The sequence below is a fragment of the Zalophus californianus genome, chromosome 10, assembly GCF_009762305.2.
Source record: "Zalophus californianus isolate mZalCal1 chromosome 10, mZalCal1.pri.v2, whole genome shotgun sequence".
Taxonomy (NCBI): Eukaryota; Metazoa; Chordata; class Mammalia; order Carnivora; family Otariidae; genus Zalophus; species Zalophus californianus.
In genome coordinates this window covers 97,554,769-97,626,857 of record NC_045604.1, presented here as the reverse complement: position 1 = coordinate 97,626,857, position 72,089 = coordinate 97,554,769, and the positions used below count along the sequence as shown (strand labels likewise).

The window sequence follows — 72,089 nt, the reverse complement described above, 5'->3', positions numbered from 1 at the left end:
CTGTGCCCCGAACATGGGAGCAGCCAATTATATAAGGCAATTAATAACAAAAGCGAAGAAACACATTGACAGCAATACAATAATAGTGGGGGACTTTAACACCCCCCTCACTGAAATGGACAGATCACCTAAGCAAAAGATCAACAAGGAAATAAAGACTTTAAATGGCACACTGGACCAAATGGACTTCACAGATATATTCAGAACATTCCATCCCAAAGCAACGGAATACACATTCTTCTCTAGTGCCCATGGAACACTCTGCAGAATTGATCACATCCTAGGTCACAAATCAGGTCTCAACCGGTACCAAAGGATTGGGATTATTCCCTGCATATTTTCAGACCACGATACTTTGAAACTAGAACTCAATCACAAGAGGAACGTCGGAAAGAACTCAAATACAGGGAGGCTAAAGAGCATCCTACTAAGGAATGAATGGATCAACCAGGAAATTAAAGAACAATTAAAATAATTCATGGAAACCAATGAAAATGAAAACACAACTGCTCAAAATCTTTGGGATACAGCAAAGGCAGTCCTGAGAGGAAAGTATATAGCAATACAAGCCTTTCTCAAGAAACAAGAAAGATCTCAAATACACAACCTAACCCTACACCTAAAGGAGCTGGAGAATAAAACAGCAAATAAAGCCTAAACCCAGCAGGAGAAGAGAAATAATAAAGATCAGAGCAGAAATCAATGAACTGGAAACCAAAAGAACAGTAGAACAGATCAACGAAACTAGGAGCTGGTTCTTTGAAAGGATTAAAAAGATTGATAAACCCCTGGCCAGACTGATCAAAAAGAAAAGAGAAATGACCCAAATCAACAAAATCATGAATGAAAGAGGAGAGATCACAACCAACACCAAAGACATACAAACAATTATAAGAACATATTATGAGCAACTCTATGCCAGCAAATTAGATAACCTGGAAGAAATGGGTGCATTCCTAGAGATGTATCAACTACCAAAATTGAACCAGGAAGAAATAGAAACCTGAACAGACCTATAACCACTAAGGAAATTGAAGCAGTCATCAAAAATCTCCCAAGAAACAAAAGCCCAGGGCCAGATGGCTTCCCAGGGGAATTCTATCAGACATTTCAAGAATTAATACCTATTCTCCTGAAACTGTTCCAAAAAATAGAAATGGAAGGAAAACTTCCAAACTCATTTTATGAGGCCACCATTACCTTGATCCCAAAACCAGACAAAGACCCCATCAAAAAGGAGAACTACAGACCAATATCCTTGATGAACATGGATGCAAAAATTCTCACCAAAATACTCCATCTGCAGCACGCGAGGCTACCGCTCACTGGCAGTGTAGGTTCCCCACGCCAGGCTCCCTCCCGCTGCCCTTTATCCTCTGATATCTGCCTGGGGAATCACAGCTGCCTGTTCTAAACCTTGAAATCAACCACCTGCGATATTCGTTTGTAGAGATGCAGATCTATTTTCTTACGTCTCAGGCTGATTTCGTGGGTGCTCAGAGTGGTCTGGTAGATATCCAGCTCAATTCCGGGGACGAACTCCTCTGCCATCTTTTCTCTCCTCCAATACCCAACTTTTACATCAACATGGATGGGACTGGAGGAAGATTATGCTCAGTGAAATAAGTCAAGCAGAGAAAGTCAATTATCATATGGTTTCACTTATTTGTGGAACATAAGGAATAGCATGGAGGACATTAGAAGAAGGAAGGGGAAAATGAAGGGGAGGAAATAGGATGGGGAGATGAACCATGAGAAACTATGCACTCCAAGAAACAAACTGAGGGTTTTAGAGGGGATGGGGTTGGGGGGATGGGTTATCCTGGTGATGGGTAATAAGGAGGGCACGTACTGCATGGAGCACTGGGTGTTATATGAAAAGAATGAATCATGGATCACCATATCAAAAACTGATGATGTACTGTATGGTGACTAAAATAACATAATAAAATTAAATTAAATTTAAAAAGACAAATAAAAAATAAATAAAAAAGCAGACTCCATCAAGAGACAAATGGGTAATCATAATGGTAAATGGGCTTAATTTTCTTACAATTGCCTGACTAGTGAGCAATAAAATAGAACAAACTAGAGATATATGTAACAACACGGATGAATCTCAGCTTTGTCACAAGTAAAAGAAGTCAGACACCAAGCTGCATAATGTATGTTTATTTTCACACGAGTAGACAAAAGTAATCTATGATCATAGAAATATAACAGTGATTGCTTCAGATGAGGTATGGAGGGAACTTCTAGCACTTGTTAAATTTAACATACAACACTGGATATTTTAATATTTAATATTTTAACATTTGTTAAATGGGAGAATGGTACAGAATGGGTGGTTGTTATTTATTCTCTGTAATATTCTGTGTGTTTTGAATATTCTACAATTAAGCATACATGAATGTTTCTCAAAAACATGAAAAAAAGTACAAAGTATAAAAGCCCAGAAATAGAAGGGTAGAATACATGACAAAATCCCTAACTATGGGATATTAAGTATATTTGTAACAGTTATTTAAACACTTAAAATGTAGGTTACATGTGAAAGACAATATAAAATAGTTTTCTAAACAAAAGTTTTAGTTCAGTATCTTTTTTTTTAAATATTGTATTTACTTATTTGTTAGGGAGAGAGAGCGTGGGTGAGAGAGAGTGAGCAAGAGTACAAGCAGGGGGAGCTGCAGGCAGAGGGAGAAGCAGGCTCCCCACCGAGCAAGGAGCCTGATGCGGGACTTGATCCCTGAGCACCAGGATCACAACCTGAGCCGAAGGCAGCCGCCCAACGGACTGAGCCACCCAGGCGTCCCTTTGTTCAGTATCCTTGAGCTGATATTTAATGAACAGAAATAATTAACTAGATGCTGGGAAGGGCATTGATGCAGGGAATGGGGCTAAAGATTATGATTGCTGGCTTTGATTCTCACTTACCTATTTCCTGCAAAGAATGTTAAGGCCAAGTTTGTGCTAAGGAGTTCATAGCAAACAGCACCCTTGCATCAGTTCCGTGAATCTGTGATCTTCTCTGTGCTTAGAACCACAAAGTAATTTTTGATGCTTCTCCTTAATACAAAATGTAAAGATCTCTTCATTTCCTCCATCTTCACCACACCTCATCTTTTAGACACATCTTGAATGAATTAACATTTCATACATAATCTTTAATTTTGGACTTCCCTTCCCAAGCAAAGCTTGAGGCTCTGATTTCATCAACTGTAAAGATATCCAACTTTGTCTCAATTGTATTATCACTTGTCACAGCAAAAGTTTGTTTGGACTCTGAGAGAGTAGACTGATGGAGTTCTTGGCTGGAAACTGAAGCAGGTGTGCTGGCCACAGGTCAGAGGTGCCTACTTATCCCCACCTGACAACACTTCTCTGCTCTGGCTCCATGAGACCCAAAGTTTGGAACATCAGCATCTGAGTCGGTGATGCACCTTGTCACAGGACTTCGGAGTTCAGAGAAAGCAGCAAGTATATTTGGCACAATGTCATCTTCATGTCAGGACTGTAAGGGATGTCAGAAAGAGAGTCTTTAAGAATTCTCCTGGATAGGGAGAGGAAAAAAATGGCAGAGTAGGAGACCTAAATTATGTCTGGTCCCAGGAATTCAGCTAGATAGGGATCAAACCATTCTGAACACCTACAAACTCAACAAGAGATCAAAGAAAAGAATAGCAGGAACTCTCTGGAGAGAAAAGTGACCACTTTCTGGAAGGTTTCTTCTGACTTGTTTAGTGTATATTTTTCTGGGGTCATTGTTACCCAATTAGCATTTCATTCTCTCATTCATCTATTCTCTTCTGGACAAAATGACAAGACAGAAAAAATCACCTAAAAAAAAGAACAAGAGGCAGTACCAACTGCCAGGGACCTAATCAATACAGACATTAGTAAGATGTCAGAACTAGAATTCAGAATGATGATTTTAGATACTAGCTTAGCTTGAAAAAAGATGGAAGATATTAGAGAAACCCTTTCTGGAGAAATAAAAGAACTAAAATCTAAACAAGTCGAAATCAAAAAGGCTATTCATGAGGTGCGATAAAAAATGGAGGCTCTAACTGCTAGGATAAATGAGGCAGAAGAGAGAATCAGTGATATAGAAGACCAAATGATGGAAAATAAAGAAGCTGACAAAAAGAGAGATAAACAACTACTGGATCACGAGGGCAGAATTCGAGAGATAAGCGATACCGTAAGACGAAACAATATTAGAATAATTGGGATCCCAGAAGAAGAAGAAAGAGGGAGAGGGACAGTAGGTATATTGGAGCAAATTATAGCAGAGAACCTCCCTAATGTGGGGAAGGAAACAGGCAACAAATTCCAGAAGGCACAGAGAACCCCTCTCAAAATCAATAAAAATAGGTCAACACCCCAACATCTAATAGTAAAACTTATGAGTCTCAGAGACAAAGAGAAAATCCTGAAAGCAGCTCGGGAGAAGAGATATGTAACCTACAATGGTAGAAATATTAGATTGGCAACAGACCTATCCACAGAGACCTGGCAGGCCAGAAAGGACTGGCATGATATCTTCAGAGCACTAAATGAGAAAAATATGCAGCCAAGAATACTATATCCCGCTAGGCTGTCATTGAAAATAGAGGAAGACATAAAGAGTTTCCAGGACAAACAAAAAAATAAAGGAATTTGCAAACACGAAACCAGCCCTCCAGGAAATATTGAAAGGGGTCCTCTAAGCAAAGAGAGAGGCTAAAAGTAACAGACCAGAAAGGAACACAGACAATGGACAGAAACAGTCACTGTACAGGCAATACAATGGCACTAAATTCATATCTTTCAATAGTTACCCTGAATGTAAATGGGCTAAATGCCCCAATCAAAGGACACAGGCTATCAGACTGGATGAAAACACAAGACCCATAGATATGATGTCTGCAAGAGACTCATTTTAGACCCAAAGACACCCCCCGATTGAAAGTGAGGGGGGTGGAAAACTATTTACCATGCTAATGGACACCAAAAGAAAGGTGGGGTGGCAATCCTTATATCAGACGAATTAGATTTTAAACCAAAGACTATAATAAGAAATGAGGAATGACACTATATCATACTTAAAGGGTCTATCCAACAAGAAGATCTAATAATTGTAAAAAATAATAATAATAATAAAAGAAAAGAGAAGAGAAGATATAACAATTGTAAATATCTATGCCCCTAACATGGGTGCAGCCAATTGATAACAAAAGCGAAGAAACACATCAACAACAAAACAATAATAGTGGGGGACTTTAAAACCCCCCTCACTGAAAAGGTCAGATCATCTAAGCAAAAGATCAACAAAGAAATAGACTTTAAATGACACACTGGACCAAATGGACTTCACAGACATATTCAGAACATTCCATCCCAAAGCAACAGAATACACATTCTTCTCTAGTGCCCATGGAACATTCTCCAGAATAGGTCACATCCTAGGTCACATATCAGGTCTCAACCAGTACCAAAAGACTGGGATCATTTCCTGCATAATTTCAGACCACAATGCTTTGAAACTAAAACTCAGTCACAAGAGGAAAGTTGGAAAAAACTCAAATACATGGAGGCTAAAGAGCATCCTACTAAAGAATGAATGGGTCAACCAGGAAATTAAAGAAGAATTTAAAAAATTCATGGAAACACATGAAAATGAAAACACAACTGCTCAAAATCTTTGGGATGCAGGAAAGGCAGTCCTAAGGGAAATGTATATAGCAATACAAGCCTTTCTCAAGAAACAAGAAAGGTCTCAAATACACAACCTAACCCTACACTAAAGGAGCTAGAGAAAAAAACAGCAAATAAAGCCTAAACCCAGCAGGAGAAGAGAAATCATAAAGATCAGAGCAGAAATCAATGAAATAGATACCAAAAGAACAGTAGAACAAATCGACGAACCTAGGAGCTGGTTCCTTGAAAGAATTAATAAGATTGATAAACCCCTGGCCAGAATTATCAAAAAGAAAAGAGAAATAACCCAAATAAACAAAATCATGAATGAAAGAGAGATCACAACCAACACAAAAGAAATACAAACAATTACAAGAACATATTATGAGCAACTATAGGGCAGCCTATTAGATAATCTGGAAGAAATGGATGCATTCCTAGAGACGTATCAACTACTAAAACGGAACCAGGAAGAAACAGAAAATCTGAACAGACCTATAACCAGTAAGGAGTCATCAAAAGCAGTCATCAAAAATCTCCCAACAAACAAAAGCCCAGGTTTTGTTTCCCAGGGGAATTCTACCAAACAATTCAAGAAGACTTAATACCTATTCTTCTGAAACTGTTCCAAAAAATAGAAATGGAAGGAAAACTTCCAAACTCATTTATGAGGCCACCATTACCTTGATCCCAAAACGAGACAAAGACCCCATCGAAAAGGAGAATTACAGACCATTATCCTTGATGAACATGTATGCAAAAATTGTCACCAAGGGGCGCCTGGGTGGCTCCATCATTAAGCACCTGCCTTCAGCTCAGGTAATGATCCCAGGGTCCTGGGATCGAGCCCTGCATCAGGCTCCCTGCTCTGCAGGAGGTCTGCTTCTCCCTCTCCCATTCCCCAGCTTGTGTTCCCTCTTTCACTGTGTCTCTCTCTGTCAAATAACTAAAATCTTTAAAAAAAAATTCTCACCAAAATACTAGCCAATAGGATCCAACAGTATATTAAAAGGATTATTGACCACGACCAAGTGGGATTTATCCCTGGGCTGCAAGGTTGGTTCAACATCTGCAAATCAATCAACGTGATACAATACATTAACAAAAGAAAGAACAAGAATCATACGATCCTCTCAATACATGCAGAAAAAATATTTGACAAAGTACAGCACCCTTTCTTGATCAAAACTCTTCAGAGTATAGGGATAGAGGGTACATACCTCAATATCATAAAAGCCATCTATGAAAAACCTACAGCGAATATCATTCTCAATGGGGAAAAAACTGAGAGCTTTCCCCCTAAGGTCAGGAAAGCGGCAAGGATGTCCACTATCACCACAGCTCTTCAACATAGTATTAGAAGTCCTAGCCACAGCAATCAGAAAACAAAAAGAAATCAAAGGCATCCAAATCAGCAAAGAAGAAGTCAAACTCTCACTCTTTGCAGATGATATGATACTGTATGTGGAAAACCCAAAAGACTCCACCCCCAAACTGCTAGAACTCATACACGAATTCAGTAAAGTGGTAAGATATAAAATTAATGCACAGAAATCAGTGGCATTCCTATACACCAACAACAAGACAGAAGAGAGACAAATCAAGGAGTCGATCCCATTCACAATTGCACCCAAAACCATAAGATACCTAGGAATAAATTTAACCGAAGAGGCAAAGGATCTGTACTCAGAAAACTATAAATTACTCATGAAAGAAATTGAAGAAGACACAAAGAAATGGAAAAACGTTCCATGCTCATGGATTGCAAGAACAAATATTGTGAAGATGTCAGAGTCAATCTACACATTCAATGCAATCCACATCAAAATACCATCCACTTTTTTCAAAGAAATGGAACAAATAATCCTAAAATTTGTATGGAACCAGAAAAGACCCCGAATAGCAGAGGAATCTTGAAAAAGAAAAGCAAAGCTGGCGGCATCACGATTCCTGACTTCCAGTTGTATTACAAAGCTGTCATCATCAAGACAGTATGGTACTGGCAGAAAAACAGACACACAGATCAATGGAACAGAATTGAGAGCCCAGAAATGGACCCTGAACTCTATGGTCAACTCATCTTCAACAAAGCAGGAATGAATGTCCAATGGAAAAAAGACAGTCTCTTCAACAAATGGTGTTGGGAAAATTGGACAGCCACATGCAGAAAAATGAAACTGGACCATTTCCTTACACCACACACAAAAATAGACTCCAAATGGTTGAAAGACCTAAACGTGAGACAGGAGTCCATCAAAATCCTAAAGGAGAACACAGGCAGCAACCTCTTCGACCTCAGCCGGAGCAACTTCTTCCTAGAAACATTGCCAAAGGCAAGGGAAGCAAGGGAAAAAAATGAACTCTTGGGATTTCATCAAGATAAAAAGCTTTTGTACAGCAAAAGAAACAGTCCACAAAACCAAAAGACAACCGACAGAATGGGAGAAGATATTTGTAAATGACATATCAGATAAAGGGCTAGTTTGCAAAATCTATAAAGAACTTATCAAACTCAACACCCAAAGAACAAATAATCCAATCAAGAAATGGGCAGAAGACATGAAGACACATTTTCCAAAGAAGACCATCCAAATGGCCAACAGACACATGAAAAAGTGCTCAACATCGCTCGGCATCAGGGAAATCCAAATCAAAACCTCCATGAGATACCACCTCACACCAGTCAGAATGGCTAGAAGTCAGGAAACGACAGATGTTGGCGGGGATGCGGAGAAAGGGGAACCCTCCTACACTGTTTGTGGGAATGCAAGCTGGTGTAGCCACTCTGGAAAACAGTATGGAGGTTCCTCAAATAGTTGAAAATAGAGCTACCACACGATCGAGCAACTGCACTACTGGGTATTTACCCCAAAGATACAAATGTAGGGATCCGAAGGGGTACGTGCACCCCGATGTTTATAGCAGCAATGTCCACAATAGCCAAACTGTGGAAAGAGCCAAGATGTCCATCGATAGATGAATGGATAAAGAAGTGGTATATATACACAATGGAATATTATGCAGCCATCAAAAGGAATGAGATCTTGCCATTTGCAACGACGTGGATGGGACTGGAGGGTGTATATGCTGAGTGAATATGTCAATCAGAGAAAGACATGTATCATATGACCTCACTGATATGAGGAATTTCTTAATCTCAGGAAACAAACTGAGTGTTGCTGAGTGGTGGGTTGTGGGAGGGATGGGGTGGCTGGGTGATAGACACTGGGGAGAGTATGTGCTATGGTGAGCGCTGTGAATTGTGCAAGACTGTTAAATCACAGATCTGTACTTCTGAAACAAATAATACAAGATATGTTAAGAAAAAAAAAGAAAAAGAGGAAGATAGCAGGAGGGGAAGAATGAAGGGGGAGTAAGTCAGAGGGGAGAGGAACCATGAGAGACGATGGACTCTGAAAACAAACCTGAGGGTTCTAGAGGGGAGGGGGATTGGGGGATGGGTTAGCCTGGTGATGGGTATTAAGGAGGGCATGTTCTGCGTGGAGCACTGGGTGTTATGCACAAACAATGAATCATGGAACACTACATCAAGAACAAATGATGTAATGTATGGTGATTCACATAACAGTAAAAAAATTTAAAAAAAAACTCCCAAAAGTTCATCACTAGTTATAATGAGAAACATTTCATCTAGGAGTGCTTTCCAAGGCAGTACTTTGAGTTTCCATAAAAACATAACCTTCTGTCTCGGAGGAAGGGATATCAGTAAGAGGACCAGAATTCTCTACTTCCCAGTACAGTGATTTCCCTGTTCATAACACAGGTTTGAATTATCTTTCATTTGAATGTCTTCCAGCTCCAAAGATTTATCTGAGGCTGGAGCTACAACGTCGTCATTTTCATTTTTATGCAGAAAGCTACCAAAAATATTGGGTCTATAGAAGAAATTACTGTCCTTGATTTGCAGCCATTCCACACCACATATTGCCTTTTTAAAAATTATGTTATATTAATCATCATATATTACATCATTAGTTTTTGATGTAGTGTTTCATGATTCATTGTTTGCATATAACACCCAGTGCTGCATGCAGAACGTGCCCTCTTTAATACCCATCACCAGGCTAACCCATTCCCCACCCCCCCTCCCCTCTAGAACCCTCAGTTTGTTTCTCAAGTCCATAGTCTCTCATGGTTCCTCTCCCCCTCTGATTTCCCTCCCCTTCATTCTTCCCTTCCTGCTATCTTCTTTTTTTTTTTTTTTAACATATAATGGATTATTTGTTTCAGAGGTACAGGTCTGTGATTCAACAGTCTTGCACAATTCATAGCGCTCACCATAGCACATACCATCCCCAGTGTCTGTCAACCCAGCCACCCAATCCCTCCTACACACCACCACTCCAGCAACACTCAGTTTGTTTCCTGAGATAAGAATTCCTCATTTCAGTGAGGTCATATGACACATGTCTTTCTCTGATTGACATATTTCACTCAGCTCATACCCTCCAATTCCATCCGTGGCATTGCAAATGGCAAGATTTCATTCCCTTTGATAGCTGCATAATATTCCATTGTATATATATACCAACTCTTCTTTATCCATTCATCTGTCGATGGACATCTTTCCATAGTTCTTTCCATAGTTTGGCTTTTGTGGACATTGCTGCTATAAACATCGGGGTGCATGTACCCCTTCAGATCCCTACATTTGTATCTTTCGGATAAATACCCAGTAGTGCAATTGCTGGATCGTATGGTAGCTCTATTCTGGAGAATAACAACATTAATTGTAGGAGACCTCAATATACCACTCTCAGCAATAGACACATCATCTAAGCAGAAAATCAGCAAAGAAACAAGAGCTTTGAATGACACACTGGACCAGATGGACCTCATAGATATATACAGAACATTCTACCCTAAAACCCAGAATACTCATTCTTCTTAGGTGCACAAGGAACTTTCTCCAAAATAGACCACATACTGGGTCACAAAACTGAGATTATTCCCTGCATACTCTCAGACCCTAATGCTTTAAAACCTGAACTCAATCACAAGAAAAAATTTGGAAGAAATTCAAACACTTGGAAACTAAAGACCACTCTGCTCAAGAATGTTTGGGTCAACCAGGAAATCAAAGAACTCAAATGATTCATGGAAATCAATGAGAATGGAAACACATTGATCCAAAACCTATGGAATAATGCCAAGGCCGTCCTGAGGGGGAAATACATAGCCATCCAAGCCTCACTCAAAAAAAAAAAAAAAAGAAAGAAAGAAAAGAAAAGAAAAGAAAAATCCTGAATTCACCATCTAACTCTACACCTTAAAGAACTAGAGAAAAAGCAACAAACGATGCCTAAGCCTTGCATTAAAAGAGAAATAATTAAGATTAGAGCAGAGATCAATGAATTAGAAACCAGAAACACAGTAGATCTGATCAACAAAACTAGAAGTTTGTTCTTTGAAATAATTAATAATATCAATAAACCACTGGCCAGACTTATCCAAAAGAAAAGAGAAAGGACCCAAATTAATAAAATTATGAATGAAAGGGGAGAGATCGTGACTTAAACCAAGGAATAGAAACAATTATTAGAAATTATTATCAACAACTCTATGCCAATAACCTGAGCAACCTGGATGAAATGGATGCCTTCCTGGAAACCTATAAACTCCCAAGACTGAAACAGGAAGAAATTGACAACCTGAATAGGCCAAAACCCAGCAATGAGATTGAAGCACTGATCAAAAACCTCCCAAAAAAGAAGAGTCCAGGGCCTGATGGATTCCATGGGGGATTCTACCAAACATTCAAAGAAGAAACAATACCTATTCTCCTGAAGCTGTTTCAGAAAATAGAAACAGAAGGAAAGCTTCCAGACTCATTCTATGAGGCCAGCATTACCTTAATCCCCAAACCAGGCAAAGACCCCATCAACAAGGAGAATTTCAGACTGATATTCCTGATGAGTATGGATTCCAAAATCCTCAACAAAATCCTAGCTAATAGGATCCAACAATACATTAAACGGATCATCCACCATGACCAAGTGGGATTTATCCCCAGGATGCAAGGGTGGTTCAACATTTGCAAATCAATCAATGTTGTAGAACACATTAATAAGAGGAGGGAGAAGAATCATATGGTCCTCTCAATTGATGCAGAAAAAGCATTTGACAAAATACAGCATCCTTTCCTGATTAAAACTCTTCAGAGTATAGGGATAGAGGGAACATTCCTCAAGTTCATAAAATCCATCTGTGAAAAACCCACAGTGAATATCATCCTCAATGGGGAAAAGCTGAGAACCTTTCCCTTAAGATCAGTACTAAAATTCCTAGGAACAGCAATCAGACAACAAAAAGAAATAAAACGTATTCAAATTGGCAAAGAAGAAGTCAAACTCTCTCTTTTCACAGATGACATACTTTATGGATGAGTGGAAAACTCAAAGACTCCACCCCCCAAATTACTAGAACGCATACAGCAATTCAGTAATATGGCAGGATACAAAATCAATGCACAGAAGTCAGTTGCTTTCTTATACACTAACAACACAACTGTAGAAAGAGAAATTAGAGAAATGATTCCATTGACAATAGCACCAAAAATCATAAGATACCTCGGAATAAACCTAACAAAAGAGGTAAAGGATCTATACTCTAGGAACTACAGAACCCCTATGAAAAAAATTGAGGAAGACACAAAAAGGTAGAAAAACATTCCATGCTCATGGATCAGAAGAATAAACATTGTTAAAATGTCTATGCTGCCCAGAGCAATCTATACGTTCAATGCCATCCCGATCAAAATTCCAATGACATTTTTCAAAGTGCTGGAACAAACAATCCTCAAATTTGTATGGAATTAGAAAAGACCCCGAATCGCCAAGGAAATGTTGAAAAAGAAAAACAAAGCTGGGGGCATCACATTGCCCGATTTCAAGCTATATTACAAAACTGTGATCTCCACGACAGCATGGTAGTGGCACAAAAACAGACATATAGATCAATGGAACAGAATAGAGAACCCAGATATGGACCCTCAACTCTATGGTCAAATAATCTTTGACAAAGCAGGAAAAAACATGCAATTGAAAAAAGACAGTCTCTTCAATAAATGGTGCTTTGAAAATTGGACAGCCACATGCAGAAGAATGAAACTCGACCATTCTCTAACACCATACACAAAGATAAACTCAAAATGGATGAATGACCTCAATGTGAGAGAGGAATCTGTCAAAATCCTAGAGGAGAACATAGACAGTAAACTCTTTGACATCGGCCACAGCAATTTCTTTCAAGATACATCTCCAAAAGCTAGTGAAACAAAAGCAAAAATGAACTTTTGGGACTTCATCAAGATAAGAAGCTTCTGCACAGCCAAGGAAACAGTCAACAAACCAAAGAGGCAACCCACGGAATGGGAGAAGATATTTGCAAATGATCCTACAGACAAAACGCTGATTTCCAAGATCTATAAAGAACATCTCAAACTCAACACCCAAAAAACAAATAATCAAGTTAAAAAATGGGCAGAAGACATGAAAAGACACTTCTCTGAAGAAGACATACAAATGGCTAACAGACACATGAAAAAATGTTCATCATCATTAGCCATGAGGGAAATTCAAATCAAAACCTCATTGAGATACCACCTTACACCAGTTAGAATGGCAAGGTAAGATACAACAAATGTTGGAGAGGTTGTGGAGAAAGGGGAACCCTCTTACACTGTTGGTGGGAATGCAAGTTGGTACAGCCACTTTGGAAAACAGTGTGGAGGTGCCTCAAAAAGTTAAAAATAGATCTATCCTGTGACACAGCAACTGCACTCCTGGGTCTTTACCCCAAAGACACAGATATAGTGAAAAGAGGGGCCACATGCACCCCAATGTTCATAGGAGCAATGTTCACAGTAGCAAAACTGTGGAAAGAGCCTAGATGCCCTTCAACAGATGAATGGATAAAGATGTGGTCCATATATACAATGGAATATTACTCAGCCATCCGAAAGGATGAATACCCAACTTTTACATCAACATGGATGGGACTGGAGGAGATTATGCTAAGTGAAATAAGTCAAGCAGAGAAAGTCAATTATCATATGGTTTCAGTTATTTGTGGAACATAAGGAATAGCATGGAGGACATTAGGAGAAGGAAGGGAAAATGAAAGGGGGGGGGGATCGAGGGAGAGATGAACCATGAGAGAATATGGACTCTGAGAAACAAACTGATGGTTTTAGAGGGGATGGGGCTGTTGGCATGGGTTAGCTTGGTATTAAGGGTATTGTATGGTGAGTAACATAACATAATAAAATAAAGTTTAAAAAAATTGAAGAGGATAATAGTCTTATATTCTGAAGAGAAATAAATAAATAAATAAATAAATAAAATAGATTTTTCACTCATTTGTGGCACTTTTTAGATATTGTGGCATCATTCACTTTGTTCTATTAAAAAAGAGAATTATCAACATGCATAATTGTTATGATCAGAAAATAGAAGATCACTGCTATTAGAAATAGTAGTTAACAGGGTGCCTGGGTGGCTCAGTCAGTTAATTGTCTGACTCTAGATTTGAGCCCATATCATGATCTCAGGGTTGTGGAATTGAGCCCCATGTTGGGCTCTGCAGTCAGTGGGGAGTCTGCTTGAAATTCCCTCTCCCTCTCCTTGCCCCACCCCCTCCTCACACACTCTCTCTCAAATTAAATAAACAAATAAATAACAAAATCTTTTAAAAATTAGTTAAAAGAGGAAACTGATATCCCAACACTCCACAATCCACTGGTACTTGGAGGTGTGTTGGTGTCAGTAATGTTGTTCTGGCCAGTTCAGCCAGCTGGAGAGTCCAAGACCTGTATATAAACTTTTAAAATCCTGGCAGGTGGGAGTAGAGATCTACTTGTCCTGTGGGCACCTAAAACCTCTGTAAGTTCCATTGTTTATTAATCCTGCCACCTACCAATCAGGAACAGCCTACCTCTTTCTTCAGTCTCTCCTTGCCCTCTTTGCACAGGGGCCATTTTCAGAGTTCACCTTGGGAATTCCCAAGGTTGCAAACCAACAAAGTTTCTCCTCACATGTTTATTATTAGGGAGATAAATCTTTCCAAACCTTCAGATTTCCCCTTAGATCCTGTGGACCATGATTCGATTAAATTCCACCCCCTAGAGGGGCCTCCGTTGGCCGCTTCTGGCAAGTGATAGAGCCGAGGAGCACAAAATCAGAACTGTTAGAAGTCGGCTCCGCTGAGGGACGTCGCTGCAGTGGCTAAGCAGGGGGTGGAATACTCCCGGGACAGTGTGGTCTCAGGACCCTTGGGGTCACAGAAAGACCGGGGAGCCTGAGTGCGCCAGCGCTCCCAGGTATCGGAGCGGGGAAGCCGGCTGCAGAGACGGAGCTGAGGCGCGGGCTCTCAGCTCGGGGTTGCCATAAACTGTGATCCGCGGCCCAGTCGGGCCACTGCTCCTCCAGCAGGGACCCAACAAGTGGCAGATCCAGGGAGACTCCCCTTCCTCCCCCAGGAGGAGCGGCGCGGGAGCGCATCGCAGGGATCTGCTGGGTTTGGAGACTCCACACGGGGTCGGATGCCAGAGATAGCAAAGCTTGGTCACAGGCCGGGTGAGCACGGAGAGCGGCCGGAGACCGGGGACAAGGGAGTGACTGCTTATCTCTGTGGGCACACTGAAGAGCGGGGCCCCGAGTTCTCAGCTCCTCGGGGTGGAGATTGGGAGGCCACCATTTTTGCCCTGGTCCTCCAAGGCTGTACAAGAGCTTGCAGGGAACAAAAGCTCCTGAGATCAAACCGGAGCAGCTTGCTTAGCCCAGACCGACAAGGGCGGGGCAATTCAGCCTCCGGCAAAGATATTTGGAAACCACAGCAACAGGCCCCTCCCCCAGAAGATCAGCCCGAACAGCCAGCAAGCCAAGACCAAGTTTGCTGATCAAGGAGAACGGGAGAACTCCAGCGCTAGGGGAATACTGCACATAGAATTCACGGCTTTTTTTTACCATGATTTATTAGTTCATCAAAGTTAATTTTTGTTAACTGTTTTTTTTTCTTTTTCCCTTTTTCAACCAACATCTTATCAATCTCTTTAAAAAAAAACATTCTTTATTTTTCATTTTTAGAGTCATATTTTATCCCTTCATAGTAGTTACCCTTATTTTTGGCATATATATATAAGTTGTTCTCTCTTTAAAATTTTGAGATACAGTTTCTTCTAACAGATCAAAATATACCCTAAATCACTAGTGTATGGCTCTGTTCTAGTCTCCTGCCTGGTAACATTCTCTCCCTTTTCACTTTTTTTTTTTTAAATCTTCTTTCTTCTTCAAACAACTTCTTATCTTATCAAGTCCTTTTATAAAATCTTTTATACTTTTTATCTTTACAGTCATCTTCTATGCCTTCATTGTATCAACCCTATTTTGTACATATATGTCTTTCTTCCTTTAAAATTTTAGGAGGCACTTTTTTCTAACAGACCAAAATACGCCCAAAATCTAGTGTGTGGCACTGATCTATGCACTAGCCTGATCATATTTGATCACATTCTGCTTTTTTTGTATTGTTCTGTTTTTGTTTCTATCTTTTTTTTCTTTTTTTTTCTCTTTCTTTTTTCTTTCTTTCCCTTTCTTTTCCCCTGGTTTCAGGTCTTTTCTGAATTGTATAGAGTATATTTGCTGGGGACGTTGTAAACCTGTTAGCATTTTGTTCTCTCATTCATCTATTCTCCTCTGGACAAAATGGCAAGACGAAAAAAATCACCTCAGCAAAAAGAACAAGAGGTAGTACCGTCAGCCAGGGACCTACTCAATACGGACATTAGTACGATGTCGGACCTAGAGTTCAGAATCATGACTTTAAAGATACTAGCTGGGCTTGAAAAAGGCGTGGAAGTTATTAGAGAAACCCTTTCTGGAGAAATAAAAGAACTAAAATCTAACCAAGTCGAAATCAAAAAGGCTATTGATGAGGTGCAATCAAAAATGGGGGCACTAGCTGCTAGGATAAATGAGGCAGAAGAGAGAATCAGCGATATAGAAGATCAAATGATGGAAAATAAAGAGGCTGAGAAAAAGAGAGATAAACAACTACAGGATCACAAGGGCAGAATTCGAGAGATAAGTGATACGATAAGACGAAACAACATTAGAATAATTGGGATCCCAGAAGAAGAAGAAAGAGAGAGAGGGGCAGAAGGTATATTGGAGCAAATAATAGCAGAGAACTTCCCTGCTGTGAGAAAGGAAACAGGCATCAAAATCCAAGAGGCACAGAGAACCCCTCTGAAAATCAATAATAATAGGTCAACACCCCGACATCTAATAGTAAAACTTACGAGTCTCAGAGACAAAGAGAAAATCCTGAAAGCAGCTCGGGAGAAGAGATATGTAACCTACAATGGTAGAAATATTAGATTGGCAACAGACCTATCCACAGAGACCTGGCAGGCCAGAAAAGACTGGCAAGATATCTTCAGAGGACTAAACGAGAAAAATATGCAGCCAAGAATACTATATCCAGCTAGGCTGTCATTGAAAATAGAAGGAGAGATAAAAAGCTTCCAGAATAAACAAAAACTAAAGGAATTTGTAAACATGAAATCAGCCCTCCAAGAAATATTGAAAGGGGTCCTCTAAGCAAAGAGAGAGAGCCTAAAAGCAGCAAAGATCAGAAAGGAACACAGACAACAGACAGTTAACAGTCACCTTACAGGCAATACAATGGCACTAAATTCATACCTTTCAATAGTTACCCTGAATGTAAATGGGCTCAATGTCCCAATCAAAAGACACAGGCTATCAGATTGGATTAAAAAACAAGACCCATCGATATGCTGTCTGCAAGAGACTCATTTTAACCCAAAGACACCCCCAGATTGAAAGTGAGGGGTTGGAAAACCATTTACCATGCTAATGGACACCAAAAGAAAGCTGGGGTACCAATCTTTATATCAGACAAACTAAGATTTTAAAACAAAGACTGTATAAGAGATGAGGAAGGACACTATATCCTACCTAAAGGGTCTATCCAACAAGAAGATCTAACAATTGTAAATATCTATGCCCCAAACATGGGAGCAGCCAATTATATAAGGCAATTAATAACAAAAGCAAAGAAACACATTGACAACAATACAATAATAGTGGGGGGCTTTAACACCCCCCTCACTGAAATGGACAGATCATCTAAGCAAAAGATCAACAAGGAAATAAAGACTTTAAATGACATACTGGACCAAATGGACTTCACAGACATATTCAGAACATTCCATCCCAAAGCAACGGAATACACATTCTTCTCTAGTGCCCATGGAACATTCTCCAGAATTGATCACATCCTAGGTCACAAATCAGGTCTCAACCGGTACCAAAAGATTGGGATCATTCCCTGCATATTTTCAGACTACAATGCTTTGAAACGAGAACTCAATCACAAGAGGAAAGTCGGAAAGAACTCAAATACATGGAGGCTAAAGAGCATCCTACTAAAGAATGAATGGGTCAACCAGGAAATTAAAGAAGAATTAAAAAAATTCATGGAAACCAATGAAAATGAAAACACAACTGCTCAAAATCTTTGGGATACAGCAAAGGCAGTCCTGAGAGGAAAGTATATAGCAATACAAGCCTTTCTCAAGAAACAAGAAAGATCTCAAATACACAACCTAACCCTACACCTAAAGGAACTGGAGAAAGAACAGCAAATAAAGCCTAAACCCAGCAGGAGAAGAGAAATAATAAAGATCAGAGCAGAAATCAATGAAATAGAAACCAAAAGAACAGTAGAACAGATCAACGAAACTAGGAGCTGGTTCTTTGAAAGAATTAATAAGATTGATAAACCCCTGGCCAGACTGATCAAAAAGAAAAGAGAAATGACTCAAATCAACAAAATCATGAATGAAAGAGGAGAGATCACAACCAACACCAAAGACATACAAACAATTATAAGAACATATTATGAGCAACTCTATGCCAGCAAATTAGATAACCTGGAAGAAATGGGTGCATTCCTAGAGATGTATCAACTACCAAAACTGAACCAGGAAGAAATAGAAAACCTTAACAGACCTATAACCACTAAGGAAATTGAAGCAGTCATCAAAAATCTCCCAAGAAACAAAAGCCCAGGGCCAGATGGCTTCCCAGGGGAATTCTATCAGACATTTCAAGAAGAATTAATACCTATTCTCCTGAAACTGTTCCAAAAATAGAAATGGAAGGAAAACTTCCAAACTCATTTTATGAGGCCAGCATTACCTTGATCCCAAAACCAGACAAAGACCCCATCAAAAAGGAGAATTACAGACCAATATCCTTGATGAACATGGATGCCAAAATTCTCACCAAAATACTAGCCAATAGGATCCAACAGTACATTAAAAGGATTATTGACCACGACCAGGTGGGATTTATCCCTGGGCTGCAAGGCTGGTTCAACATCCACAAATCAATCAACGTGATACAATACATTAACAAAAGAAAGAACAAGAATCATATGATCCTCTCAATACATGCAGAAAAAGCATTTGACAAAGTACAGCATCCTTTCTTGATCAAAACTCTTCAGAGTATAGGGATAGAGGGTACATACCTCAATATCATAAAAGCCATCTACGAAAAGCCTACAGCGAATATCATTCTCAATGGGGAAAGGCTGAGAGCTTTTCCCCTAAGGTCAGGAATGCGGCAGGGATGTCCACTCTCACCACTGCTATTCAACATAGTATTGGAAGTCCTAGCCACAGCAATCAGACAACAAAAAGAAATCAAAGGCATCCAAATCGGCAAAGAGGAAGTCAAACTCTCACTCTTTGCAGATGATATGATACTTTATGTGGAAAACCCAAAAGCCTCCACCCCAAAACTGCTAGAACTCATACAGGAATTCAGTAAAGTAGCAGGATATAAAATCAATGCACAGAAATCAGTGGCATTCCTATACACCAACAACAAGACAGAAGAGAGACAAATCAAGGAGTCCATCCCATTCACAATTGCACCCAAAACCATAAGATACCTAGGAATAAATTTAACCAAAGAGGCAAAGGATCTGTACTCAGAAAACTATAAAATACTCAGGAAAGAAATTGAAGAAGACACAAAGAAATGGAAAAATGTTCCATGCTCATGGATTGGGAGAACCAACATTGTGAAGATGTCAATGCTCCCTAGAGCAATCTACACATTCAGTGCAATCCCCATCAAAATACCATCCACTTTTTTCAAAGAAATGGAACAAATAATCCTAAAATTTGTATGGAACCAGAAAAGACCCCAAATAGCCAGAGGAATATTGAAAAAGAAAAGCAAAGCTGGCGGCATCACAATTCCGGACTTCCAGCTGTATTCCAAAGCTGTCATCATCAAGACAATATGGTACTGGCACAAAAACAGACACACAGATCAATGGAACAGAATCGAGAGCCCAGAAATGGACCCTCAACTCTATGGTCAACTTATCTTTGACAAAGCAGGAAAGAATGTCCAATGGCAAAAAGACAGTCTCTTCAACAAATGGTGTTGGGAAAATTGGACAGCCACATGCAGAAGAATGAAACTGGACCATTTCCTTACACCACACACAAAAATAGACTCCAAATGGTTGAAAGACCTAAATGTGAGACAGGAGTCCATCAAAATCCTAAAGGAGAACACAGGTAGCAACCTCTTCGACCTCAGCCGCAGCAACTTCTTCCTAGACACATCGTCAAAGGCACGGGAAGCCAGGGCAAAAATGAACTATTGGGATTTCATCAAGATAAAAAGCTTTTGCACAGCAAAAGAAACAGTCCACAAAACCAAAAGACAACAGACACAGTGGGAGAAGATATTTGCAAATGACATATCAGATAAAGGGCTAGTATCCAAAATCTATAAAGAACTTATCAAACTCAACACCCAAAGAACAAACAATCCAATCAAGAAATGGGCAGAAGACATCAACAGACATTTTTCCAAAGAAGACATCCAAATGGCCAACAGACACATGAAAAAGTGCTCCACATCGCTCGGCATCAGGGAAATCCAAATCAAAACCTCCATGAGATACCACCTCACACCCGTCAGAATGGCTAAAATTAACAAGTCAGGGAACGACAGATGTTGGCGGGGATGTGGAGAAAGGGGAACCCTCCTACACTGTTGGTGGGAATGCAAGCTGGTGCAACCAGTCTGGAAAACAGTATGGAGGTCCTCAAACAGTTGAAATTAGAACTACCATTCAATCCAGCAATTGCACTACTGGGTATTTAACCCCAAAGATACAAATGTAGGGACCCGAAGCGGTACGTGCACCCCATTGTTTATAGCAGCAATGTCCACAACAGCCAAACTGTGGAAAGAGCCAAGATGTCCATCGACAGATGAATGGATAAAGAAGAGGTGGTATATATATACACAATGGAATATTACGCAGCCATCAAAAGGAATGAGATCTTGCCATTTGCAACGACGTGGATGGAACTGGAGGGTGTTATGCTTAGTGAAATAAGTCAATCAGAGAAAGACATGTATCATATGACCTCACTGATATGAGGATTTCTTAATCTCAGAACAAACTGAGTGTTACTGGAGTGGTTGGGGTGGGAGGGATGGGGTGGCTGGGTGATAGACATTGGGGAGGGTATGTGCTACGGTGAGCGCTGTGAATTGTGCAAGACTGTTGAATCACAGATCTGTACTTCTGAAACAAATAATGCAACATATTTTAAGAAAAAAGAAAAAGAAGATAACAGGAGAGGACGAATGAAGGGGAGTAAGTCAGAGGGGGAGACGAACCAGGAGAGACGATGGACTCTGAAAAACAAACTGAGGGTTCTAGAGGGGAGGAGGGTAGGGGGATGGGTTAGCCTGGTGATGGGTATTAAAGAGTGCATGTTCTGCATGGAGCACTGGGTGTTATGAACAAACAATGAATCATGGAACACTACACCAAAACAAATGATGTAATATATGGTGATTAACATAACAATAAAAAATTAAAAAAAAAATTCCACTCCCTGATTACAAGGAGTGCTGAGAGAATGAGCACCTGCCTTGCCTTTTCTTTTCTTTCTTTCTTTTTTTTTTGATTATTTATTTATTTATTTAATTATTATGTTCAGTTAGCCACTGTATAGTACATCATTAGTTTTTTTTATTATGTCATGTTAGTCACCATACAATACATCATTAGTTTTTGATGTAGTGATCCATGATTCATTGTTTTCATATAATACCCAGTGCTCCATGCAGTACGTGTCCTCAAAGACATGGACAAAGGAGGACACAGAGGCCGGTGGCCTCTTCTGGAAGAAAGATTGCACCTTCTTCAGCTGCCGTAGCCAAGCAGGAAATGTAGTTCTGCCACGTTTCGCATCTAGAGGCCCTGAAGGATGAGTTCTGAGATGGCTGACAGCAGGAATCCTGAGGCCCAGCTGTGCTCCAAACAGTTCAGTTCGGTTCAGAGGTCAAAGAGGTTACTGCATATGTTCTCCTCTAGGATTTTGATGGATTCCTGTCTCACATTGCGGTCTTTCATCCATTTTGAGTTTACATTTGTGTGTGGTGTTAGAGAATGGTCGGGTTTCATTCTTCTGTATATATGACTGGAGGAGATTATGCTAAGTAAAATAAGTCAAGCAGAGAAAGTCAATTATCATATGGTTTCACTTATTTGTGGAACATAAGGAAGGGAAAAATGAAGGGGAGGAAATCAGAGGGAGAGATGAACCATGAGAGAATATGGACTCTGAGAAACAAACAGGGTTTTGGGGGGGGTTGGGGGATGGGTTAGCCCGGTGATGGGTATTAAGGAGGGCACGTACTGCATGGAGTACTGGGTGTTATATGAAAACAATGGATCGTGGATCACCACATCAAAATCTAATGATGTATTGTATGGTGACTAACATAACATAATAAAATTAAATTTAAAAAAAGGAGGAAACAGGAAGCACACCTGTTTTTAAAAAAATAATATTTATTCTAATGCATGTGAGGTGGTATCTCATTGTGGTTTTGATTTGCATTTCCCTAATGATTAGTGGTATTGAGCATCTTTTCATATGTCTGTTAGCTATTTGTATATCTTTGGAGATTATCTATCTATCTATCTATCTTTCTATCTATCTACCTATCATCTATCATCTATCTATATCTATCATCTATCATTTATCTATCATCTATCATCTATCTATCATCTATCTATCTCTATCATCTATCTACCTATCATTTATCTATCATCTATCATCTATCAATCATCTATCTATCTATCATCTATCAATCATCTATCTATCTACCTATCATCTATCATCTATCATTTATCTATCATCTATCTATCATCTATCTCTATCATTTATCTATCATCTATCTATCATCTATCTATCTATCTATATCTATCTATCTATCTATCATCTATCTATCTATCATCTATCTATATCTATCTATCTATCTATCTATCATCTATCTATTATCTATCTATCATCTATCTATGTATCTATCATCTATCTATGCATCTATCATCTATCTATCTATCTTCTGTCTAACTTTTGCTCATTAAAAGGTTTTTGTGGTGATTGCTGTTGATTTATTGAGTTGTAGGAGTTCTTTATGTATTCTTGATATTAACCCCATAACAGATATATGATTTGCAAATATTTTCTCCTACTTCATCTTTTCACTCTGTTGATCGTGTCCTTTAATGCACAGAACTAATTTTGATATATTTCAATCGAGTTTTTCTTTTGTTGTCTGTACTTTTGGTGTCATAGCCATGAAATCATTGCTGAATCCAATTTAATGACTTTTTCATGGATCCAATTTCTCCTATTTTTCTAAGGGTTTTATAGTTTAGCCATTACATTTAGGTCTTTGAACCATTTTGAATTAATTTTTATATATGTTCTTTTTTTTTCTTTAAATTCAATTAGGCAAGGTATGTTTGTTAGCCATTTGTATATCATTAGTTTTTGATAGAATGTTCAATGATTGATTAGTTGCTTATAACACCCAGTGCTCACCACACCATGAGCCCTCCTTAGTGCCCATCACTGAATTACCCCATTCCCCCACCCATCTCCCTTTCTGCAACCCTCAGTTTGTTTCCCAGGGTCAAGAGTCTCATTTGGTTTGTCTCCCTCTCTGATTTCTTCCTATTCATTCCCCCACCACCACTTTTGTCCTCTGCAATATCCCTTATGTTCCACATATGAGTGAAACCATATAATTGTCTTTCTCTGATTTACTTATTTGACTTAACATAATACCCTCCAGTTCCATCCATCTCAGTGTAAATGGTAGGTATTCATCCTTTCTGATGGCTGAGTAATATTCCATTGTATATATATATATCTTATTTATCCATTCATCTGTTGAAGGGAATCTCGGCACCTTCCACAGTTTGGCTATTGTGGACATTGCTGCTATGAACATTGGGATGCATGTGCCCCTTTTTTTCAGTCCATCTGTATCTTTGGGGTAAATACCTAGTAGTGCAATATCGGGGTCATAGGGTAGCTCTATTTTTAACTTCTTGAGGAACCTCCATACACTTTTCCAGAGTGGCTGTACCAGATTACATTCCCACCAACAGTATAAGAGGGTTAACCTTTCTCCACATACTCGCCAATATTTGTTGTTTCCTGTTTTGTTAATTTTAGCCAATTTGACTGGTGTGAGGTGGTATCTCATTGTAGTTTTGATTTGTATTTCCCTGATGACGAGAGATGTTGAGCATTTTACATGTATCTGAGGGCCATTTGTATATCTTCTTTGGAGAAGTGTCTGTTCATGTCTTCTTCCCATTTCTTGACTGGATTGTTTTTTGGGTGTTAAGTTTGATAAGTTCTTCATAGATATTGGATACCAACCCTTTATCATGTCATTTGCAAGTATCTTCTCCATTCCACAGGTTGCCCTTTAGTTTTGTTGATTGTTTCCTTTGCTGTGCAGGTTTTTATCTTGATGAAGGAAAATAGTTCACTTTTGCTTTTGTTTACCTTGCCTTTGGAGATGTGTCTAGCAAGAAGTTTGCTGCACTCAAGGTCGAAGAGGTTACTCTCTGTGTTCTCCTCTAGGATTCTGATGGATTCTTGTCTCACCATTTAGGTCTTTCATCCATTTTGGGTTTATTTTTGTGTATGGTGTAAGAAAATGGCTCAGTTTCATCCTTCTGCGTGTGGCTGTTCAATTTTCCCAGTACCATTTATTGAGAAGACTGTATTTTTTCCATTGGATAGTCTTTCCTGATTTGTGAAATATTAGTTGACCATAGAGTTGAGGGTCCATTTCTGGAGTCTCTATTCAGTCCCATTGATCTATGTGTCTGTTTTTGTGCCAATGCCATGCTGTCTTGGTGATTACAGCTTTGTAATATAGCTTGAGTCAGGCAACATCATGTCCCCAGCTTTGTTTTTCTTTTTCAACATTCCCTTGGTGTTAGTCATGATCTCTCCCCTTTCATTCATGATTTTATAAATCTGGGTCCTTTCGCTTTTCTTTTGGATAAGTCTGGTGAGTGGTTTATCCATCTTATTAATTATTTCAAATAACAAGCTTCTAGTTTCGATAATCTGTTCTACTCTTTCTCTGCTTTCTATTTCATTGATTTCTGCTCTGATTTTTATTATTTCTCATCTCCTGCTTGGTTTATTTATTATTTAAATTTAATTTAATTTTATTATGTTATGTTAGTCACCAAAGTCATTAGTTTTTGATGTAGTGTTCCATGATTCATTGTTAGCATATAACACCCAGTGCTCCATGCAATATGTGACCTCCTTAATACCCATCACTGGGCTAACCCATCCCTCAACCCCCCCTCCCCTCTAAAACCCTCAATTTGTTTCTCGGAGTCCAGAGTCTCTCATGGTTCATCTCTCCCTCAGATTTCCCCCCCCCCTTCATTATCCTCTTCCTTCTCTTACTGTCCACAAATAAGTGAAACCATATGATAATTTACTTTCTCTGCTAGACTTATTTCACTTAACATAATCTCCTCCAGTCCCATCCCTGTTGATGTAAAAGTTAGGTATTCATCCTTTCGGATGGCTGAGTAATATTCCATTGTATATATGGACCACATCTTCTTTATCCATTCATCTGTTGAAGGAAATCTTGACTCTTTCCACACTTTGGCTATTGCAGACATTGTTGCTATGAACATTGGGGTGCATATGGCCCTTCTTTTCACTACATCTGTGTCTTTGGGGTAAATACCCAGGAGTGCAATTGCTGGGTCATAGGGTAGCTCTATTTTTAATTTTTTGAGGACCTCCACACTGTTTTCCAAAGTGGTTTTACCAACCTGCATTCCCACCAATAGTGTAAGAGGGTTCCCTTTCTCCACAACCTCTCCAACATTTGTTGTATGTTACCTTGTCAATTTTTGCCATTCTAACTGGTGTAAGGTGGTATCTCAATGCGGTTTTGATTTGAATTTCCCTCATGGCTAATGATGATGAACATTTTTTCATGTGTCTGTTAGCCATTTGTATGTCTTCTTCAGAGAAGTGTTTTTTCATGTCTTCTGCCCATTTTTAAAGTGGATTATTTGTTTTTTGGGTGTTGAGTTTGAGAAGTTCGTTATAGATCTTGGAAATCAGTGTTTTGTCTGTAAGGTCATTTGCAAATATCTTCTCCCATTCCGTGGGTTGCCTCTTTGTTTTGTTGACTGTTTCCTTGGCTGTGCAGAAGCTTTTTATCTTGATGAAGTCCCAAAAGTTCATTTTTGCTTTTGTTTCACTAGCTTTTGGAGATGTATCTTGAAAGAAGTTGTTGTGGCCGATGTCAAAAAGGTTACTGCTTATGTTCTCTTCTAGAATTTTGATAGATCCAGTCTCACATTGTGGTTGTTCATCCATTTTGAGTTTATCTTTGTGTATGGTGTAAGAGAATGGTCAAGTTTCATTCTTCTGTATACAGCTGCCCAATTTTCCCAGCATCATTTATTGAAGAGATTGTCTTTCTTGATTGCATTTTTATCCGGCTTTTTTGTTTTAAGATAAGATCCCACCTTTTTTATTATTATGTTATATGAATCGTCATACATTACATCATTAGTTTTTTGATGTAGTGTTCCATGATTCATTCTTTGTGTATAACACCCAGTGCTACATGCAGAACGTGCCCTCTTTAATACCCATCACCAAAATAACACATCCCCCCACCCCCTCCCCTCTAGAAACCTCAGTTTGTTTCTCAGAGTCCATAGTCTCTCATGGTTCATCTCCCCTTCCAAGATCCCCCCCTTCATTCTTCCCCTCCTGCTATCTTCTTCTTTTCTTTTTTTCTTTTCTTTTTTTTTTTTTTTTACCATATAATGTATTATTTGTTTCAGAGGTACAGATCAGCGATTCAAAGGTCCTGCACAATTCACAGTGCTCACCATAGCACATACCCTCCCCAGTGTCTATCACCGAGCCACCCCATCCCGACCACTCACCACCAGCCCAGCAACCCTGTTTGTTTCCTGAGATTAAAAATTCCTCATATCAGGGAGGTCATATGATACATGTCTTTCTCTGACTGACTTATTTCACTCAGCATAACACCCTTCAGTTCCATCCACGTTGTTGCAAATGGCAAGATCTCATTCCTTGTGATGGCTGCATAATATTCCATTGTATATATACACCACATCTTCTTTATCCATTCGTCTGTTGATGGGCATCTTGGCTCTTTCCACATTTTGGCTATTGTGGACATTGCTGCTATAAACATCGGGGTGCATGTACCCCTTCGGATCTCTACTTTTGTATCTTTGTGGTAAATAGCCAGTAGTGCAATTGCTGGGTCATATGGTAGCTCTATTTTCAACTGTTTGAGGAACCTCCATACTGTTTTCCAGAGTGGCTGCACCAGCTTGCCTTCCCACAAACAGTGTAGGAGGGTTCCCCTTTCTCCACATCCTCGCCAACATCTGTCATTCCCTGACTTGTTAATTTTAGCCATTCTGACGGGTGTGAGGTGGTATCTCATGGAGGTTTTGATTTGGATTTCCCTGATGTCGAGCGATGTGGAGCACTTTTTCATGTGTCTGTTGGCCATTTGGATGTCTTCTTTGGAAAAATGTCTGTTCATGTCTTCTGCCCATTTCTTGATTGGATTATTTCTTCTTTGGGTGTTGAGTTTGATAAGTTCTTTATAGATTTTGGATACTAGCCCTTTATCTGATATGTCATTTGCAAATATCTTCTCCCACTGTGTCGGCTGTCTCTTGGTTTTGTTGACTGTTTCTTTTGCTGTGCAAAACCTTTTTATCTTGATGAAATCCCAATAGTTCATTTTTGCCCTTACTTCCCTTGCCTTTGGCGATGTGTCTAGGAAGAAGTTGCTGCGGCTGAGGTCGAAGAGGTTGCTGCCTGTGTTCTCCTTAGGATTTTGATGGACTCCTGTCTCACGTTTAGGTCTTTCAACCATTTGGAGTCTATTTTTGTGTGTGGTGTAAGGAAATGGTCCAGTTTCATTCTTCTGCATGTGGCTGTCCAATTTTCCCAACACCATTTGTTGAAGAGACTGTCTTTTTTTCCATTGGACATTCTTTCCTGCTTTGTCAAAGATTAATTGACCATAGAGTTGAGGGTCCATTTCTGGGCTCTCGATTCTGTTCCATTGATCTGTGTGTCTGTTTTTGTGCCAGTACCATATTGTCTTGATGATGACAGCTTTGTAATAGAGCTGGAAGTCCGGAATTGTGATGCCGCCAGCTTTGCTTTTCTTTTTCAACATTCTTCTGGCTATTCGGGGTCTTTTCTGGTTCCATACAAATTTTAGGATTATTTGTTCCATTTCTTTGAAAAAAGAGGATGGTATTTTGATAGGGATTGCATTGAATATGTAGATTGTTCTATGTAGCATTGGCATCTTCACAATGTTTGTTCTTCCAATCCATGAGCATGGAAAGTTTTTCTCCTGGGGAAATCTGAGGGAGAGATGAACCATGAGAGATGATGGACTCTGAAAAACAAACTGAGGGTTCTAGAAGGGAGGGGATGGGGGATGGGTTAGCCTGGTGATGGTTATTAAAGAGGGCACGTTCTGCATGGAGCACTGGGTGTTATGCACAAACAATGAGTCATGGAACACTGCATCAAAAACTAATGATGTAATGTATGGTGATTAACATAACAATAAAAATTTAAAAAGAACTAATGATGTAATGTATGGTGATTAACATAATAAAAAACTTTAAAAAAAGAAATAAAGGGTGCTGTACTTTGTCAAATGTTTTTTCTGCATTATTGAGAGGATCATATGATTCTTGTTTTTTCTTTTGTTAATGTATTGTGTCACGTTGATTGATTTGCAGATACTGAACCAACCTTGCAGCCCAGGGATAAATCCCACTTGGTCTTGGTCAATAATCCTTTTAATATACTGTTGGATCCTATTGGCTAGTATTTTGGTGAGAATTTTTTTTTAAAGATTTTATTTATTTGACAGAGAGAGGCACAGTGAAAGAGGGAACACAAGCTGGGGAATGGGAGAGGGAGAAGCAGACCTCCGGCAGAGCAGGGAGCCTGATGCAGGGCTCGATCCCAGGACCGTGGGATCATTACCTGAGCTGAAGGCAGGCGCTTAGTGACAGAGCCACCCAGGCGCCCCTTGGTGAAAATTTTTACATACATGTTCATCAAGGATAATGGTCTGTAATTCTCCTTTTCGATGGGGTCTTTGTCTCGTTTTGGGATCAAGGTAATGGTGGCCTCATAAATGAGTTTGGAAGTTTTCCTTCCATTTCTATTTTTTTGGAACAGTTTCAGAAGAACAGGTATTACATCTTCTTGAAATGTTTGGTAGAATTTCCCTGGGAAACAAAACCTGGGCTTTTGTTTGTTGGGAGATTTTTGATGACTGCTTTTGATGACTCCTTACTGGTTATAGGTCTGTTCAGGTTTTCTGTTTCTTCCTGGTTCCGTTTAGTAGTTGATACGTCTCTAGGAATGCATCCATTTCTTCCAGATTATCTAATAGGCTGTCCTATAGTTGCTCATAATATGTTCTTGTAATTGTTTGTATTTCTTTGGTGTTGGTTGTGATCTCTCCTCTTTCATTCATGATTTTGTTTATTTGGGTTATTTTCTTTTCTTTTTGATAATTCTGGCCAGGGTTTATCAATCTTATTAATTCTTTCAAGGAACCAGCTCCTAGGTTCATTGATTTGTTCTACTGTTCTTTTGGTATCTATTTCATTGATTTCTGCTCTGATCTTTATTATTTCTCTTCTCCTGCTGGGTTTAGGCTTTATTTGCTGTTCTTTCTCCAGCTCCTTTAGTGTAGGGTTAGGTTGTGTACTTGAGACCTTTCTTGTTTCTTGAGAAAGGCTTGTATTGCTGTATACATTTCTCTTAGGACTGCCTTTGCTGCATCCCAAAGATTTTGAGCAGTTGTGTTTTCATTTTCGTTTGTTTCCATGAATTTTTTAAATTCTTCTTTAATTTCCTGGTTGACCCATACATTCTTTAGTAGGATGCTCTTTAGCCTCCATGTATTTGAGTTCTTTCCAACTTTCCTCTTGTGACTGAGTTCTAGTTTCAAAGCATTGTGCTCTGAAAATATGCAGGAAGTGATCCCAGTCTTTTGGTACTGGTTGAGACCTGATATGTGACCTAGGATGTGACCTATTCTGGAGAATGTTCCATGGGCACTAGAGAAGAATGTGTATTCTGTTGCTTTGGGATGGAATGTTCTGAATATATTTGTGAAGTCCCTTTGGTCCAGTGTGTCATTTAAAGTCTTTATTTCTCTGTTGACCTTTTGCTTAGATGATCTGTCATTTTCAGTGAGGGGGGTGTTAAAATCCCCCACTATTATTGTATTGTTGTCGATGTGTTTCTTTGCTTTTGTTATCAATTGGCTGCACCCGTGTTAGGGGCATAGATATTTATAATTGTTATATCTACTCTACTCTTTTATTTTATTATTATTATTATTATTTTTACAATTATTAGATCTTCTTGTTGGATAGACCCTTTAAGTATGATATAGTGTCATTCCTCATTTCTTATTATAGTCTTTGGTGTAAAATCTAATTTGTCTGATATAAGGATTGCCACCCAGCTTTCTTTTGGTGTCCATTAGCATGTAAATGGGCTAAATGCCCCCATCAAAAGACACAGGCTATCAGATTGGATGAAAAATAAGACCCATCGATATGGTGTCTGCAAGAGTCTCATTTTAGACCCAAAGCCACCCCCAGATTGAAAGTGAGGGGGTGGAAAGCAATTTACCCTGCTAGTTGTTGATAATAATTCCTAATAATTGTTTCTAGTCCCTTGGTGTTAGTCGTGATCTTTCCCCTTTCATTCATAATTTTATTAATTTGGGTCCTTTCTCTTTTCTTTTGGTTAAGTCTGGCCAGTGGTTTATCGATCTTATTAATTCTTTCAAAGAACCAGCTTCTAGTATCATTGATCTGATCTACTGTGTTTCTGGTTTCTAATTCATTGATCTCTGCTCTAATCTTAATTATTTCTCTTCTAATGCATGGCTTAGGCATTGTTTCTTGCTTTTTGTCTAGTTCTTTAAGGTGTAGAGTCAGCTGGTGAATCCGGGATTTTTCTATTTTTTTTTCAGTGAGGCTTGGATGGCTATGTATTTCCCCCTTAGGACTGCCTTTGCAGTATCCCATAGGTTTTGGACTGATGTGTTTTCATTCTCATTGGTTCCATGAATTGTTTAAGTTCTTCTTTGATTTCCTGGTTGACCCAAACATTCTTGAGCAGAGTGGTCTTTAGCTTCCAAGTGTTTGAATTTCTGCCAATGTTTTCCTTGTGATTGAGTTCCAGTTTTAAAGCATTATGGTCTGAGAATATACAGGGAATAATCTCAGTCTTTAGGTATCGGCTGAGATCTGATTTGTGACCCAGTATGAGGTCTATTCTGGAGAATGTTCCATGTGTGCTCAAGAAGAATGAGTATTCTGTTGTTTCAGGGTGGAATATTCTGTACATATCTATGAGGTCCATCTGTTCCAGTGTGTCATTCAAAGCTCTTGGTTTTTTGTTGATTTTTTGCTTAGATGATCTGTCTATTGCTGAGAAAGGAGTATTGAGGTCTCCTACAATTACCGTATTATTATCAATAGGACTCTTTATTTTGGTTAACACTTGGTTTGTCTAGATGGTGCTCCCACGTTGGGACATATATATTTACAATGGTTAGATCTTCTTGTTGGATAGGCCCTTTAAGAATGACATAGTGTTCTTCTGTGTCTCTATCTACAGTGTTTAGTTTAAAATCTAATTTGTCTGATATAAGAATTGCTACCCCCAGCTTTCTTTTGAGGTCCACCGGCATGGAAGATGGATCTCCATCCCTTCACTTTCAGGCTGGATGTATCTTTAGTTTCAAAATGACTTTCTTGTAGACAGTATATGGATAGGTCCTTTTTATCCAATCTGCAACACTACGCCTTTTTATGGGAGTATTTAGGCCATTCACGTTGAGAGTGATTATTGAAAGATATGAATTAATTGTCATCATGTTGCCTGTGAAGACCTTGTTTTTATAGATTGTCCCTGTAAATTTCTGTTGTATATCACTCTTGCGGTCTTTCTCCTTTTATAGAACGTCCGTTAATATTTCTTGCAGTGCCAGCTTAGTGGTCACATATTCTCTCAGTTTCTGCCGGTTTGGGAAGCTCTGCATCTCTCCATCCATTCTAAATGAAAGCCTTGCCAGACAAAGTATCCTTGGCTGCCTGTTCTTCTTGCTTAGTACCCTGAATATGTCTTGCCAGCCCTTTCTGGCTTGCCAGGTCTCTGTGGACAGGTCTGACATTATTCTGATGTTCCTCCCTCTGTACGTAAAGAATCTCTTCCCCTTAACTGCCCTTAAAATGGTTTCCTTGGTTCTAAGATTTGCGAATTTTACTATTACATGCCGGAGTGTTGTCCTGTTTTCTTTGTCTTGGAAGGGGGCCTCTCTGCCTCTAGGACATGAATGTTAGTTTCATTCCCCAGATTAGGGAAATTCTCAGCTATGATTTGCTGAAATATATCTTCTAGTCCTCTCTCTCTCTCCACCCCCTCAGGGATTCCAATAATTCTGACATTGGAATGTTTCATGGTGTCACTTATTTCTCTGATTCTATTTTCATGGATTCTGAGTTGTTTTTCCCTGGCCTCCTCTTTTCCCGTTTTATCTATTAAATTGTCTTCCAGGTCACCCATTCGTTCTTCTGCCTTGCTTACCCTAGCTGTTAGATTATCTAGATTAGATTGGATCTCACTGATAGCATTTTTAAGTTCTGCCAATTCAGCTTTCATTTCTGCCCTTAGAGACTCTATGTTGCCATTAATTGATTTCTCCATTCTAGCTTTTGTCTTCACAATTGCTAGCCTGAATTCCATCTCCGACATCTTGGTTATATCTGCCTCCATTTGTAAATCTGTGGCATAAGTCATAATCTCTGAGTCTTTTCTATTTTGGGGGTTCCTCCTCCTAGTCATTCTGTTGAGGGGTGGTTGAGGGAATGTATAGAGTCCAAATTAATGACCAGAACCCAAGCAAGATCCACCTGTTTTCTAGGGACCTTAAGGTTGCTGGCCTCTTGTTTTCCCAGCCTGTCTTCTGGGGGAGGGGCCTGCTGCACTGTTACTCAGGCAATCTTGTTTGGGCAGAGATGCCCTGCCCCCTGTGGCAGGGGATGGGCTCAGTGGGAACCAGTTTTTTGTGGCTTTTGTTCTCTGGTGGTTTTCTGTGTCTCTTCTGAGAGTCAGAGCAGAAGTGACCGTTTCCCACCCTCTGCCTCAGAGCAGAGAGAGATCACAGTCCGTTCTTCAGTGAGCTCTCCAGGCCACACTATCTCCTTTTCTGTCTGTGCTGCTATATACTGCAGCATCCTGGGTTGTGCACCCCTCAGCAGAGCTCCCATTCCTCGCGTCCAGGTCAGGCATGTCTCTGCCCTTTGTGCTTCTAAAACCGCCAGCCGCCTCCAGTTCACGTGCACAGCCTAGCCGCTCTGGTTTCATTCTGGGGTCTGCCCTAAAGTCCTTTCCCAGTCGCTACTGGTCTGCAAGTCTGTGCCCAGTCCCCAGCGCGGGAGGCTATCTCTCACTGGCGGTGTAGGATCGCGACGGCTCGGCTCCCTCCCCCTTCCATTTATCTTTGGTTATGTGCCACCGGCATCACAGCTCCCAGCTTCATACCTCGAAACCAACTGCCTGTGATATTCTCTTTGTAAAGATCCAGGTATAGCTTCTTACATCTCAGGCTGATTTCGTGGGTGTCCAGAGTGATCTGGTAGATATCCAGCTCAATTCTGGAGACCAGTTGGAATAGGGTCCCCTACTCCTCTGTCATCTTTTCCTCCTGCCTCATTTTGTCTTTAAAGTTATTTGCTTTTTAGTGATGTATTGTATGGTGACTAACATAACATAATAAAATTTAAAAAAAGTTGTTTGCTTTTAATGGGTACAAAGACATTTTTCTTTTTTTGAAATAGGAGTTCTTAAAGAAAATTCAGGCCAGATGAGTCTCCTTTCTCTCAGAGGTTCTAATCCAGCTATCAAGCAGCTCCTGGGAGGTAGCAGAGAGCGGGCACTCTATAATCCGATGCAGTTAGGTTTGAATCCCAATCTGCCACTTCCTGCTGTGTGTCCTTGAGTAATTATGTAATTTCTCTGTCCGGAAAATAGAAACCCACTGGCTATTTTGCCAGAGAGAATTTAAGACTGGGAATTGGAGGACTGTAAAAGCCAGAAGGCAACGCAGAGTCGGAGTCTACTTTTTGAAACAACACCCTCACTTATCTACTCCCCTCCCCCCAACACTTCTATCTGAAGTGGAGGTCTGCCTCTCTCCAGGCTCACATTCATGCAGTGGGGCCTCTGCAGCCATCTGCTTCATCCTTCCCACTTATATGCAGTCTGGTTTCTGAGGCCCCAGAGGGGCCCCAAGTCACTCTGGGTACCAACTGGGTCTTAAGGGCGGGGGGAGAGCGGTCTTCTGGGAAAGCCAGGCCATGAAAAAGGAAGCTAGATCTACAGAGGTGGTGGTGGTGGGAGAGTATGGGGGATTTTCCCCAAGGGCGTCTTTGGCCTCCTGCCCCTGCCTCTGTTCTATGATTAACCAAGAACTTCCTGACTGTGCCCCTCCTTCTGTTACTTCAAGGCCCTGAGTCAGTATTTTAACTTTCCGCCAGGGCACTGAGTGCCCTTCAGTGCTCTACTGCTCAGCTCTTCACTTCTCCTTCAATGCGTGCTCAGTGATGGCTTTTGGAATTATGCTCCTCCTGGGTGGTGAGTGGAGGCCCTCAGGGCTGGGAGAAGCTTGGAGGGGGTGCATCTCCATCTGGTAGGGCAGATTGGGGATGGTGGCTAGCTCATATAGCTCTCTGGAGAAGCTGAGATCAGGGGAGGGCCCTTGTGTTTAGAGTCTTGTGTGGAAGGAGAAATGGCCTGGAATCAGGGGAGGGTCATAACCTGAGCAAAGATGAGAGAAGATGGACTTGTAGGTTATGCTTGGGTGGGGGATGAGCTCCCTCTCCATGATTCTTCCTGTGGGGGTCCTGGTGTGTGTGTGGTACAGGGGACAGGAGTCTGCCCCAGGGCCCCAGGGGGAAAGCCATCGGAATCACTAGGGAGGGGAAGTGTTGGATATCACTTCCTTGGTCCCGCATGTCCCTCAAGTCTTGATTTCAGGTATGCTGCCCCACTGCTGCCAAGAGAATAGTCCAGAAATTGAAAACTGTATCAGGACCACATTCGTGTGTCATTTGAAATCACTTATATATGTGTCAGTTAAAAATCGGATTCCACACAGAAGCCTAGACTGTCAGCTTCTCCTGAGAAATGGGAAGGTCCAGAGCTCTGAACACTAGAGCTTGGTAATGGCTACTTCCTTTAAAAGGGCCACAAACTCTAAGTGCCCGTAATTCCCTGGTACTCACACTTACCCACTTCAGTCACTGATGTCACCTGCCTGGCCTCTGAGGCATTTGAGTCTGAGACACTCCTACTTGTCAGGTCATAGAGCCTGTTCTCAGACTCAGAAACAGAATCATTCTTTGAAAGCAAGATGTAGTATGTGACACTCCCTTGCCTGTGGCCATTGTAGGGTTGTAGCACCTTCAACATCTGGCCTTTTCCTTAGAACCCTAGGGTTCAGGTGTCTGGACCCTGCCTGTCACCCTCCTGGCCTGATGCTTTACCTCCTTAGAATTTCCTTACTTGGGGGGTTGGAGTTGACTCCTCAATCCAGAGACTGGGAATTCTAGTAGAAATGGGGAGGAAAGATGCTGTTTGGGAGTGAGGGTGTTGGAAAAAGCCCTTGAAATGTAGGGGGTCTTTCCCTGAGGTTTTTGAGCTTAGTCACCAGAGAGGAGAATGTCAAGGGTCAGGAGAGTGGGTTGGAACCCTGGCTGTGGTTCCAACGACTTGCTATGCAGTTCTGGCCCAGTCAACAAATAGTAATTAGTCATCTGCTAAGGGCCAGGCAGTGTACCAGGCACCACGCAAGACAGTTTGCAGTCCTTGCCATCTTAGAGTCTAGCACCAATGGAGGGGGACATGGGAAACACAAAATTACAAATAATCATAAAATTCTCAGTCTGTTCCCTAATCTGAACCTTAGGGTCTTTGTATAATGAGAAGATGGAGCAGGACAGTCTTTAGGAAGGGTGAGCATATGCCCTGACCTGCCTGGGCCAGTCCCAGTGACCTTGGTGTAATTATTAATGGTGCCCCTTTCACTCACAGAAGGGCTCAGTTTAGAAAATAAATTGTGTGGTCACTTTATCTTTAGTGGACACGCCTGATCTAACAGACCAGGAGGTGACAGGCCTAATTTCAGATTGTGGATATCCTTTGAAATGACCTTGAGGGGACATTTTTCTGGTTCTGGATTGTCGCTCTTTGTATTGTGGTTTGATTATTTCTGATGGAGGGAGAGAGACAGGAATCACACAGATGGCAAATCAGGAAACAAAGAAAAAGAGAATACCCTTCTTTGGGGCACATGAGCTGGATTGGGTGGGCATCAAGATCCCAAGAAGTCAGGGGTCCAGAGGTGATACGCTTTTCTGACTGTTTCTCCTACGCCCGCCTCTCTCTCCATATTCCTCAGTCCTGGCTTCTTATCATGGATTCAACTTGGATGTGGAGGAGCCCACGATCTTTCAAGAAGATGGAGCTAGCTTTGGACAGAGCGTGGCCCAGTTTGGCAGCTCTAGGTAGGCCATGCCTCCCCCATATCCCTTCAACCTGCGGGTAAATGGCTGAATATGGCATGCTCAGGAGGTGTCCTGAGGGAAGGGCAACATGGGCAAGAAGCCTGTCCATCACTCCTCCAAGGCCCCTGGCACCCCTACTACTAACTATTCACAATCCCAGGAAGGACCACAAACTCTGGACAAGACAGTGCTTCGGGAGGGAGGTCTTGAATCTGTTCCTCTGTGACCAGTACATGTGACCAGTATAGTCACCCTTGCACTTGGAGTAATGTTTTGCAGTCTTCCTCTTGAAATTATTAATAATTTAATCTTAGCATGTGTGTTTTGTAAGTAAAATTGATGGGACAGTGGAGATGTGCTGGGGGCTTGGAGCCTTGGCTCACATGCAGCCCAGCCTTCTGGGGAATGTTTCTCAGCTGCTTCCCTCAGCCCCTGGCATGAGCTGAGCAAGGTCAGGTTTGGCTGGGGCACACAGTTCGCCCAGTCTTATGAGGGTTTGCACCGGTCTGGTGAGTGTCCCTGTGCCTGAGGGAATGCAGCACTAAAGAGCAAACAGGGAAATACCAGGACAGGTAGAGAGGAAGACTGCCAAAGGAAAAAAAAAAAAGGAAAACACCTTTTTTTCCGTGAACAAGAATCCCCACATTTTTATTTCACTCTGGGACTGGCAAATTATGTACCTCGCCTTGCCTCCAGAAGCTCACATTCTCAGGTCCCAGGGACAGGGACCCAAAATGTTGAAGTTACCATGTGATGCAAGCATAATCAAAGTCTGGGAGGCATAGGAAGTGAGAGATCAACCCCGGAGGGAATTCCAGGAAGCCTTCACAGAGGGGGTGGCATTGGCAATGAGCCTGAGAATACAGGAAGATTCAGCTGGCCAAGAAGTAACATCTTGAGGTCACTGAGTTCTATATACACATCCATCTCCCCTCCTCACCCAGCTGGCAGGGACATGGAAGCAAGTGCCAGGTGCCAGGGTTTTGTTTTTTCTTTCTGTGTTTGTTTTGAAATACAGAGCTTGTAAACTGAAGTGCACAAACTTGAAAGGTCCGACTCAATGAATTTTTCATATGTGTATAGCCAGGTAACTGCTGCCTAGATCAAGGTGTAGAACATCTTCAGCTCCCCTCCCTGGGTTCCCTTGGGCTCTTCCCAATGATGCAAAACCCAACAAATCCAAAGGTAGTCACTGCTTCACTTTTATCACCCCTAGTTTGTGCTCAGGCCATATTTAGAAGATACATATATGTATAGCTATTGATTAACCATTGTTCACCAGTATTTCCAATAAAGTAAATAATATATACTGGATGACATTCTGATTGCTACAAAGTTATTGTTGTTCCTGGTTTCTGCTGAGTCATAACCTAAATACCCAAAAGACTAAGCCTATGTGTAAGGGATGGATGGGGTAAAGAAAAGCATGTAGATCAATGGTTTAAGATATTTTCACCCTTTTAGGTCAGCAGGTACCAGACTTCTATGTCTCTACCACCTCTTTAGGTTTCCATCAGCAATTCTCAGACACACAGGGATTTCAGCTTTCCATAAAGGGATAGCTTTCTAGAAAGAATCTTTAAATTCTAATTTAACAAGTCTTGCTTGGCTAATTAATTAAAAGACACAAACATTTAGTTACCTGAGTGGAGAAGTTGTTGGTAGATATTATTTTTTATTCAAATTAAAAATTCTCTCCTTTCAAGGAGTTTTGCAAAAATTGTTGCACTTATGTGACTATAGATTTTCGTATGGATTCTGATACTGCTGCTTTAAATTGTCCAACTTAAATTATGTATATTTAAATTGTCCAATTAATTACAGAATCATCTATTTGTCTTGATAATTTGTGACTTTAGCAGATTTTTCCATTTAACCTCGAGGTGATCTATTTCTTGGGTGGCTTGGAATGATGGCACCCCAAAAACAAAATGACTTGCCCATGGTTGGGAAATGCTGTTTTGCTTTGAAAAGTTTTATTTTTGGTGAATGCTAAAACAACAACAACACTCAAACCATTTTGTATATAAATACACATTTATTTATGTATACATACACACAAACAAAGAAAAAATCCAGCATGGTCCTTCGGCACATGTGGGTTAAACTCAGGCCCTGTTATTTGAAGCCTCATGAATGGCAAATGCCAAGAGCTTCCCTCTCAAAGTCTCACTTCCCTGCTACACAGTGATACTTCCCCACCCGAAGCGCCCTCTGCCCTTACCCCTCCTGCAATTATATGTCATGCTTGTGCCTTCAGAGTTGTGGTGGGAGCCCCTCTGGAGGTGGTGGCGGTCAACCGAACAGGACAGATGTACGACTGTGTGGCTGCCACTGGCTTATGTCAACCCATACCACTGCACAGTGAGTGACTGCACCCAGGAATTGTGGCCCTCAATCCTCGTCTGCTGCAGTGCCCCTTCCTTGGCCTCTAGCCTGACTCTCCCCGCAAATGGGAGTGTGGCCATGAATGTAATCATGTGTATCTGCCCTCTCAGCACCCCCAGAGGCCGTGAACATGTCCCTGGGCCTGTCCCTGGCGGCCTCCACCAATCACTCCTGGCTGCTGGTAAGTTTCTCTGGGTCATAGGAGGGTGACAAGGGGAGGAGCAGGGGCCAGGGGAGGCTGGGGCTGGAGGAGAAGAGTATGGAGAATTTGGGGTGACCCCTTGCTCACACAGGCCTCTGCCCTTAGGCCTGTGGCCCCACCATGCACCGAGCCTGTGGGGAGAATATGTATGCAGAAGGCTTCTGCCTCCTGTTGGGCTCCCACCTGCAGACCATTTGGACCATGCCTGCTGCCCTGCCAGGTAGGTCCCTATAGAGACAGCAATTCTATGTGAGTACATGCTGGCACTGAAGAGTGGGCAGAGCATGAGACCGTCGTCTTGGCTTCCTGTGCCCATGGCCCTTTCCCAGAGGCCTCAGCAAGCCCAAGAAGGTCTGGGAGCATGGTCTGGCCTGGCAGGGAGGGCAGCTCACAGCAGGAACTCTAAGCTGGTCAAGAGGAGAAAGTTCTGATGGAGCAGAAGGGAGCCTCAGAGCGCTGGCTGCAGGAGGCATGAGGGTCTCACAGTTGTCGACAGGTGCAGGGAGGCTCTTTGGACTTTCAGAGGAAAGGCCTTGGGTGGTGAAAATGTGGTGAGGATGATAGTTCCAAGGATCCAAGAGGGAGGCTGTTCTGGATCATTCACTGCTGAACTTCTAAGGGGAGAAAATGGTAGGGCCATGGAAAATGTGATGCACAATTTTGCCAGCACGGATGCCTTCTACAGAGAATGGTGCCAGAGACACTGAGCAGCATCTCTCGGAGGGCCAGTCTGAATAAGTTTGTCTTCTGTGTCCTTGGGGCAATTGGCTTCATTCCCTGTGCTTAATTTCCTCATTGGTAAACTGGGTCTTAATAATCAAGGTGGTTACGAGGATTGAAAGATTTAATATATAAAAAGTGTTTAGACCTCTGCCTGACACATAATATGTGAGTACCATTATGACTGATCTTCTAGCTAGGACCATGTGTTTGGACTAGGAGAAGGTGATAATGGGCTCCAAGTCAGAGGGGCCACTCAAGGTGCTGACTGAGAGCACTGCTTTGGACTAGAGATGCCATGATGCCAGGCATGGTGGGCTTTTAGGCAAAGGTGAAGTTGCAGCAGAAACACCTCCTACCCTAATTGTGAGAACAGTCTACAGGGGGGACAGAGAGAGTGGAGGGTGGGAGTCCAGGAGTCTTGGGGGTACCATGACCTGCCTAGGATATCTGTGCAGCCAGGGTAGGGGATGTGGCATTTAAGTACTAGGAGGTTAAGTCTCTTCTCCTAGATGTCCCCGTGACTCATCAGGTGGGATGCCTGATGAAAATGGAACACAGACACGTAAGCCTGGTGTAAGCAAAGCAAATTTGAATAGAGGTAGAAGTGACTGGGTGCCAGTCAATGCCTGATGCCTGGTGTGCATCTTTATTGCACCCTCACAAGTTTTGGGGTGGTAGGTAGGATGATCCCATCTTACAAGCAAGAAAACTGAGGCTCAGAGAGCTGAGTTCCTGCTGTCAGGAAGTGACAGAGCCGAGACCTGGAGCCAACCTTGCCTGACTGATTTGGTCTTTTTTTTTTTTTTTCAGAAGGTGCCAGCTATAGCCTGGTGCCTGCTATTGGAAGCCCAGTGGAGACAGTAAAAGGAATAAGAAACAGAAGTGATATTGTGAGGGAACTTGCCACCATTGTGGCCTGAGAGAGGATATGAGGGGTGGTTTTTTGGTGCAGCTAACAAAGTAAGCACAGGTGCAAGATGTGGGGATGGGGACCTTCAGCTACCCAGCTGTGGGGGATATCGGGTGAGGAGGGGAGCAGTGAGGTCTTCTTAGCCTGCCACGTGGGGGGGCTGAACTTCCTGGTCAAGAAAGCAGGGAGGGAAGTGGCCTTCCATTTCTTCTCAGCAGGGGTGAAGCACCAGCTCGTTGCATAGGTGGGATGAGGGAGGTGTGGGGAGCGAGGAGAAAGTATTTTTGCTTCAGTGGCAGGAGGCCAGCTGCTGTGTTCAGCATCATGCCTCATTACTGTCTGTGGAGGCTGTCCTCCCACCACCATGGGAGCAACACAGGATGTGAGGCACTGGTGGAGGAACCAACTGTGTCCATCACACAGGCCACAAGCACTTATGTGAGTTTGGTGTCAGTGTGACGTGTCTTATTTGTTTATGGGTGAAAGGTGTGACTTTCCATTATGGCGGACTCCATGAGGGCAGGGGTGGTATCTTTTTTTCAAGCTATGGTCTTAGACCAGGTTTCCTGAGAAATAGACTCTGAGGCTCATTTGGGAGTACTCTTGGGAGCAATAGTTCCGAGAGCATGAAGGAAGCAGGACTGAGCAGAGGAAGAAGGTGGACTGTGATGGATCAGAACAGACCCTCAGCTAAACCAGAGGAGCTGGGAACATGGCTGATGCAGGTCGCCCCCAGGAGCAGGCGTTGTAATCTTGGGCAAGGCATCTCCTGAGTTATCAACTGGGAGTCATCGACAGCTACCCCCTGTAGCTGATAATAAGGACCTCTCTCCTGAGAGAGGGCGTGGGTCTTCTTGGTGGCAACCTTAGCATCTGCTGCTGGTGTATTCTTGTGCCTGGAAAAATGCCTGGCACATGGTGATGATGTGCTAACACATCAGCTAACCTGGTGCTGATCACAACACGTGCACTCCTTAATCCCTATCACCTATTTAACCCATCCTCCCACCCACCTCCCCTCTGGTAACCATCAGTTTGTTCTCTTTGGTTAAGAGTATGTTCTCTTCTTTGTCTCTCTCATTCTGTCTCTCTGTCTCTCTTTCTTTTTTGCTCATTTGTTTTGTTTCTTAAAGTTTGGGCAATGGATTTGGGCTTCCTCCCAGGAAGGTGTAGAAACTGGGTGGGAATTGATTCCTAGGCCAAGAATGGCCCCTTAACTCTGTTAAGCAGGAAAGATTTCTGGGCCCTGGGAGACAGCTGGGACCCACACAGGCATCTCTGATTCCTTCTTCCTTCTCTACAGAGTGTCCAAGTCAAGAGATGGACATTGTCTTCCTGATTGATGGTTCTGGCAGCATTGTCCAAAGTGACTTTAAGCAGATGAAAGACTTTGTCAGAGCTGTGATGGGACAATTTGAAGGCACCAACACCCTGGTGAAGACTGGGTCCCCGAGGCCTGGGGAGTGGGGTGGGGGTGGCAGTTGCCTTGGGGAAGACCAACCTAGGAGGAAGCCTGGTGTTGCTGGGGGTTGGCTCAGTGGACCTGTGCCTGACACTAGTGTCCTTGTGCATGGCTGATTTGAACCCTGACCTGAGGAAATTCCCCCATGGCATTTAATATGTCCCCACATGGCCTAGGAAATAGTTTTGTACTGTTTAGAAGCACTGAAAGGATTGCAAAAATAGTTTTGCTGTGAAATTAGACTGAAGGTAACTTGGCCAAATAATTAATGATTTCATTACATAGTTTTCCATGTAACTCATGATTTATCTTATTATTTTATTTTCCAGTATAGTGTATATGTATATGGAAATTCTTGAGAAGTGAGGAAATATAGTCTACAAGTTGATTTCACATAATGAAATTTTTTAAAAATCCAAGTTTAAGAAATGTTGAGGTAAGAAAGGTTACCCCTTGCAAACTCTGAAAGAAGCATCATTTGTTTCTGATTTTCTAGTTTTCTTTTTGGGCCATGTTTCCCCTGGGTTTTAGCCTCAAAAACACATGGAAAGTGGTTTGTAAATCCAAAGTTATTCCAAAATGAAAAGTTATTGAAGAAAAACTCCTGAGCCCCAGGGCCATCCTCTTCTCCTTTGCAGTTCTCCCTGATACAGTACTCCAACCACCTGAAGATCCACTTCACCTTCACCCAATTCCAGAGCAGCTCGAGCCCTCAGAGCCTGGTGGATCCCATCGTCCAACTGGATGGTCTGACGTTTACAGCCACGGGCATCCTGAAAGTGGTGTAAGTTTCCCCTTCTGCTTCATGTGGATAAGCTGCCGCACTACTTCCTCACGCTGGTCTGCACAGCCCTTTTGCAGGGCTGTGGGAAATCTGGGGAAAGGGGCTCAAAAGGGAAATGAGAGGGCTGTAGGTGGAGACTTCCCTGGAATGTTCTCTTGTTGTAGAACAGCACTCCTGTGCAGTGTTTCCTCTTTGCCTGGCTTTAGATTGGCTGGACCCTGATGCCAACTGGGGAAACCAGAGACATGGGCTTTGGTTCAGACATACCCAAGTTCTCATTCTGGCTCCCTGCTCGTGACCTGGGTCACCCTGGGATTTACTGACTCTTTCTAAGTCTCCGCAAACTGTCAAATGAGGATAAACTTACAACTTGGTTTAAGAATTAAAGGTGATAACATGCATGCAATGCTTCTGCATCAGAAGTGCTAGATAAGTGGTTGGTGTTTTATCCAGAGAACGGTGCACCCACGTTTTACCTCCCTGGCAGAGACTTGGGAATTGTTGCCAAGTGTTTTCTTTGTGTCTCTCTCCTCACTCATTTCCCTCTCTTCCCACATTCCTTATCCATATGAACTCTGTATTAACTGGGTGCTTACCATGTATGTGCCTGACCAGCTAGGACAACCATAAAGAAATGCCTTAGGTGTTGGGGCCAGAACAGAAGGTGTGGTTCTTATGGGAAAAAAGTAGGCTGAATGTCTGGGATTTTCAACTTCCTGTGCACCCCTGGGTGCCACTCTGGGGGTGGTGCTGGAGAAATGCTGAACAAAGGATGCTCCTGCCAAATGTACCCTCTTTACTGCTGGGTGGCTTTTCTGCCTTGAACACTGGCTGCATGGGACTGGACAACCAAGAGGAATGCCTCTGTCTCTTGAATTGAAAGTCACACCGGAGTGCCATCCCTTCTAGCCCTTGGAACCCCTCCCAGTGGTGGGTGACGGTGTGGTTCTCCTCAGCACCCATTCTGCTCCCCTCACCCAGAACAGCAGCTTCCCCTCTCCCCAGAACCAAAGCTATCTCAGGCCTTCTCTGCCACTGTTTTTATTTTTTTCTTTTTAGAAGTTTCATTACAAAACAGATAAAAATTTGCAATAACATTAAGGAAATTTTTGGAAAAAGTATTACAGTCCCACTACCAACCACCTCACAGTATTTTAGCAAAAAGAAAGGATACAAAGAAATGAATAAACTAATCCCATCCACAAAGCACAGGGCCATTTCCATCCTTGTTTTTATTCAGACATATTTCATATAGTCATAATGTGGGCAGAAACAAGTTTCATCCCGCCTTTTTTTTTTATCTGTTACATGAACCTGTGCCATGTTTCTCTACAGCTTTTACTGTTTTCCTTTGAAATGGCTCTGTGCTTTCTTACAAAGCAGGTGGATCATGATTTGCTAAACCCCTTCCCTGATCTTGGACATTTAGCTTGTTTCCAGTATTTTATGTTGAGTGTGTGTGTGTGTGTGTGTGTGTGTGTGTGTGTGTGTGTGTGTGTGTTTATTCTGCATTTATAGAACTATATGAGCATATAGCTACATTTTTAATCATTTGTAATAGCTACCACAGAATTAATGCTTACCTATGGCCATTCACTCTTTTAAAAGCTTTCCCTCATTTGATCCCCAAAATAACCTCATATGATTTATCTCATTTATCTATTGTTGCCTAACAAACCACTCCCAAATTTAGTGGCTTAAGCAACAACTCTTTTATTAATATTTTTCATGATTTAGGACTCATCTGCTTTCAGAAGCTAGAACATGAGAGATTCATTCACATGGTCCTGCGGGCAGGACTCGCTGGAAAGCTGGGCTCAGCTGGGATGGAGGAGCCTTTCTCTCCATAGCTATAGAAGCTATAAGAAGCTATAGAAGCCTTGAGCTATCGACTTCCCTCATGGTGGCTCAGGGCTTCCCAAAATGAAAGAGCTAACAAGGCTTCTTAGGCCCATAATTGGCATGGTGTCACTTCCATTTCACGCTACTGCTGAAACTGGGCACAGGTCAGATTCAATATGGGAAGGGAACCAGGTGTGGCACACTGGGGGTCATCTTTGAAGAAGAGCTATGGCACAATTATTATTCTCACCTTCACAGAGAGAAGCAGAGGCTCAAAGAGGTAAAGCAACTGTCCAAGTCTCTCAGACTGTAAAGTTCCTACTCTGAACCATACTGCCTCCTGGAAATGAGGTTCCATGGTAGATGGAATTATAGAAAAGGGAATATGAGTACCTTTATCATTGATCTTACTAATCATTGCATGACTTTCAAAAAAGCCTGAGGCGATTTTTTTAAACATGCCTGACACAGTCTGATGGTACCAGGACTCCCCGGTCTCTCCATACGAGCTTCTAGTGCTACAGATTATTTCTTTCCAGAATCAATTTCATCTACAGAGAGTCATCTCCCTTTCTTCCTTGACAGGAAAGAACTATTTCATAGTAAGAATGGGGCCCGTAAAAGTGCCAAGAAGATCCTCATTGTCATCACAGATGGGCAGAAATACAGGGACCCCCTGGAGTACAGTGACGTCATCCCTCAGGCAGAGAGAGCTGGCATCATTCGCTATGCCATTGGGGTATGTCCTTTTCCTCATGTCACCCTCACACTCAGGCTCAACCTCACCCAGGCAGAAAGGCTGGCGGGCTCCTCCTCAGCTCTCTCTCTGCCACAGGTGGGAAAAGCTTTCCAGGAACCCACTGCCAGGCAGGAGCTGAACACCATTGGCTCAGTGCCCTCTCAGGACCACGTGTTCAGGGTGGACAACTTTGCAGCACTCAGCAGCATCCTGGAGCAGCTGCAAGAGAAGATCTTTGCAGTTGAGGGTAAATGCAGGGCAAGCTTGGGTCTTGGAATAGAAAGGTTCGAGACCCAGTTGTCCCCTTGAAGTTCTGGGGAGCCATCCCCATTCACAGCTCACCCAAAATTGTGCCCCAGAACCTGAGCTTTGGATTCATTCTTCTCCTTCTGCTCTGAGACCTTGTGGTCTCATGGCCCCCAGAGCCTAAATGACCTATTTCCCCACAGGAACCCAGTCGAGGACAAGTAGCTCCTTCCAACATGAGATGTCGCAAGAAGGCTTCAGTTCAGTACTCACACCGGTGGGTGGAACACGTACTTGATAAACAGGTCTCAGGCACCAATCCTGGGCCAACCGTGCTGGGAGTTGGAACCCAGAAGTAAATAGGAAAGCAGATTCTGTCTTCTATGTCACTGTCTGTTTGGAGAGAGACATATAGGCAGTGCATGTAGGTAGTAGGAGCATAGCAGAGAACAGGATAGCCATGACTCCTGCTCTCATAGGGCACATATCCAGTGGGAGGAGACAACAAACAACAAAAAAATATCTTCAGATTGTGCTAGGCATTAGGATAGAGCAGGACAGGTGCTCAGAGGAGGCCTGAAGAGTGACAACTGAGGCTGAATGATGACAAAAGGCCAGCCCTGGAAAAATCTGGGAGAGATTGCTCCAGGTAGAGGAAAAAGCAAGTGCAAATGTCTTGAGGCATGAACACGGTTACTGCACTAGAGAGATAGAAGGGCCAGCATAGCTGGAGCAGAGTGAGAGAGGGGGGTGGAAAGATGGGAAAGACCAGATCATGCAGATGAAAGAAATAACAATGTAGTATGCCTTGTGTGCAAGTAGATGTGTGCTGAAAGTACCCAGAAGGATTTGCTTCAGAATAATTTTGGGGGTAAGGAGGGGGGACATAGAAATGAAACAAGGTTGGTCATGAATTGATCATTGAAGCTGGCTCATGGGTACTTGGGGGTTCATTAAGCATTTCTTTCTACTTTTGTATATGTTCTAAATTATCCATAATCAAAAGTTTAAAAAGGCAATAAACAAAGTATGCAGAGTAGGAAATGCCTGTCACTCCCTGAGGGAGCCAACGAAGACCTCACAGAGGAGGTGAGTTTGAAGTTGACTCTTCCTGAGAGAGGAGTTGAGTCTTAGAAAGAGAGAAGAGAGAGGTGTCCAGGTCAAAAGCTTCATGTGTTTAAACATAGGGTAACTCTACAGGTTTGACTGGAGAGGACCCTAGATTCCATCCTCAGGGGCTTGGTGGCAGGGAGCCATGTTGGACTGCCAGCAGGGTGATGGCTCTATGTTTGTTGGTTCTGAGGAAACCTACTCTGGGGTACTGGAGGATGGAGCAGAAAGGAGCCAGCTAGGAGGCAGAGAGGGCAGTGGATGAGAACCGTTGGGACTTACTGGAACAGTGGCACTGGGGATGGCGGAGAGACATTAGGAGTGAGGGACACTGAAGTTGCTGAAGAGGACTGGGGAGGGAGAAAGAGAATGCCAAATAATGAGCAGAGTCAGTGGCAGGCATTGCTTTAGAATAGACTGTCTTCTTTTGGCTCAGGCCTGCTCAGCCCTGGAATCCTTTCCTCCCAGGATGGACCAGTTCTGGGGGCAGTGGGGAGCTTCAGCTGGTCTGGAGGTGCCTTCCTGTACCCCCAAAATATGAGCCCCACGTTCATCAACATGTCTCAAGAGAATGTGGACATGAGGGACTCTTACCTGGGTGAGAAAAGGCTGCGGTTGGGGGCACAGGTGGGAGATGAGCTGCCTGGGAAGGGCAGGAGCTCAGGGTTGGGGAGGAAGCCTTTGTGCTGAGGCCTACCCTCCTCAGGTTACTCCACTGAGTTGGCTCTTTGGAAGGGGGTCCAGAGCCTGATCCTGGGGGCCCCCCGCCATCAACATACTGGGAAGGTTGTCATCTTCACCCAGGCGTCTGGGCAATGGAGGCCGAAGGCTGAAGTCGCAGGGACTCAGGTTGGGTGTTGAGGAAGCCAGAGTGGAACATGAGGGTGGCAGGGTCTCCAGGGCCAGAGGGGGAGGAGACGAAGGGGTTTGGGAGCCTATGGGGGGAAGGTCCTGGTGGCTGGGGAGAAGTGGGTCCTGTCCCAGAAGGGGGTGCCTCTGGCAGGGGCCCGCAGGATGACTTCAGGCTCTGCCCTGCAGATTGGCTCCTACTTTGGGGCCTCCCTCTGCACTGTGGATGTGGATGGAGATGGCAGCTCTGACCTTGTCCTCATAGGGGCTCCCCATTACTACAAGCCGACTCAGGGGGGCCAGGTGTCTGTGTGCCCCTTGCCCCAGGGGGTGAGTGTCTGATGAGAGCTGGGCTGGGTGAGGCCTGGGTATGGGGTGGAGGGGTTGCCTGGTTTGGGACCTGACACTGGTTTTGTTCCACAGAGGGCTAAGTGGCAGTGTGAGGTCATTCTCTGTGGGGAGCAGGGCCATCCCTGGGGCCGCTTTGGGGCAGCCCTGACAGTGCTGGGGGATGTGAATGGGGACAAGCTGACAGACGTGGCCATCGGCGCCCCAGGAGAGCAGGAGAGCCGGGGTGCTGTCTACCTATTTCATGGAACCTCAGGACAGGGCGTCAACCCCTCCCACAGACAGGTGAGACCCCTGTCTGCAACCTCTCCCAGTTCCACCTCCTTTTCTATGTCCCAGATTTGCCTGATGCCCTGTCTTGTCACTGACCTTAACAGTAGCCATGCTTCTTTTAGGGGTTTAGTGCCCTGAATGTCACCAGGCCCAGCTAAGTGCAAAATATCTCTCCTTTCTCCTTTGGCTCCAAACAGACTTCAGTGTGTGCGCAGCTTAGTGGTTAAGAGATTGCAGGGCCTGGGTCAAATGCCTGTCCAGCCATGTCAGCTGTGTGGCCTTAGGCAAGTGACTGATTTAGCCTCTGGGAGCCTTAGTTTCCTTCTATGAAACACTGAATGAAGGAGCTCTACGTCTGGGGTCCCTGGGGTCTCACTATGCTTGCTTTCCATTCCTACCCTCTCATCTCTCCTTTTCAATTTTTCCATTCAGATCTGTTTTCGCTGCAGTTTCCTTTCCAAATCTTTCTTCTCAAACCTTTCAGATGCCCTCCCCTTGACTTCCACTTTTCCTTTTCCTCTCTGGCCAGCGGATCGCAGGCTCCCAGCTCTCTCCCACACTCCAATATTTTGGGCAGTCACTGAGTGGGGGTCAGGACCTCACCCAGGATGGACTGGTGGACCTGGCTGTGGGGGCCCGGGGACAGGTGCTGCTGCTCAGGTGAGAACTCCTCACATCCCACCCTTGCCCACTGTGTGTCCATTCAACAAGCTTCCCCCTCCCTTGTCCTCTTCCCCGGGGCCAGAGTCAGGTCCTCAGCCCCCGTGTGCACCCTCAGGAGTCGGCCAGTGCTGAACGTGGGGGTGACCATGAGATTCATGCCCTTGGAGGTGGCAAAGGCTGTGTACCAGTGCTGGGGCGACGTGCCATCCACCCTGGAAGCTGGGAATGCCACAGTCTGTCTCTCTATCCACAAATGCTCACTGGACCAACTAGGTGAGTTCTTCCCAGTGGACCCAGCGCCTTACCCACCTTGAGGCCCCCGACCCTACCCTCAGGAGGAAATGAGCCCAGGGATCCAGATACCACTTCCTCATCCACTCACCTGCCAGTGTTGGAAACCCCGGGTCCCTTCTCTTCCCCTCTCCCCACACCCAGGCCAGTAAGCTCTAAGTTCAGGATACAATCTGAAGTCTTCCCACTTCTCTCCACCCGCTCTAGCCACTGCCTACCTTGAAGCCACCACTTCTCTTTCCTACGTATACTTTGAGCTGTTTCCATGTCTGTTCTTGCAGCCTCCCACCCTTTCTCCATAGAGAAACTAGAGGGATTGGTCCTAAAACACAAATCTGGTCACCTCACTTGCCTGCTTGACCACCCCTCAACCTCTCCTTTCTTCCATTTATAAAGACCAAAATCCTTCTCTACAATACCCTTGCTGACTTTGCTCCTCCCCGCCCTTCCAGCCTCACCTCATCGCATTCTCCCTTTCTGTAAATGTGCCACCCTCCCTCTCCCTTCTGGTCTTGGCCATTGTTCTCATGGTCTGGGACTTTCTCCTCCCCATTCTTCACCAACCTTTGCTCATCCTCCAGGTTGGGGCCCAGACAAGGCCCACCCAGGAAGGCATTTCTGAGCCCAGGTCTGAATTAGCAAGCCCTCCTTGGTACTACTGAGGATCCCACCATTGGGTTGATCGTGCTGGGGGATTATGGCCTGCATGCTCGTCTCTTTTCCTAGACGGAGAGCTACGTGATGGCAGAGACCATATTTCTCTATCTTCTTCTCCACACCTATCCTAGCACCTGATACAGCTCATGGCCCATAGGAAGTGCTCAGCAAATTTTTGTTGCATAAATAAACAAAAACAGAACATTTGAGGTTCTCTTGGACTTTGCATCTTCTGTTCCTCCCTTCTGCTTCAGGTGATGTCCAAAGCTCTGTCAGGTATGATCTGGCATTAGACCCAGGCCGTCTGATTTCTCGTGCCATTTTTGATGAGACCAAGAACTGGACTTTGACTCGAAGGAAAACCCTGGGGATGGGAGATTACTGTGAAACCATTAAGCTGCTTTTACCAGTAAGTACTTTGGGTTCTGGGAAAGGGAGGGGGAGAAGGAGCCCAAGGTGAGCCTCTGGCACCTCTGCTCCCTGTTGAGTGAGGGCAAGAGGGTGGGGATATTGGGGCTGGAGAGAGGAAAGTTGAGGCCAGGGAACCTGACTCCACAGATAGGACAGAATGCTGTCCTGACAGCGGGAATGGATGCAGTTGAGCAGGAGGGCCAGTGGTGGAAAGTAACGAGAAGGGTAGAGGGTTCTTGAAAGCCCATTCTCCCTCAGGACTGTGTGGAGGACGTGGTGAATCCCATCATCCTACGCCTCAACTTCTCCTTGGTGGGGGAGCCCATCCCCTCATCTCAGAACCTTCGCCCTGTGCTGGCTGTGGGCTCACAGGACCTCTTCATTGCTTCTGTGAGTCTTCCAATGAAATCCCAGGGATGTACTGATTTTCACTGTGTCTCTGTGTCTTAAGAACCTATTGTGGTTCTCAACTTTCCATCAACCACGTTAAGTCCATAATGCCTCCACCCAGTTACCAAGGCCCTGCCTAGCTTGGACCTTACACACATCCCAGCTGGTCACCACTTTACCTCAACATAAACTCTCTGATTCTCATTCTCCAAATCCCTCCCAACTTTTGTCATTCCTTCCTCTGTTTCTTTGTCCATGTTGTAGTTCCTACTCGGAAAACATTTCCTTCTCACCACCTCAAAGATCCTTTCTAGTTCTCTAGGCCCCAGTCTCATCTTCCCCCCTTTTGAAAATCACATTCAGCCTCTCTCTCTTCTTCCCTGGCTTCCTATTACATCATGGTGATACCAAATATTACATGACTAGAATCATAGCAATCGCCATGTACTTTTGTGGCTCTCTGGGAATTGTGGGTTCTGTGAGTACAAGAGCCATGTCTAATTCACCTGTAGTTTCTGCTTTTTCTAACTCCCCACCCAACCCAGAACCTGTCCCTTATTGACACTTGAAAATGTTTGCCGAATAATTGTTCCAATGTGAGTTGGGTTTAACTCCTCAACTAAACTTTATGCTCCTTGAAGCCAAGGATCTTATCATTCTGCCCCTCCCTTACTGCCCCACTTCTTGACAGTGTCTAGCACAGTGTTGGTGTGGGGTGGGTGCTCAGTAATATTCAATAATGAGCACTCAGGATGAGTGCTCCTAGTGAGGGGAATGGACAAAGATTAAGACATGGATGGGAAGAGAATCTACTGTTTTTCTGCAGCTCCCTTTTGAGAAGAACTGTGGTCAAGATCACCTCTGTGAAGGGGACCTGAGTATCAATCTCAGCTTCTCAGGGTGAGCTCTATCTCCTTTCATTTCTAGACACTTAAGCTTTTGGGTCTCCCATCCCCATGAGATGAGAAATGCTTATGTTTCCCTTTGGCTCTCCTTCTAACAAAGAAATTAAATTTTGAATAGAACGTTATCAGTTCATGAGTTCCCACAGTCTTGCTCCTACCGTTGATCCAATTCCAACCTATTTCCAGCAGAGTCTCTTTTTCAGTTTTGTCCTTCCTCCTCCAGCCTGCAGACCCTGGTGGTAGGGAGCTCCCTGGAGCTTAATGTGACAGTGACTCTGTGGAATGAGGGTGAGGATTCCTATGGTACTGTCGTCCACTTCTACTACCCAGCAGGGCTGTCCTACCGACGAGTGCTGGGAACCCAGGTAAATAGCTCCCTTGTTCTCTAATGGCCTCTTCCCTGCCCTGGGTCATAGTAGGTTCTTTTTAATGCTTCTATGATGGCATGTAAACACACATACACACAATTCTGAAGGGGAGAGAGAGAGAGAGAGAGAGAGGTGCATAAAGCAGATGTATAGTTTAATGAATAATATTAAACAAATAACATATAGCATCCAGGTCAAGAACTAATACACTGCTAGCACCCCCAGAAGTTCTCCCTCCATGTTCATTTCCTCATCAAAACCTCACTCTCTCCCCAACATAACCAGTATTCTGACTTTGTGATAATCAATTCCTTGTATATTTTATGGTTTTATCACCCATGAGCACATCCTTAGAAAAAACTGTTGAGTTTTGTCAATATTTGAAATTTATAGAAACGTGTTATATGTTCTTTTATATATTTATTCATTTCTTCAGCATATGTTTGTGAAATTCATCCGTGTTGTTGCTTCTGGGTGTAGAACATTTTTATTGTATATAAATTCCCTTTGTATGACCATGCCACAATTTATTTACCCATTCCACATTAAAAAAATGTTTTTCTTTAATTTCCAAGTAGTTAACATATAGTGTAATATTGGTTTCAGGAGGTAATTCATCCCTTACTTATAACACCCAGTGCTCATCATCACCCATTTAGCCCATCCTCTGTCCACCTCCCCTCCAGGAACCCTCAGTGTGTTCTCTATAGTTGAGTCTCTTATGGTTTGCCTCCCTCTCTTTTTTTCCCTTCCCCTATGTTCATCTGTTTTGTTTCTTAATTCCACAGGTGAGTGAAATCATATGGCATTTATCATTGACTGACTTATTTCACTTAGCATAACACCTTCTAGTTCCATCCATGCCATTGCAAATGGCAAGATTTCATTATTTTTGATGGTGGAGTAATATTCCATTGTATATGTATACCACATCTTCCTTATCCATTCATTACTCAGTGGACATTGGGGCTCTTTCCATTGTTAGGCTTTTGAATTTAATGCTGCTATAAACATTGGGGTGCATGTGCCTCTTTTAATCACTATTTTTGTGTTCTTTGGGTAAATGCCTACTAGTGCAATTGCTGAGTCATAGGGTAGTTCTATTTCTTAACTTTTCAAGGAAGCTCCATACTGTTCTCCAGAGTGGCTGCACCAGTTTGCATTCCCTCCAACAGTGTAAGAGGGTCTCCTCTGCATCATCGCCAACACCTGTTGTTTCTTGTGTTGTTAATGTTAGCCATTCTGACAGGTATGTGGTGATGTCTCAGTGTAGTTTTGATTTGTATTTCCCTGATGATGAGGATGTTTTCATGTGTCTGTTAGCCATCTTTATGTCTTCTTTGGAAAAATGTCTGTTCGTGACTTCTGCCCATTTCTTAACGGGATTATTTATTTTTTGGTTTTAAGTTTGATAAGTTCTTTATAGATTTTGGTTACTAACTCTTTATATGTCATTTTCAAATATCCTCTCCCATACCATTGGTTACCTTTTTGTCTTATTGATTGTTTTCTTCATTGTGCAGAAACTTTTCATCTTGATGAAGTCCCAAAAGTTCACTTTGGTTTTGTTTCCCTTGCCCCCAGAGATGTGTCTTGTAAGAAGTTGCTACAGCCAAGGTCAAATAGGTTCCTGCCTGTATTCTTGTCCAGGATTTTGATGGTTTCCTGTCTCACATTTAGGTCTTTATTCCATTTTGAATTTATTTCTTTGTATGTTGTATGAAAGTGGTCCAGTTTCAGTCTTCTGCATGTGGCTGTCCAATTTTCCCAACACCATTTGTTAAAGAGACTGTCTTTTTTCCATTGGATATTCTTTCCTGTATTATCAAAGATTAGTTGACCATATAGTTGTGCGTCCATTTCTGGGCTTTCTTTTCTGTTTCATTGATCTATGTGTCTATTTTAGTGCCAGGATCATACTGTCTTGATGACTACAGCTTTGTAATATACCTTGAAGTCTGGATTGTGATGCCTCCAGCTTTTCTCTTCTTCTTCAAGACTGCTTTGGCTATTTGGGGTCTTTTCTGGTTCCATTCAAATTTTAGGCTTGTTTGTTCTAGCTCTGTGAAGAATGCTGGTGGTATTTTGATAGGGATTGCATTAAATGTGTAGATTGCTTTGGGTAGTATGGACATTCTAACAATGTCTTTATTCCAATCTATGAGCATGAAATATTTTTCCTTTTCTTTGTGAACTCTTCAACTCTTTTCATTAGCATTCAATTTTTGCAGAGTATGGATCCCTTACCTCTTTGGTTAACTTTATTTGTAGGTATCTTTTGGTTTTTCGTGCAATTTTAAATGGGATCGATTTCTTGATTTCTCACTCTGTTGCTTCATTATTGGTGTATAGAAATGCAACAGAGGTGGGGCAGGGGATGGGGTAACTAGGAGATGGACATTAAAGAGGGCATGTGATATGATGAGCACTTGGTGATATACTCGACTAATGAATATTGAACTTTATATCAAAAACTAATGACGTACTATACCTTGGCTAATTGAATCTTAATAAATAAAAACAAAACAAAGCAATAAAAAATGCAACAGATTTATGTACATTGATTTTATATCCTGTGAGTTGGCTGAATTTGTGTATCTGTTCCAGTAACTTTTTGTGGAGTCTTTTAGATTTTTACATAGCATGTCATGTCCTCTGTGATTAGTGAAAGCTTGACTTCTTGCAATCTGGATGCCTTTTATTTATTTTTGTTGTTTGATTATTGAGGCTAGGACTCCAGTACCATGTGAAACAACAGTGGTGTGAGTGGCCATCTACCACACCACAGCTCGTGATCATTTGAGTTGTTCCCTGATTTTGGCCATGACTATTCTTGAGCATGTATATTGGTGCACCTATGCATAATATTTGCAAGGTAGTTGCCACATATGGCATTGCTGGATCTTAGGCTTCTGTATCTTCAGGTATAATAAATTGCACTTCCTTCAGCAGATTATTAGAGTTCCTGTGACTTTCCATCCACTGCAACACTTGGCATTGTCACACTTTTAAATTTTTGTCCATCTGGTGATATTTCCTTATAGTTTTAATTTGAATTTCCTTACAGGTTTAATTTGCATTTCTTTAATAAAGCTGAGCAACTTTCATCTATTTCCTGGTCATTTTAATCTCTTCTCTTAGGAAGTGCCTGTGCAAATATTTTTCTTATTCTTCTATTGAGTTGTCCATACATTTATTTTCTTTTAACTTTTTATTTGAATTCAATTTAGTTAACATATATTGTAGTATTACTTTCAGGGGTAGAATTTAGAGATTCATCAGTTGCATGTAACACCTATATTACATCAAGTTCCCTCCTTAATGCACATCACCTAATTACCCCATCCCCCCACCCACATACTTTTCTTAATTGTAAGAGTTCTTTAATATTCTGGTTACCAGACTTTTCCAGTTATATGTGTTCAGATATATTTTGCAGTCCTATTGCATGTCTTTTCAGGCTCTTTAGAGTGTCTTTTAATAAACCAAATGTGTTAATTTGATTGTGGTTGATTTTTACAAAAACTTCCTTTATCTTTAGTGTTTTTATGTGCTGATCTTGTTTAAGAAATACTTCCCTACTCCAAGGTTATGAGGATATTCCCCTTTATTACCTTTTAAGAGCTTAATAATTTTGCTTTTCCACCTGAAATCTTTAAGCCAGTTGGAATCTATTGTAATTATGGAGTGAGGTAGGGATTCAATGTTTTTTGTTTTTCTGTTTGTTTGATTTTTTTTTTTTTTGTATGGGCCAGTTTTCCTAGGATTATTTATTGAAAAGTCTGTCCTTTCTCCCACTGCTCCACAATGCCACCAATGCTATATATCAAGCCCATATGTGCACAGGGGTAACATTTTTGAATTAGTTTTCCTCTCCTGGAAGCCACCACATCAGCGCCCACTGCACTTGGCATGTGAGGGAGTGCCCACTGGGAACGAGGGCCTGAAGAGCAGCAGCTGTAACATCAACCATCCCATCTTCCAAGAGGGCACTAAGGTGAGTGCCTCCTCCCAGATCCTCATCACTCTTTGCCCTTGTCCTGACGCATTTCTTTCCCTTCTTCCTCCATGACCTTCCTTATTCCCATTCCTTGTTTCTTCTTCTCTCAGGGCACCTTCATAGTCACATTTGACGTCTCCTACAAGGCAACCCTGGGCAACAAGTTGCTTCTGAGGGCCAACGTAAGCAGGTGAGGTGAGGTGTATCCCTCACTCTTTCATCTCATGCCCCAGCCAGAGACTTTTCTCCTGGATTCCTTCCCAATGGGGCTCCCCTCCCTCTCTCTCTCTCTCTCTCTCTCCCTCTCTCACTCTCTCTTTCTGTCTCTCTCCAGTGAGAATAATAAACCTACAACCAGCAAGACCAGCTTTCATCTGGAGCTCCCAGTGAAATATGCTGTCCACATGGTGATAAGCAGGTCTGAACCTTTGACTCTCCTATAATCCTAGTACCTCCGCTTGAAGCCCAGACTGCTCTTTAAAGGATAGGTATCCGAACTAGCCCTCTAATTCCTCACATGGGAATACTTGTGCCCAGTCATATATTTATGCCATAACAACATACACAATATACTTCTTGCTTCTTCTCCGATGAATTGACCTACTGGTGGGACACACACACTTTGCCACCACTCTGCACTCCTCCCTCTCTCTCCAAGGTGCAGGCTTCCTTAAACATGAAGCCCATTGTATTCTTCATGCAAATATGAGTGTGCTGAAGTGAAACTAACTAGATTAAGATTGAGGCTTTTATGAGCACTCTGAAGTGGGAGATATGGTTTGTCACCACACAGAGGAAAGAAAAGGTCAAGGTTTCACAACACAAAGAGGAGGCCAGAGATGTGACAAACTGCTGGGAAAGTCTCTAAGAGTCCAAGCCTGTGGCAGGCCACAGGAAAGTCAAGTGCAGGGCTGTTGCTCTCAGTTCTGAAGGTGCGTGGTGGAGCATGGGCAGGCCAGGCTGGAAGCAGGGCAAGGAGACCCACATAACCTGGCTAAACTCCAGAGGTGCAGAGAGGTGGTCAGAAGCTTATAATATTGCCATGGGACAGAGTTTGCTACTGTTGTTGCTGCCGATGACACATGAATTTTTAGGGGAACTAGGGAGGGAGGATCAATGTCATTGCCCTTCCAAACTCCATGTGTGAATTTCCCCGACTGTCCATGGGAAAATAGTGGAACTTATATTAAGAGCCTACAGTTATACATATACTTATGCCCGACATTTAAAAAGTACTTTACATGTATTTACATTCATTACATTCATTTAATCCTTCTAAAAACTCTGTAATATAGTTATTGTTAAACGCCCTTTTTTACCAAAAAAGAAATCAAGAGGTTGTTCCTGTTAGTCAGCTGCTAAGTGGCAGAACCAGGACTCAAATTCAGATGGTCTGGCTCCAGGGCTTGTGCTCATGCCCATACACTACTATGCCTTTCCGAGGATTGGGGAAGCTGAGTGATTTACTCAAATTTGAAAAGAGCGTTAGAACTGGAAGATTTTAAGGTGAGAAAATTGAAGCATAGAAAGGGTTGGAGTGAGGAACATAAAGGCTACCACAGTAAGGGAAAAAAATAAATTCTAACATTTAAATAATTGCTGCAGACTTCATCACAACCCTGTCACAGGCACTATTATTAGTATCCTCATTTTATACAGGAAGAATCCACAGAGGTTAAGTAACTGACCTTCAGTTACTTGGGTAGAAAGTGGTAGACTGAAATGTGAACCCAGATCGTCTGGCTCCAAGCCTGTGTTGTTAATCATCACACTGACAGTCACATCTGTGGGAAACTGTGCGGGGCCCATGGAGTTTCTGTATGGCTGCCCTGGCTTCTGTACACTAGGTGCTGGTGAAATGTGCAGCATCCCTGCTTGTTGGCTTGATTCCACTGAGACCTTAGATGTTAACTCTGGGAAGGCAGGGATTATGGCTTGTTTAACTGTTGAATTCCCGGAGCCAAGCACACAGCCAGGTATAGGGTAAATGTTTACTGAAGGAGGCAATGCATGGATGGATGGATGGATGGATGGTTGGATGGAAAGCCACCTGAAGCCTGGAACATTTATGTCCACTCCAGGGGCTTGTGTTCATGCACCATCCTTCCTCACATTCACTTAACTGTCCCAGGATAGCCACATCTCTTTTCTTCACTCCATCATGGAGGGGCTTGCACTATATTTTTCCCCGGGTGATCCAACCATGATTTCCTCGAGTCCCTTTAGGCTTATTTGTTCTGGCAATAGCTTCTGCAAGCATTGCCAGAGGCCAACAAGATACCCAGTAAAGGAGAAAGCCATGTGAACACCTTTTTCCCATGGGAAAATGTTTAAATGTTATGAGAGGTAATGTTTAAGTTGGGCCTTTAAGTAAAAATTACCAAAAGGGGAGTGGTAAGGATGTTCCAAGCAAAAGAAAGAACTTGAACAAAGTTATGGGGATGTGAAAGAGCCAGGGTATCAAAGGACATGGTATCAGTTCTGGGTGACTGGGGCAAATGCTATGGGAGAGGAGCTGAAGCTGAGGCTGCAGAAGCATGTGGGGATCATAATTATTTCACGGGATCATCTGCGTGGGAGGCCCAATAGAGCCCTTAGCAGCAGACTGGGGCACAACTGAGGATGGCTCCAGGGCTGTTTCTCACCAACAAGTCCCCTCTCCCCAGGAAGGAAGAATCTACCAAGTACTTCAACTTTTCAACTTCTGATGAGAAGAGCAAGAAAGATGCTGAGCATCGTTATCATGTGAGAAGCCGGGGAGCATCCATATCTTCCCTCCCGTGGTGCTGCTAATGTTGGGAGCTGCTGGGAGAAAGAGGAGCTGAGGGCTAGATCCAGGAAAGAAGTAGGATTTGGGATGCTCCCAGGACCACAATAATGTTCTGTCTCAATTTTCTGCAGGTGAATAACCTGAGTCAGCGAGATGTGACCATCAGCATTAATTTCTGGGTTCCTATCCTGCTGAATGGTGTGGCTGTGTGGGATGTGGCTGTAGTGGCCCCCTCACAGGTATCTGCTTGCCTTTCTAACTCTCCAGAGTCTGATCCCACAGTGCCTCACACCCTCTTACCAGTGAAATGTTGATCATTCTGTGGCTGTTTCTCTCTCTCACTAGAACCTCCCCTGTGTGTCGGAGAGGGAACCTCCCCAGCATCCTGACCTCCTGGCCCAGATTCCAGGGAGTCTTGTACTGGTGAGAAAGACCCTGGATTCCCATTGCAGGACCAGCTGCCTATTGGGGGAGATAGGGAAATGCATTTGCTAGGTTGGAGATCTATATATATGACCTACAATTGCTCATCTATTCCCCACCCCAAACCTGGCGGACTTCATTTTCTTCTGTGGTTCTCCCTTAAGTTAAGACCCTCCTCAATTTCATTCCTCCGCTGTCTCTAGAACTGCTCCATTGCTGAATGCCTGAGGTTCCGCTGTGACCTCCCCTCCTTTGGCATCCAGGAGGATGTTGACTTCATCCTGAAGGGCAACCTCAACTTTGGCTGGGTCAGCCAGGTGTGTAGGCCCAACAGCAGAGTCCCTCCCCTGGATTTGGGTGGTACCAGATGTGTCTGTGCCCATCCTCAAGCCAGGAGATTTCTCAAACTCTGAGCCTCTTCTTAGGGCTATTTCCCCAGCTCTGTCCCTGTGTATTGCAGACATTGCAGAAGAAGGTATTGGTGGTGAGTGTGGCTGAAATCACATTCAACAGGTCCGTGTATTCCCAGCTTCCAGGACAGGAGGCATTCTTGAGAGCTCAGGTAGGGACTATGTGGTAGGAGTGGCCAGGCTGGTAAGAGGGCTCCTATTGCTAAATCTCTGGTGCTGTGTGGGAGGCTCAGAAGCCTGGAGGGAGGGAGGATGAACGTCCATCAGTGAGAGAGTTATCCCTAAGCCCATGAGTGTTTCTATATCCCACCTTTTGGAGGAAGGGAAGGAGGGGAGGGATTTAAAATTGGGGAACCTAGGAAGAATCTGGGGTAGCAAGAGGTGTGAGTCTTTCTGATGAGGTCATCTCCACTCCAGGTGGAGACGGTGCTGGAGAAGTATGAGGTCTACAACCCCATCCCCATTATTGTGGGCAGCTCTGTGGGAGGGCTGCTGCTGCTGGCTCTCATCACAGCCATCCTATACAAGGTGAGTGCTTCTATCCTGCTCTTGACACCACCAGCAATTTGACCCCATTCTTTTTATAATGTAAGAAAGAGCTCACCTTGGATATAGGTGCACATTCTTCCTCAGTCATTGCATGTGAGAGATCCCCATTCACCTATGACATCACCGGTCCCCAACTGTTCCCCATGTCCATGCCTTCCTATTTGATTCTCAGGCCTCCTTTAATTGCTCTCCCTGTCTCTTCCACTCTCTTCTTCCTGTCTTTTGTACTCTCACCTTCCTCGCTACATGTTTCCCTTCACAGCAAATTGTAACACAAAATCCAGTGGCCTGGATTAGGTGTTGACACTACCACTGATTCTGTCTGTGACTGCAGGCAGTGTCTGTTCAAGGCCAGGCCTTGGTTTCTCATTCTGAAGGTGATTCCACCCGGTTCACTAAATGACCCAGTGTATCTAAAGGTTCTAGTGCAGTGCTTGAACATAGGAGGGGTTCCAGAAATGGTGATCCCTCTCTCCCCAGCCATCTCTTTTCCTTTCTTCCACTGGATTTCCTAATTCTCTTTTCCTTCCTCCCCCACAGGTTGGCTTCTTCAAACGTCACTATAAGGAAATGATGGCGGAAGCCGATGGGCAGACTGTTCCAGAAAATGGGACTTCAGACCCTCAGGTTGCCCAATAAGAAACTACCTCCTATTGTCCCTTGGACCTGTTATCCTCTGAGAGGTTTCCTGGCCTTCTTACTCCCAACTAAGTTAGGCCTGCAGGGGGAGAAATGTTCCACGTGAGGGAGGCTAGGATCAGGCTGCTTTCTCCTTTGGGAGGCTGCAGTATATCCACACAAAGTGCCTTGCCTGGGAAGGGCCATTTGTCTTGTCAAGGCTGTAACTGGAAACCCCAGAACAGGACCCTAACCATGCCCCTGGGCGGAGTTGATTTGCATTTCTACTTAGAAATACATGAACAATAGCCTCAGGCTCCAGTCTCTCTTGCTTCACTTGCCGCCAATGATCTTTCTAAAATACAGTACTAAACAAGCCACAATCTTCATCTATCTTTAGTGGCTCCCTATAATTTTCAGGTTGACATCTGAACTCTCCAGATTGATATTAGGATTCCAGTTCCATTTCTAGAGGGTGGGCTTTGATGCACATACCATGATTTGCTCTGTGCTTCCCTATCATCCTTATTCCTAGTAAAATACTGTCACTATCAGCACTTTGTCTCAGGAATCCCAGTCCAGATTTCCCAAACTGAACTGGGAATAAAATGTCTGCACATTGGAATTTGTAAACTTGGCTTTCAGGCTTTGTTAGCTTTGCTAGCTGGGAGGGGGGAATAGAACCCCAGCAGGAGCATTGCCCCAATGCCACTTTGGCTCACCCAGCTCCAGCAACTCTAAGAGATTAAGAGGTCCAGGACACTTTCATTTTTTGACATTGCAAATATAGTAAATTAAGAAATGCTGATACATAATTTTTAAAAGTGTGTATTTAAATGTTTGCCTTAACAAATTAACACATTACACAAAACGAATATATGTACCTTTGTTGAGAAATAAGTCAAAGATCTAAAATTCAGGCCTTTTAGGGATGTGGGTCCTGTACAATGATGCCCATGGTGTCCCTTAACCAATGGTGGGTGCCGGCCAGCCCTGAATCCTGGGACCAGGACAAGAAAGTTAAATAGAGGGGGAGGTTATTACATCCCTATATTGGGGTAACCTGACTTCTTATTCTACTCACTCAATTCTCAAAGCTGTCACTGATGGGAAGCTAATGGGGCTGTGGCAGGTGGGGGTAGGACAAGAAAATGGGCTCAGGTGGAAAGGTCTTTAGAGTGAAGCAATACACTGGTGTTTCTTACAAATCTTAAGAGATCGTGAAGGGGACACTGTTTGCATATGGTTAGTGATTGGCAGGCACTCTGAAGTCCTGTATCAGAGATCTGCTGCCCCCAATATGGTCACTGTTGCTATTATGCCACCCATCTTAGTATAAAGCTCAAAGTGATGCCTGGCACTGAGCTGGGTGTCAACACATAAGAGGTCATTTCCTGCCTTGGTGTGATCCCACCGCTGCTGCCACCTCCAAGGGGTTTGGGCCATGTGGATGTTCTTTTTTAAATAAATATTTATATTTATTGATTTGACAGAGAGAGACACAGCAAGAGAGGGAACACAAGCAAGGGGAGTGGGAGAGGGAGAAGCAGGCTTCCCTCAGCGTGGGGAGCCCAATGCGGGGCTGGATCCGAGGATCCTGGGATCACGACCTAGCCGAAGGCAGACAGACACTCAACCACTGCACCACCCAGGCGCCCCATGGGCCATGTGGATGTTCTAATTAGAAACACAGAAAGGGGAGGTAGTTGATCATGTGATTATAGGGGAAGCTGGAAAATGGCTCTTTATGGGCACCCAAAAGTATCTCCTCCTTTCATCATCATAGGGTCCAAAATCCCTCTGGAGTCTCCAGAAGGACCAAATATTATGCAATAGCTTTAAGTAGGTCTCCAGATTAGACTTTATGAGAATCCAGTTTTGGATTGTTGTTTCTCAAAATGTGTTCTGTGAATCACTGGTGGTCTCTGGTGGTCTCCTACGTGCTAAGTTTTAGAGAAAAAAAACTGCAAGAAGTAGTTTTTAACCCACACATCTCATACATTTGAAATGGTGACTTTCATAGAAATCTGTCTATATCCTTAGTATTTTGTTCCTAAAGACTGTCCATAGACTCCAAGGGCTGCAGTGGGCTCTTGTGTAAAATGAATTCAACAGGTGTTACTTTCACTTATTTTTCCTTTGCATATTATTGCTTACATTCATTTTATTTGATTTTTTTCAGAGTTGCTATTGTGTTGTGTTATATCTCCAATCACAAAAATGGAGCAATGGCTCAAAAGTTTTGGTTGAAACATAAAAATTAAGATAAAAAAGTGAATTGTTGCAACTTAGAATAATGTCATCAAAGTCAATATTGAATGAGACTCCAGTGCACATTTAGTATAGGGATGTATGAATGCTGGGATGAGTGATTCAGAGCCAAAAATAAATTATATCCAGAAAATATCATACCATTGAAATAGGATTTTATTGGGTCAGATATCTATTTTTTCCTAGGCTGTTGTCCATTATGAAACTTTGTCAAATAATGGCATGAAGCTATCAAAGATTTTGTGTCATTTCGAAACATGGCATAATGACCTTCCAGATAAGGCAACAAAGATTTCTTAGAACGACTGTAACATACTGCTTTCCCATCCCAAATCAATTCATTTTATCATTAAATACAGAGAAGACAGCAAAACTACAGTGGCATAAGTTAAAGTTGCTTGTATAGCAAAAGCATGTACAAGTCACATAATTTCCAATAAGCTTATAAAACCAGCAGTGAGGTTAATTTCTATACTGGAAGGTTGCTTTTGGCTATGGGTACAGAGGACAACCAAAATGCACAAGGGCATATAAAAGGCCTTCACACAAGAGGTCCAGATATAGTCATTGGTTAATTCGGTTGCTCGACAATGACATTAAGATGCAGCCATCTTTGGAGTGCTTTTGCTTTAGACCATCCTCTCATCATTACAAGGTGGCTGCCATAGATCCAGGCATTTTGTCCTCAGATAATAGTGCCCAAAGGCAAGAAGAGCAGTGTGTGGGAGGAGGTCATCAAGAGGACATGACCATTGGTTGATCCGGGCAACTAGAGGCTCTTCATCCCCTCCCCTGTCCTTGGGATGTATACTCTGCCCACCATTCCCACAGTGGGAGCCATTTTCAAGGACACAGCCTTGAGAGAGCAATGTGTTATTGAGCGCATGTGGATGGTACTGTGCCTAATCCCAGTTCAGGCCTCTATATAAACTTAAGATTCTGGATGGTAGGTGTAAAGATTTACTTTTCTTGCAGCTGCCCAAGACAAGCCTCATAGTAATTTCTCTTGCTTATTAACCCAGCTATCTACCAATCTGGAGTGGCCTGCCTCTTTCTTCAGTCTTTCTCTGCCTTCTGTATGGGGCCAGTTTCAAGTTTCAGTCTGGGAATTCCTGAGATTGCAAACCAACCACTTGCTAGCCAGCCAAGAGACTGAAGAAATGTGCCTTGGGAGTTGGCCATGATTTTTATGTGGAGAGGGGTGACCCATATGTCAGATGCATGTGAATCACCGCATGAGTACAGGGACGTCCCCTAAGTGGTGAATGGTCTGATGTTCTTGTTTGAGGAACTGCAGAGTGCAACGCAGCAGAGAAGGGAAACTTATGGCTGCATAGTGGGGCTGGCTTCTACTGTGGGCTGGCCATCAGTGCCCAACTAGTGGCTGAAACTTGAGTTATGAATTGGGAAGAACAGCTGAGGTTAGAGAAAGCTGAGCACGTGTCTACTACTCTGCTGGCTTCGGGGACTGACTGACAAGATGGGAGAACAGGATATTTAGTTAGAGACCCTAGCATGCTGCTTTGCAAAGCTAGGAAAAGATAAGCTGGCATAGATTAAGGTCCAATTGCTTGCAGCAAAGCCTGATTGAGAGGCTAAGAGGTGGAATACCTGGGAAAGTGAGGAACGTGAGGAGGAGGATGTTGTGATTCTTGACAGTGAAATGGATGAAACGCTGTGTTGTGTGACCCTTAATACAAAGGAAAGCAAAAGCACAGCAACAGCAATCCAAGATTGTGGGGCAACCCCCTGTTCAGGAAATGTTCAGAATACACTCCTCCTGAGCTTACTGATATAGCTTCCAAGTTCCAGCAAAGGGCCAGGGAAAGTATCCCTGCATGGTTAGTGCAACTATGGGATACGGTGGGTGATGGCATTTCTCTGACCAGGGAGGAGACAGGAAAAATGAGCAACATCAACCCACACCCAGCCATCCAGCAGTACCTGCGTGGTGCTCAGGGGCTTAAAATTACTCACTCCCTTATAGATTGGATTATTCTAGCCTGCAGGGTGGCTTGGCTGAATGAAGAGCATTTCCCTGGGCATGTGGGACCCTGGAAATCTATAGATCTATGAGGAGTTACAAATTCTTAGGGAGCTGGGATGAGACAGCCTGTTTATGCCCCTATCTTTTTTTTTTTTTTTAAGATTTATCCATCTATTTGAGAGAGAGAGAGAGAGAGAGAGCATGAGCAGAGGGAGAGGGAGAAACAGGCTCCTCAGTGAGCAGGAAGCCCAACACGGGGCTTGATCCCAGGACCCCAGGACTATGACCTGAGCCAAAGGCAGACACTTAACAGTCTAAACCACCCAGGTGCCCCTGTGCCCCTATCTTTGAAAGACCTGACTGGGTGACATTCACTGCAGGAATGAAAACCAAGATACTCAGTCTACCCTAAGTACCTGGTATGGGACATTGATATCCATGCTGAGCCCTGTCATAAGACAAGACATTTTGATGATGTTGGGCAATCTATTGCTGATCTAGGGGAAACTGACAAACCCTGGGAATATGTACAGGCTCTGAGAAAGACTGAAGACAGAGAGAGAACTCAAAAAGCAAAAAACCTATCTCAATATAACCATAAAGGGTCTGATAAGAATAACCCAGAAGTAAAGGTGGTTTGGCCTCACTGCTGCTAGACCCCACCTGAAAAGGATAATTGGTAACCTCATACTGTGCCTTAAAACCTGAACACCAGTTCAGACCTGCCCCGCATACCCTACCATTGTTGATGTCCTACCTGCTCCAGTGGAAGGCTCAGGAATACAGCCCTATTCAGAGTGGGTGCCTCCTACTCCCCAGAGATAGGATGCAGGTCAAGACTGTGTTCAAGTAAAGAGCCACTGGAGGCAATTGGAGACCTCATGTTGAGCTTACAATAGTTCCCTAGAAACAAATATAAAGTGATGGCTCTACTAGAGCTGAATGTATTTTGATATATGGTAACCTTCAGGAGTTTTCTGCCCCCATCTCAGCACCATTGATGGATACAGAGGACAAATCATTTTGGTCAGGAAGGACTCTTTGACATTACAGATTGGACATTCTCCCCCACAAAAATATGAGGTTTTAAAATCTCTTCAGTATTAGAAAACATATTGGACATTAATATCTTACAAAATCAAAGTCCGCAAGACTCTGTTAGTGAATTCTGCCTCAGGATTACAATCCTCAAACCAATGTTGAGGGGAAACACCAACTGGGAACCAGTAAGCTTACTGCTTCCTTAAAGAAGGATAACTATTGATGACTTCTGGAAACATGGTGGCAGAGGAGGATCCTAAGCTTACCCCATCCCATGGACACACCTAGATAAGAGTCACATCAGGGCAACCAACCCAGAAAATGACCCACATCAAAAAGCATGGGAGGGGTGGAGACACGGTCAGGGAAAAAACTCCCAGTGAGACCAACCACAAATGGGAGGGATGCCACAAGCGCAGAGAAGAGAGAGAAGCAGACCACATACTAGGTAGTCCAGGTACAGGGGACTTGCACTGGGAAGATGAGTCCCCATGACATTTGGCTTTCAAAACCAGTGGGGCTGGACCTTGTAAGTTTTTTTTTTTTTTTAAACAACCAGTGGGGCTTAATTCTGAGTACTTTAATCAGTGGATTTGGCTCTGGGAGGGTCAGAGGGCAATAAGAACTTGAGTGCCAGTCCTTAAAGAGACAACATAACAACACCACTAAGATAGAGTATAGAAGCAGAAGTTTGAAAAGTGTCTGGGGATGCATGAAGGAGATTTATTTGCTAATCTCAGAATGTGTGCTGGAGGGGCAGGGATCTTTAGAAGACTTCTCTAAGAACAAAAAAAGCTGCTGGATACCATTTCTCTGCCTGCCTCCACAGCCTAAATAGCCCGACACTTGTGGGAACGAGCCCAGACACTCTCCATTTACCTTGATAACACCACATGCCCTGCCCCCCACGTTCTCCTTCAGATCTGTTCCATTCAACTCAACCCAGTTGGCAGGAGGTCCTCCAAAGTGGTTCTGGCTATGTCTCATTCTTCAAGCAGTCCTGGCAGGAACTGGTGCCACTCCAAAGTGTCTTGTGCCTTGGGAAGAGGGAAGGATAACCACACACATCATTTCAACTGCAGCTCCAGCAGCTGAACCTGAGACCTGGCAATATAGAGAGAGTGCCCCGATGATCAGTATCTGAAGTCTCAGCAGATGGACTGGGGGCAGTCATCTGATCTGACTACCAGCCTTGTCCACCAGCAAAAACCTCTCAGGGACCAGGAATGGGGAAGAGCCCTACAGTTCAGGGTCACTGCAGCCCCATCAGATGGATTAGGGGCAGGCATGTGGTCTGACTGCTGGCTCTGTCCACACAAAATCTTCTCAGGGGACAAGGCAGGGAGAGCCCCTGAAGCTCAGTGCTATTTCAGCCTCAACCTATACACTGGGGGCAGGCATCTGCATCTGCTCTGACTGCTGACACCACCCAACTACAATCCTATGGCTGCTCCAGACTAGCCCTTTGATAGCACAGAGACCAAACTTGGTCCACAACAGGCAAAGTGGGCCATTGCAGCCAAGTGGACTGAGCAAAGGAGGCCCATCCACAACACCAGGAACATACAACGCACATAGGAGACACCCCTGAAGCTTGTGGATCTAATGAACAGGAGACATTGTGTGACAGGGCACCACAGGACCTCTTCTTCATAAGGCCACTACTTTTAAGACCAGGAGATGTTCCAAATACATAGAAACAAGCACAGAGGGTTAAACAAAATGAGAAGACATAGGAATATATCCCAAATGAAAGAACAAGACAAAACCACAGCAAAATAGCTAAATGAAGTGGAGATAATCAATATGCCTGAAAAAGAATTCAAAGTAATGGTCATAAAGATACTGGACCTGAGAAAAGAGTGGAGGATCTCAGTGAGACCTTCAATAAAGGTAGAAAATATGTAGAAGAACTAATGAGAATGAAGAACTCAATAACTGAAATTAAAAATACACTAGAGGGTTGAGGAGCTAAGGTGGCAGAGTAGTAGGAGGCTTGCCTCACCCCTCCAACACAGCTAGATAAATATTAAATCATTCTGAATACCCACAAAATTGATCTGAGGACTGACAGAACAGACTGCACAACTAGAGGGAGAGAGGAGGCCACACTGTGGAAAGTAGGAGGTGCAGAGACATGGTTTTGCGGAGAAATGGATTGTAGGCACTGCAGAGGGGAGGGAGCCCAGGTTGGTGAGAGAGAGAGAGACAGAGACAGAGACAGAGACAGAGAGACAGAGAGAGGAGTGCAGAGGTGATTGCACAAGGAAAACACTTCCCCGAAGCCATTGACTGGGAAAATGAGAGGGGCTGATTTTCATGAGTTTTTTCAACCAGTGGCACTCAAAGACTGGAGTTTTAGAAGTCCATGGTGTAGCTGGTATAGAGCCCTGAGGATGCTGCAGTGCTCCTGTAGAGGAGGCAGGCAGGTACCTGGGTGGGGGGGCAGCAGGCACAATATGAGGATCTCCTGAGATGCACTGAGAGAGACAGTTCTCCCTCTTGGAGCACATCTGAGAGAAGTGGCATTGCTTTTCTGGGGACAAAGGAGCCGGCAGGTGACATTACCTTCTCCCAACACCTCAGCATAGGGTCAGAGACACCTGCTGAAGGTGGCTGACCTGGTCACTGGCTGCTTAGTGTGGTTTGCTCAGTCTCCACTGGGATTCTGTTGTCCTGTGGCAAGCTGGACCTATGGAAACACACTATACCTGAAAAGGAACAAGCACCATAGAAAGAGGGGGAAAAATGGGGATCCTGGTCTGGCATTTCCTGCCCCAGTTAATCTCCTCACACCTGACAATATTGCTTTCCCTTGCCAATATGTATGGTATACATAACCAGGTCAAATTCCTAAAGCTGCAGCTACATTAACATCTAAAGAGCAGACAACTGTAATTATTATAGAAGGGGAAGACCTTCCCATACAAGTTCCTACTAAATATCTGTCTTTTTGATCTTAGACTTCTGCTGCTCCTATGGTGTCTTGTCACAAGATGGGCAACTGATGGAATACTTTTCTACAATGGGTGCACTCATATGCTGACAAAGGAATCAATATAACTGTTGAGTGAGTGGGCAGCTGCCCTTCTTTAGCTTGTCGGGATTGCCATAGTATCACCACTCCAGGGAGGGAATTGGAGGACCCTAAAATAGTACATTGAGGAAAAACAAGCTAAGACTGGTATTCTTAATTCATCTGATATTACCAATATTGACCCAGAAGTCTGGCCTGTGGCACACACTATCGGTAATACTGGGCATGGGTATTCTTTTTCTGTCAATCAAACTACACAGGATGCCTCTCAAACTGTTGCCTGGAAAGGTCCTAAAAATACCACCATTAGAACCCTAGGCTCAGCATGGGAAGAGTTCATGTGGCTTACCCTAGGTTATGGATACTTGAGCATTTGGGCACCCCAATGTTGAGAACAGAAAAGCTGCTCTAGACCTGGCCCTCTGCATCTCATTATCTGAGTTACATCCTGTTCTAATCAACCAGAGATCTAACAGGCATGAGAGGAGCAAGATGGCGGAGGAGTAGGAGACCTAAATTTCCTCTGGTCCCAGGAATTCAGCTAGATAGGGATCAAACCATTCTGAACATGTACGAACTCAACAGGAGATCAAAGAAAATAGCAGCAACTCTCTGAACAGAAAAGTGACCACTTTCTAGAAGGTAGGACATGTGGAGAAGTGAATCCGAGGTGATATTTGGGAAGATAGACGGGGGGGGGGGGGGGGCTCCAGCAGCCGCTACTGGCAAGTGATAGAGCAGCAGAGCACAAAATTGGAACTTTTAGAAGTCTGCTCCACTGAGGGACGTCGCTCCAAAGGCTAAGCCGGGGGTGGAATCCTTGCTGGGACAGTGTGGTCTCAGGACCCTCGGGGTCACAGGAAGACAGGGGGTGCCTGAGTGTGGCAGAGCTCCCAGGTATCAGAGCGGGGAAGCCTGCTGAAGAGACGGAGCCGAGGAGTGGGCTCTCAGCTCAGGGTTGCCATAAAGCGTGATCCGCGGCACAGTCGGGCCACTGCTCTTCCAGCAGGGACCCAACAAGTGGCAGATCTGGGGAGATTCCCTTTCCTCCCCCAGGAGGAGCGGTGCAGGAGCACATTGCAAGACTATGCTGGGTTTGGAGACTCCACACGGGGTTGGGTGCCAGAGATAGAAATGCTCGGTCACAGGCCGGGTGAGCCTGGAGTGCGCTGGAGACCGGGGAGACAGGAGTGATTGACTGCTTTTCTCTGGGGGCTCGAGCTCTCGGCTCCTCTGGGGCGGAGATTGGGAGGCCGCCATCTTCACTCTTATCCTCCAAAGCTGTACGGAAAGCTTGCAGGGAACAAAAGCTGCTGAGAGCAAACCGGAGCGGATTCCTTAGCCTGGACCTGGGAAGGGCGGGGCAATTCCGCCTCAGGCAAAGACATTTGAGAACCATGGCAATAGGCCCCTCCCCCAGAAGATCAGCAAGAACAGCCAGCCAAGACCAAGTTTACCAATCAATGAGAACGGCAGAACTCCAGCACTAGGGGAATACTGCACATAGAATTCATGGCTTTTTCCCCATGATTCTTTAGTCTTTCAAAGTTCATTTTTTTAACTCTTTTTTTTATTTTTCTTTTTCTCTTTTTCAACCAACATCTTATCAATCCCTTTTTTAAAAATCTTTTTTAGTTTTCATCTTTAGAGTCATATTCTATCCCTTCATAGTAGTTAAAGTTATTTTTGGTATATAAATATAAGTTGTTCTTTCTTTAAAATTTTGGGATACAGTTTCTTCTAACAGACCAAAATATACCCTAAATCTCTAGTGTATGGCTTTGTTCTACTGTCCTGCCTGATCACATTCTCTCCCTTTTTTTTTTTAAATCCTCTTCTTTCTTTTTTCAACCAACTTCTTATATTATCATTTCCTTTTATAAAATCTTTTATAATTTTCATCTTTACAATAATATTCCATCCCTTCATCATATTTACCCTTATTTTTGTACATATATAAGCTTTCCTTTCTTTAAAATTTTGGGAGACACTTTCTTCTAACACACCAAAATACGCCCAAAATCTACTGTGTGGCACTGATCTATGCACCAACCTGATCGCATTTGATCATATTCTGTTTTGTTTGTTTGTTTCTTTTTTTCTTTTTCTTTTTCTTCTCTTTTTCTTTCTTTCCCTTTCTATTCCCCCGATTTCAGGTCTCTTCTAATTTGTTTAGTGTATATTTTTCTGGGGTCGTTGTTACCCTTTTAGCATTTTGTTCTCTCATTCATCTATTCTCCTCTGGACAAAATGACAAGATGGAAAAAATCACCTCAAAAAAAAAGAACAAGAGGCAGTACCGACTGCCAGGGACCTAATCAATATAGACATTAGTAAGATGTCAGAACTAGAGTTCAGAATGACGATTTTAAAGATACTAGCTTGGCTTGAAAAAAGCATGGAAGATATTAGAGAAACCCTTTCTGGAAAAATAAAAGAACGAAAATCTAACCAAGTCAAAATCAAAAAGGCTATTAATGAAGTGCAATAAAAAATGGAGGCTCTAACTGCTAGGGTAAATGAGGCAGAAGAGAGAATTAGTATGGTAACTAACATATATAATAAAATTAAAAAAACATAAAAAAAGAGAATTAGTGATA

At 43.0% G+C, this 72,089-nt stretch overlaps 1 protein-coding gene across 3 annotated transcripts; it reads left to right on the top strand.

Annotated features, from left to right (window-relative positions):
* Positions 1–34,770: 34,770 nt before the first annotated feature.
* LOC118356045 (integrin alpha-D-like) lies at positions 34,771–63,419 on the top strand. Of its 3 annotated transcripts, none has more exons than XM_035722481.1 (30): positions 34,771–34,891; positions 36,717–36,822; positions 39,083–39,186; positions 39,321–39,391; positions 39,518–39,632; positions 42,349–42,479; positions 43,146–43,291; positions 45,719–45,872; positions 45,969–46,119; positions 46,322–46,395; positions 47,697–47,826; positions 47,935–48,077; positions 48,267–48,407; positions 48,501–48,710; positions 49,231–49,358; positions 49,477–49,634; positions 50,564–50,718; positions 50,979–51,110; positions 51,937–52,010; positions 52,239–52,380; positions 56,267–56,380; positions 56,494–56,573; positions 56,718–56,801; positions 59,050–59,128; positions 59,285–59,392; positions 59,499–59,576; positions 59,780–59,893; positions 60,037–60,138; positions 60,404–60,514; positions 61,076–63,419. In XM_035722481.1, the coding sequence occupies exons 1-30, from the start codon at positions 34,861–34,863 to the stop codon at positions 61,172–61,174; spliced, it is 3,465 nt and encodes a 1,154-aa protein (XP_035578374.1). In that variant the 5' UTR covers positions 34,771–34,860; the 3' UTR covers positions 61,175–63,419. The 3 variants fall into 3 exon arrangements, with proteins under 3 accessions (XP_035578374.1, XP_035578373.1, XP_035578375.1); XM_035722480.1 differs by having other exon boundaries at positions 49,228–49,358; positions 61,076–63,418; XM_035722482.1 differs by lacking the exon at positions 48,267–48,407 and having other exon boundaries at positions 49,228–49,358; positions 61,076–63,418.
* Positions 63,420–72,089: the final 8,670 nt, after the last annotated feature.

Excerpts from the sequence above, each read along its gene's own strand:
- LOC118356045 (XM_035722480.1), top strand. The coding sequence starts at position 34,861 with ATGGCTTTTGGAATTATGCTCCTCCTGGGTG. Across the intron at positions 43,292-45,718 it reads ACGGGCATCCTGAAAGTGGT|GAAAGAACTATTTCATAGTA; the intron begins GTAAGTTTCCCC and ends CTTCCTTGACAG. Across the intron at positions 52,011-52,238 it reads ATCAATCTCAGCTTCTCAGG|CCTGCAGACCCTGGTGGTAG; the intron begins GTGAGCTCTATC and ends TTCCTCCTCCAG.